The sequence below is a fragment of the Oncorhynchus keta genome, chromosome 35, assembly GCF_023373465.1.
Source record: "Oncorhynchus keta strain PuntledgeMale-10-30-2019 chromosome 35, Oket_V2, whole genome shotgun sequence".
NCBI lineage: Eukaryota > Metazoa > Chordata > Actinopteri > Salmoniformes > Salmonidae > Oncorhynchus > Oncorhynchus keta.
The window spans coordinates 57,446,172-57,517,129 of NC_068455.1; the positions used below are offsets into that span (position 1 = coordinate 57,446,172).

At 46.0% G+C, this 70,958-nt stretch overlaps 4 protein-coding genes across 14 annotated transcripts in view; 2 read left to right on the forward strand and 2 right to left on the reverse strand.

The window, feature by feature from the left end:
* Positions 1 to 4,886: 4,886 nt before the first annotated feature.
* shbg (sex hormone-binding globulin) lies at positions 4,887 to 10,388 on the reverse strand. The gene is made up of 8 exons (XM_035752974.2): positions 10,160 to 10,388; positions 9,213 to 9,313; positions 8,563 to 8,752; positions 8,083 to 8,244; positions 7,729 to 7,888; positions 6,644 to 6,789; positions 6,296 to 6,488; positions 4,887 to 5,915 (listed from the first exon to the last, which is right to left on the reverse strand). The coding sequence occupies exons 1-8, from the start codon at positions 10,256 to 10,258 to the stop codon at positions 5,773 to 5,775; spliced, it is 1,194 nt and encodes a 397-aa protein (XP_035608867.1). The 5' UTR covers positions 10,259 to 10,388; the 3' UTR covers positions 4,887 to 5,772.
* A 2,625-nt stretch (positions 10,389 to 13,013) lies between these two features.
* Positions 13,014 to 39,152, reverse strand: LOC118368682 (zinc finger and BTB domain-containing protein 38-like). 10 transcript variants are annotated; one of them, XM_035752977.2, is made up of 5 exons: positions 38,666 to 39,152; positions 36,575 to 36,638; positions 34,836 to 35,068; positions 31,971 to 32,093; positions 13,014 to 21,921 (listed from the first exon to the last, which is right to left on the reverse strand). In XM_035752977.2, exon 5 carries the CDS (start codon positions 21,488 to 21,490, stop codon positions 16,301 to 16,303), a length of 5,190 nt encoding a protein of 1,729 aa, XP_035608870.1. In that variant the 5' UTR covers positions 21,491 to 21,921; positions 31,971 to 32,093; positions 34,836 to 35,068; positions 36,575 to 36,638; positions 38,666 to 39,152; the 3' UTR covers positions 13,014 to 16,300. The 10 variants fall into 10 exon arrangements, with proteins under 10 accessions (XP_035608870.1, XP_035608875.1, XP_035608871.1 ...); XM_035752982.2 differs by lacking the exons at positions 34,836 to 35,068; positions 36,575 to 36,638 and adding an exon at positions 26,710 to 26,839; XM_035752978.2 differs by lacking the exon at positions 34,836 to 35,068 and having other exon boundaries at positions 35,135 to 36,638.
* Positions 39,153 to 39,650: 498 nt separating this feature from the next.
* On the forward strand, positions 39,651 to 55,908 carry LOC118368684 (DNA-directed RNA polymerase II subunit RPB1-like). The gene is given in 29 exon segments (XM_035752985.2): positions 39,651 to 39,978; positions 40,826 to 40,958; positions 41,073 to 41,209; positions 41,667 to 41,834; positions 41,973 to 42,254; positions 42,420 to 42,581; positions 42,899 to 43,119; positions 43,205 to 43,337; positions 43,440 to 43,564; positions 43,745 to 43,955; positions 44,046 to 44,255; positions 44,639 to 44,807; positions 44,998 to 45,092; positions 45,287 to 45,490; positions 45,631 to 45,853; positions 46,287 to 46,470; positions 46,928 to 47,099; positions 47,555 to 47,660; positions 47,982 to 48,187; positions 48,486 to 48,749; positions 48,909 to 49,116; positions 49,236 to 49,441; positions 49,646 to 49,828; positions 50,239 to 50,442; positions 50,797 to 50,983; positions 51,277 to 51,390; positions 51,499 to 51,648; positions 51,738 to 52,274; positions 52,277 to 55,908. Coding segments are annotated over 29 exon segments (5,901 nt in total). The 5' UTR covers positions 39,651 to 39,891; the 3' UTR covers positions 52,897 to 55,908.
* A 4,527-nt stretch (positions 55,909 to 60,435) lies between these two features.
* The window catches only part of LOC118368685 (macrophage-capping protein-like), a 10,720-nt gene continuing 197 nt past the window's right edge, over positions 60,436 to 70,958 (forward strand). Inside the window, exons 1-9 of one of the 2 annotated variants that reach the window (XM_052497163.1) lie at positions 60,436 to 60,591; positions 65,476 to 65,669; positions 67,962 to 68,116; positions 68,636 to 68,797; positions 69,008 to 69,157; positions 69,466 to 69,552; positions 69,773 to 69,905; positions 70,131 to 70,222; positions 70,564 to 70,958. The exon at positions 70,564 to 70,958 is cut by the window's right edge and continues 197 nt beyond it. In XM_052497163.1, the coding sequence (XP_052353123.1) occupies positions 65,477 to 65,669; positions 67,962 to 68,116; positions 68,636 to 68,797; positions 69,008 to 69,157; positions 69,466 to 69,552; positions 69,773 to 69,905; positions 70,131 to 70,222; positions 70,564 to 70,629 (1,038 nt within the window). In that variant the 5' untranslated portion in view covers positions 60,436 to 60,591; position 65,476 and the 3' untranslated portion in view covers positions 70,630 to 70,958. Of the gene's footprint in view, positions 60,592 to 62,049; positions 62,193 to 65,475; positions 65,670 to 67,961; positions 68,117 to 68,635; positions 68,798 to 69,007; positions 69,158 to 69,465; positions 69,553 to 69,772; positions 69,906 to 70,130; positions 70,223 to 70,563 lie in introns of those variants that run through there. The other variant, XM_035752986.2, reaches the window with a different exon arrangement.

A 70,958-nucleotide genomic window follows, 5' to 3' on the forward strand; every position in this document is an offset into this window, starting at 1 on the left:
CATGTGCTGGCAGTCAAATCAACGACACTCCTATATAAAGTTGTTTTGACGAAAGTTATAACGTGCCAGTTTGGCACTTTCACGAGGTTTTAGTAACATGTTCAACTACTTAAGACATTGTCTCGAATCTAGGTTGTGCCTTTAGATTTCGAGAAAATCAGCAATCATTTTACACTTCTTTCATTGACTTCTCAAACACCAAACCCTGGCCTGGTCCGTTTCAGAAGCGTTCCCGATTAAGAAACTCTGTGACCCTGTACAGTCTTGGCCAAAAGTTTAGAGAATGACACAAATATTAATTTTCACAAAGTCTGCTGCCTCAGTTTGTATGATGGCAATTTGTATATACTCCAGAATGTTATGAAGAGTGATTAAATGAATTGCAATGTCCCTCTTTGCAATGCAAATGACAATCCCCTAAAAACATTTCCACTGCATTTCAGCCCTGCCACAAAAGGACCAGCTGACATCATGTCAGTGATTCTCTCGTTAACACAGGTGTAAGTGTTGACGAGGACAAGGCTGGAAATCACTCTGTCATGCTGATTGAGTTTGAATAACAGACTGAAAGCTTCAAAAGGGTGGTGCTTGGAATCATTGTTCTTCCTCTGTCAACCATGGTTACCTCCAAGGAAACATGTGCCGTCATCATTGCTTTGTACAAAAAGGGCTTCACAGGCAAGGATATTGCTGCCAGTAAGATTGCACCTAAATCAACCATTTATCGGACCATCAAGAACTTCAAGGAGAGTGGTTCAATTGTTGTGAAGAAGGCTTCATGGTGCCCAAGAAAGTCCAGCAAGCGCCAGGACCGTCTCCTAAAGTTGATTCAGCTGCGGGATCAGGGCACCACCAGTACGGAGCTTGTTTAGGAATGGCAGCAGGCAGGTGTGAGTGCATCTACACGCACAGTGAGGCGAAGACTTTTGGAGGATGGCCTGGTGTCAAGAAGGGCAGCAAAGAAACCACTTCTCTCCAGGAAAAACATCAGGGACAGACTGATATTCTGCAAAAGGTACAGGGATTGGACTGCTGAGGACTGGGGTGAAGTCATTTTCTCTGATGAATCCCTTTTACCATTGTTTAGGGCATCTGGAAAAAAGCTGGTCAGGAGAAGACAAGGTGAGCGCTACCATCAGTCCTGTGTCATGCCAACAGTAAAGCATCCCGAGACCATTCATGTGTGGGGTTGCTTCTCAGCCAAGGGTGTTGGCTCCCTCACAATTTTGCCTAAGAACACAGCCATGAATAAAGAATGGTACCAACACATTCTCCGAGAGCAACTTCTCCCAACCATCCAGGAACAGTTAGGTGATGAACAATGCCTTTTCCAGCATGATGGAGCACCTTGCCATAAGGCAAAAGTGATAACCAAGTGGCTCGGGGAATAAAACATCAATATTTTGGGTCCATGGCCAGGAAACTCCCCAGACCTTAATCCCATTGAGAACTTGTGGTCAATCCTCAAGAGGCAGGTGGACAACCAAAAACCCACAAATTCTGATACACTGCAAGCATTGATTATGCAAGAATGGGCTGCCATCAGTCAGGATGTGGCCCAGAAGTTAATTGACAGCATGCCAGGGTGGATTGCAGAGATCTTGAAAAAGAAGGGTCAACACTGCAAATATTGACTCTTTGCATCAACTTCATGTAATTGTCAATAAAAGCCTATGACACTTATGAAATACTTGTAATTATACTTCAGTATTCCATAGTAACATCTGACAAAAATATCTAAAGACACTGAAGCAGAAAACTGGAAATTAATATTTGTGTCATTCTCAAAACTTTTGGCCACGACTGTACTCCTCCTCCCTCGTCCTCCTTCTTCTTCTGTGAGGTTCTACAGCGGACTATATCCTATAATGTTACATTGTCGCCACCTACTGCGTGGGGTGAAGACTGAGAAAGGGAAATTGCTAAATGTTTTTTTTAATGTATTTAACCTTTATTTAACTAGGCAAGTCAATTAAGAACAAATACTTATTTACAATGACTATACCGGCCAAACCCTAACCCAGACAACGCTGGGGCAATTGTGCGCCGTCCTATGAGGCTCCCAATCACGGCCGGTTGTGACACAGCCAGGGTCTGTAGTGAAGCCTCTAGCACTGAGATGCAGTGCCTTAGACCGCTGCACCATTTGGTAGCCCAAATAGGGGGAAGAGTGAAGAACACTCATTTTCACCTGCACAATAAACACGACAAAATATATCCCTCAACTTTTTCAATTTTTTTTTTTTTTTTTTTAAACCTTTCATGATGAAAACATGTTTTGTTTTTCAGTAGGCACATTGTGAAACTGTCTGGTAATGCCTATGTATGAATCACATGGGTTCAGCATGGTCACTCCCACCGGTGCGCATTTGCAGTTTATTGCAGTTTTACACTTTAGCCGTGTGGGTTGCTATAGTTTCAGAGCATCGTTCTTGCAGATTTTCAGTACAGCACTGACTCTTTCTCAATTCCAAATGCATATTCTCTCTACTTCATGACTGCTTAAACGCCCAGTGCAGTTAACATTCTGATTTTGAGTTTCATGTCATTTTTGCACACACAAAAAAAACACTGTAAAAGTGAAAAATGTGATCTGTATGTCACAACACAAAGTAACTACCCACTGGGTACACCATATCATTTCAACGTGGAAATGTGGGTAATATTTGGTTGAGATGTTGATCATTGAAATTTCAACCTTTATTCACCACTTAAAAAGACAGCCAGAAGTTTGTTGAATTCCCATTGTGTTATCACTATCCTTTCAACCATCTAAAAGTACAGTTAAAACTTCAGATAGTTTGTACATATACAATAACTTAATGTGTCAGGGGCACAACTTTCACTGGGGAGCGGGGGGACATGTCTGAAATTGGACCATTTAGGACCATGTGAACGCCTTTGAGCAGTCCGGTAGGCTGTCTTTCCAGTGTCTGTGTTCTTTTGCCTGTCTTAATCTTTTCTTTTTATTGGCCAGTATTAGATATGGCTTTTTCTTTGCAATTCTGCCTAGAAGATTAGCATCCCGGTGTCGCATCTTCACTGTTGATGTTGAGACTGGTGTTTTGCGGGTACTATTTCATGAAGCTGCCCATTGTGGACTTGTGTGGTGTCTGTTTCTCAAACTAGACACTCTAATGTACTTGTCCTCTTGCTCAATTGTGCACCAGGGCCTCCCACTCCTCTTTCTATTCTGGTTAGAGCCAGTTTGCCCTGTTCTGTGAAGGTAGCAGTACACAGCGTTGTACAAGATCTTCAGTGTCTTGTCAATTTCTCACATGGAAGAGCCTTCATTTCTCAGAACAAGAATAGACTGACGAGTTTCAGAAGGAAGTTCTTTGTTTCTGGCCATTTTGAGCCTGTAATCGAACCCACAATTGCTGATCCTCCAGATTCTCAACTAGTCTAAAGAAGGACAGTTTTATTGCTTCTTTAATCAGGACAAACCGTTTTCAGCTGTGCTAACATAATTGAAAAAGGGTTTTCTAATGATCAATTAGCATGCTAAAATGATAAACTTGGATTAACTAACACAACGTGCCATTGGAACACAGGAATGTAGGTTCGTTATAATGGGCCTCTGTACGCCTATGTAGATCGTCCATAAAAATGCTGCAGTTTCCGGCTACAATAGTCATTTACAACATTAACAATGTCTATGGTGTATTTCTGATGAATTTGATGTTATTTTAATGGACAATTTAAAAAAAAAATTCTTTCAAAAACAAGGACATTTCTAGGTGACCCAAAACTTTTGAACGGCAGTGTATATATGGGGGATTGGAAATTATGCAGATAATTACATTGATGGAAGCCACAATATCTCTGCAATATTAAAGCTGATCTACCCCCAATTTTTATTTTTTATTTGATGTACCCCCCATTTCTAAAACCGAAGTTGTGCCCTTGTAATGTGTTATCACTGTGCTTCGTCTGATAACACAACTAAATTACCTGAGGTTTCATTAAAAGTACATGGTGCAAGTGATCAATGCTGTTTGAGATTTTACCTACAGATTATTATGTGACCTTTCCATGGTATCTTTGAACATGCACACTTTCTATGATTACATAAGAAGACATATATAGTTATAGTAACCAATGGTGTAAAGGTTTTAAGTAAAAATACTTTTAAGTACTAATTCATTTTTTTTTGGGGGGGGTGGTATCTGTACTTTACTATTTATAATTTCTACAACTTTTACTTTTACTCCACTACATTCCTAAAGAAACAATGTACTTTTTACTCCTTACATTTTCCCTGACACCCAAAACTACTCGTTACATTTTGAATGCTTAGCAGAGCAGGACAATTGTCTAATTCACTCACTCATTAAGATAACATCCCTGTTCTTCCTACTGCCTCTGATCTGGCAGACTCACTAAACACAAATGCTTAGTTTGTAAATTGTGTCTGAGTGTTGAACTGTTGAACTCTGGCTATCCGTAAATTATAGTAACCTCAAAGTGACCATGGATGTTTTAATCATTTTGAGGTTGATTAAATCAGACTAGTCAGACTAGTTTGCAATATAGCCTTAACTTTTATAGGCTATTTACTGTATCAGAAAAGTAATGAATGGTATTTGGTTGACAACTGAAACAGATATCAACATTTAAAGAATATAACTAAATCAAATCATTTAAAGTACATTTAAAGTTTGATTTGATTTAGTTCTATTCTTTAACTTAGATATTTGGTTGAGACGGAGGTATGAAGCCAACATATCAATTATTAATTTGTAGACACATCTCCATCTCAACCAAAAATCTAAGTTAAAGAATAGAACTAAATACAATAAAATCAAACTACACTTTAAATAAAGTTTTATTAGATTTAGTCCTATTCTATATTGCACAATAATGAGACTGATGCGCCAACAGGATCATCTACGACAAGCTCAATGTATCTTTATTGACAGAAAATTCAGAAAGCAATGGCCCATGCTCATTTTACACCCCATAACCTGGTCAAAAGCAAACAAAGACTGTCAAACTCATAGAGATCTTATTAAATTACTAGAGGGGCTATGTTATAAACCCTCAAAGTTCCAGAATGGGGCAAAATGGCAGCGATCTTGGTCAGGAATAAATCCAAAACCAGTCTAATTGGAATGAATGGCAGTAGAGTCAAAGGTGATGCATTTCCTGCTTTTGCTTAAGTAGGAACATAAAAGTAAGGCATGTGATGTGTCAGAAATTGCGTAATAAAATTATAGTCAACCTACAATATTGCCATATAATATAGTCATACAATAACAGTACTTGTTGCATTTACAACTTGTCTAAGTCCTATCATCAACTGACTGCAGCCAGTGTATGACTGTGGATTGACTGTATTGTTTGAATGGAATGTTGCCATACAGTTAATAAGAGCACTTCATGGAATCATTCCTCTAAAACTGGCTGGCTTGCTAGCTAACACACATACTGTGCAGATAAATTCATCACATTCATTATTATACATATTATCACAGCACTGGTAAACCATGGTTGACCAACTCCCTCACCAACATGGCTGACCTATGGACCATCATAAGAAGGTTATTTTACATTCTAGTATTCTAATTCCTAATTCTATGGTCAAACCTCTCTTAGCCATGGTTAGAATTAGGACTGTGTGTACAGGAATACTGATTGGGCCAGTTAAAATGCAGATGGAGGAGGGGGGGGATTTGTAATTAGGTTTATGCGACCAGGGAAGGGTGATTGATGGAGATAAATGACATCTATACAGTCATCACAGATCTGATCTGTCAGGATAGCCTTGGTTCAGACTTCTGAGGGGCAACTATGGGAGGAAACGGAGAGGTCCTTGTACAGCGCCCGGTCTAGATCCACATCCTGTCCCTGGACCTGGATCTTCTCCAGACAGCCCTTCAGGTACTGGATGCTACTGTAGGACACTCCATCATCTGAGAGCGGGAGGAACCACAGAAAGGGGGACGGGGGGGATGGAGAGAGGGGAAAAATAAACAACATTTCAAGATTCTACAGCATCCATATGTGTGTAGACGCCTGGTAGCTGTTAGCTGTAATTTAGGACAAATCTGGTACCTGTCAGAGGAGGCTGGTGGGAGGAGCGATAGGAGGACGGGCTCATTGTAATGGCTGGAATGGAATCAATGGAACGGAGTCAAACATGTGGTTTCCATGTGTTTGATGTCTTTGATACCATTCCATTTATTCCATTCCAGCCATTACAATGAACCTGTCCTCCTATAGATCCTTCCACCAGCCTCCTCTGGTACACGTGTCTCCTCAAAACACTTCAAGTATCTCCTCACAAATTCACCTGGAAGCCCCCCAAATGCAAGGATCATCCCCTCTTTCCAGCTTCTAGGAAAGTCAGGTATACTGTCGATCTCAAATGTTAGGTGCGTGTCATCGATGTCCATGTTCACTTGATTCTTCAACAGGGTTAGGGACAGTCTGCTGAAACTCTGTTCGGTGATGGTGTCACGCTTGAGGATGGTCAGTATGACTTTCTGCCGCATAAAAGTTGGAAAGCATGGATATACATCTGTATCAAATTTGTATTGCACTGGTCAAAGAACCATGATTACGAACTGTGATCGTGACAGTTTACATGCTGAAATCCAACATTCATATTGTCATTAAATTAGAATGGTGGGATTGGTACCTTTGGGTTATTGTTGACTTTCACTGTTACTGTGGGCAATTCCTGCCCAGGGGTGTTCAAGCTCAGAACTGTTCCTTCCATTTTAGTGGAGTCTCCATGGATGTCAATAGTAATCCCACCCTCCTCTGTCTGGTGGCCAGGGAGGTCTACAGATATGAATAAATCAATCCCAATATTTCAATATACAGATGTAGGATCTTAATTTGAGCCAGTTACAGTAGGAAAATAATCCTGCAGCAACAGGAAATATGAATTATTATATGGATTATAATTAATAGACATGTTGTAGGGGTTCATATATTTTGCAAGGGAAAATCAAGTGAAATTTCAAAGCGGAAATTACAAACTTCAGAGGCCTTTTACAACCTCAAATAGACTAGAAGGTTAACATTTCCTGCAACAGGGTGATCAAATTAAGATCCTACATCTGTATATACCTATCTCAACCCAACTACCTACCTCATCCCCATATTGTTTTTATTTACTTTTTTGCACACCAGTATTTCTACTTGCACATCATCTGCTCATCTATCACTCCAGTGTTAATTTGCTAAATTGCAATTACTTCGCTACTATGGCCTATTTATTGCCTTTCCTCCTTATGCCATTTGCACACACTTAATATAGACTTTTTCTATTGTGCAATTGACTGTACGTTTGTTCATTCCATGTGTAACTCTGTTGTTGTTTGTCTCACTGCTTTGCTTTATCTTGGCCAGGTCGCAGTTGTAAATGAGAACTTGTTCTCAACTGGCCTACCTGGTTAAATAAAGGTAAAATACAAATACGGACATATACAGGTAAATTGGGTAGACCTGGTACTGTTCAGGCTATGTGTGGCTTCACATACACCATCAGACTGTTCACTACACCATCAGACCTTCTTTGCAATGTAGTGCCTGTCTTTACAGAAGATAGAATAGGAATCAGCTGCTTCGCTTCAGTTAAAACTACAAAAGGATGCTGATTGGATCCAAGGCGAGTAGCGTTTTGTTGTTGGCTAATGATTTTGTTTGCTAATTTGTTCTTAGACAGTCAGCAGTCTTTATTGTATGTGCCCCACATTCGTTTCAATATATATGGACCTGTGGTGTTGAATGCAGCCAGTCCTGCGCCGGGGAAATAGCTCCCTGGCTGGATGTTCTGGTAGCAGGGCCAGGGCTCCCCAATCAACTCTGTCTCCCAGGGGGTGCTCAGGTTTAGCCAGTTCCCCTTCTGGATACATCCATCCATCTCTGGCTGGAACTGGAGACCACCCAGACACACAAGTACAGTATTAGGACCGTTTATACACACACACACTTACACACTTACCCCACCCCACACACACACGCATGCTCTCACACACACACCAATTTGTAAACGAGACCAGTCCATTTCCAAGTTCAGCTAATCAATCCCCGCTGACAACAAACGACAGACAGATAGCTCCAGCATACCGGGAGGAACAGCTTGTCCAGGCTGACCAGGATCCCCCCGAGGGCGAGGCGGATCTGGCCTGTCAGAACCTCCATGGTCTCTTTGGACTTCAGTCCCACCACCAACGCCTTCTGGCCGTCCACCTCCAGCACCACAAAATCCCCCTGGCTACTGATCTCCACCTACGGTACGCATAAAGAACCAGAAACAGCACCCTACATGTGTATCACAGAATAGAAATGTACCATGTCAGCCGTGAATAAAGCCTCAAATACATTTGATACACTAGTGTGTCAAGAATTGAAAGTGCTTTCTTTCACATTGCTATAGGCCTTCATCACAGCTCATTGCTCCTCATAACAGCCTCTATAAATGAATTCATAATGCATTACACACAGGTCTATTAGAAGTGACTGGGTCACACCTGATTTGACACCTAGACTTGCGTGCCAGGCTTCTATAGGTTACCCATAATGCAGAGTGAATGTCACCTGGCTTACCAGATGCCACTTGCCGTCGTTGACTTTGGGTCCCCCTTGCACACTGACGAGGATGTCTGCTTTCCCGATCTGCATCTCTGGGAGGCCGTTCCTGAGGATCAGGACAAACCAGTCCTCTCCCTCCCTGGTGTCCCCATAGAACACCACCCCCTCGGGGTCAAACGTCCGGAACTGGAACATGGACTTGATGCTGTAGACCAAAGACATGGGAAAGAAGTCTATCACAAGTCATTAATGTGTCTTCCTAGTTGCTACTTTGACTGACCGTTGCTTAGAGTGACTGTTTTGGTCGTTTCTCCTTGCCAAAATGGATGGTTAGCCAAATAGATGGTTAGTAAAAATGGATGGTTAGCAAAATGGATGGTTAGCCAAATAGATGGTTAGTAAAAATGGATGGTTAGTAAAATGGATGGTTTGTATGATAGAGCACAGAGATGTTGGAAGTATAATTTAAGGAAAGTTGGGCTCTCTTTGAGTAAGTAAAACATTCAGATTTTATGAAACTATGTTATGTATGCATGTAACCCATGCTTACACCTATCCAATCGTCTTTCAATCTTAAGAAAGGAAGGAAGGGTGCGTGTTAAAAATATTGGAATGTGGCCTAGTGCTGTTTTTTCCCCTCTCATGGTCATGTAAAGCAGACCGACCTTTTGACCTCTGTCAGGTTTTCTCTGGTCTGCATCAGGGGCCACCAGGTGCCTCGTTGTTGTTGGCCTAGGTTGATAGGGCCACTGCCCAATATCTCCTTCTGTGTGTCAAAACATGACACATGTTACAGTATGTACAATACAACACATGTTACAGTATGTACAATACAACACATGTTACAGTATGTACAGTACAACACATGTTACAGTATGCTCAATGTACTGCTCATTCATTCACACACACACCCCTAAGTTTCAATGTTGTCTTCTTACAGGCAGGGAATATGCACAGCACACCGCCACTCTTATGCTTGTGCATCTATTGAACATGATGCCAAATGTACGGAGAAATAGACATTTGAACATATGGTATTTTCCTTTGTACAATGAGTCATAAATATGTTAGTAAAGTGATACAGCAAAGTGTGGGTGAGCTCAAATCAGTGGAATAGATTTAGGGTGACCTGACATATTGTTTTTTTCCGCCCACAGACTACTGAGCAAAGTCCCCTCTCTTTCACTGCGCAATTCAAGTTCTCTGTGTTACTGTCAAGGTACTCTTGGTCAGATGTTTACATAGTCTGTCCTTGAGAGATTAAGGCAATACTACGACCAGTATTGTATATTTTCCCTTGGGCCAATCCAATGAGCATTTAATTATTTTATGTAACCTTTATTTAACTAGGCAAGTCAGTTAAAAACAAATTCTTATTTACAATGACATCCTACTGGGGAACAACTGCCTTATTCAGGGGCAGAACGACAGATTTGTACTTTGTCAGCTTGGGGATTTGATCTAGCAACCTTTCGGTTACTGGCCCAACACTCTAACCACTAGGCGACCCGTCGACCCCTAAATGAACCACGAAAATCCATTTAATGAGAAAAACTACCTTGGTTACATATTAAACATGTACAATGTCAGTGGTGAGAGAATTCTGACGTACCTTGGGGTGTCCGTTCGATTGTCCCTCAGCTCCCCATCCCAGCAAGGTGAGGCTTAAACCCAGCAGCAGTCCACCTGACAGGGTCTTTAACGAGCCCATTCTTCAGACCCCTGACCCTCAGTAGGCTTACCAGTGTCCAGAACCTCACAGCGGTTTGTCCACTCACTCTGAACTAGCCCTGAGGTACTAGTGGAGGGGCTAATGGTCTACTTCGACACTCTGACGCCTGTTTTGGAGCGAGCCAGAGCTACGTGGGCCCGCCAGAGACCAGAGGGCAAACATGTCGACATCGTCAGCGGCTATTGATTTCCTGGAAAGTTGTTGCTCGTTTGTGTCAAACTGTTTGGGAGAAATAAGAGGCGAGGCAAAGTGCAATGCAGAAAAGGAGAAATAGAGGCGAGGAGGCAAAAGAAAGCGAGAGGAATAAAAGTGAGGGGAAAGAGGGCAATAGTAACAGCAACAGAGCAAGCCAACAGAGTGCAGGACAAAATATTGCTGCGCTCATATGCTACCCAAGACCAACTTGTCAATATGTAGACTAAAGTGATTAACAGAGACTATAAAGAGAATACAGTACAAGAGATCCAGGCATGATTTTTATCAACTGATAATGAGATCTCAACGGATGAGTCCCCTCAACTATCTCTCTAGCGATGGGGAAACAGACAGCAGTGTATGCTCGGTGAGTGACCTTAGTCGACCGATGGTTGTTTACCAGCTCAACTGAGACTTTGACTATTTGCTGGGAGAGCAGTGACTAAGTGTGTATGCCTTAGCTTTGGCGTGTTGGAATGGCAGCATTCCTGTATGGCCATCTGAGGCTGCACTGTGCTTTTAGGAACGGTACAGAGTGCCCCTCCATTTACACCCTGCAACAATAGGAAAGCTATCACTGGACAAAGGTGTCCAAATATTTGATCTTATTGGTCTTATGTCACACTATGTCCTGACATCTTACTCTGACATCACCACCCAAGTTTTCACCAAACCTGAGAGGATTTCTTTAATACTCAAAAAAATACATTGTTATTAACTGTACATTTATGTGATACCTGCCGTTTCAACTATCTCTCTGTCCCGGACCTGCCGTTTCAACTCTCTCTCTGTCCCGGACCTGCCGTTTCAACTCTCTCTCTGTCCCGGACCTGCCGGGATAGCACTTTGTGACAACTGCTGACGTCAAAAGGGCTTTATAAAATACATTTGATTTATTGAAGTTTATTTAGTGATTAGCGGTTGAGACCACTTCCAGATCAGCACTGTTTTACTCCTGAAGTGCAAATCAAATGCTCTGATTAACATTTTGTGCCAGTCAGCTTGTGTCCTGTAACCAGACAGACAACCTGGATTCCATAGTTTACTGGAGAAGAGTCCAATGGTTTTACACTACAGGGATATCATTTGTAGCAGTTCCTTCTTGTGCCACCGAGTGTCACTCGTCAGAGAGGATTCAAACAAGAAAATGTTATTGGAAATTCACTTCTGACCTCAAGCAAAACCACCTCCTAGAAACCCTTTCCTTTCGCAGATTTAACACAATATCTCCCTCTAAAACTATGCATAATTATGATGAGCTTGTAGGGCATGGCTGTCCACCCAGCTTCCTGGAGATCTACTGTCCTGTCGGTTCAGTCCAACTCGCTTCCTGGAGATCTACTGTCCTGTAGGTTCAGTCCAACCCTCTTCCTGGAGATCTATTGTCTTGTAGGTTCAGTCCAACCCTCCTCCTGGAGATCTACTGTCTTGTAGGTTTAGTCCAACCCTCTTCCTGGAGATCTATTGTCTTGTAGGTTCAGTCCAACCCTCCTCCTGGAGATCTACTGTCTTGTAGGTTCAGTCCAACCCTCCTCCTGGAGATCTACTGTCTTGTAGGTTCAGTCTAACCCTCCCCCTGGAGATCTACTGTCTTGTAGGTTTAGTCCAACCCTCCTCCTGGAGATCTACTGTCTTGTAGGTTCAGTCTAACCCTCCTCCTAGAGATCTAATGTCTTGTAGGTTCAGTACAATTCTCCTCCTGGAGATCCACGGTCCTGTAGGTTCAGTCCAACCCTGATTTAGCATATCTGATTCTGCTAGTGGTCTTGAGCAGCTAATTAGTAGAATCAGGTGTGTTAGATTAGTAGATCTCCAGGAAGAGGGTTGGGCTGGTGAAAACCCACAGGACAGTAGATCTCCAGGAAGAGGGTTGGGCTAATGAAAACCCACAGGACAGTAGAGCTCCAGGAAGAGGGTTGGGCAGCCCTGATGTAGGGGGAGAAGTCATGCATATGCAGTGGTGTAAAGTACTTGAGTCGTTTTTTGGGGTATCGTCACTTTACCAATGAAATATTTTTGACAACATCCCTGGCCCTCCCTACTGCCTCTGATCTGGAGAACTCACTAAACACAAATGCTTCATTTGTAAATGATGTCTGCATATTGGAGCGTGCCCCTGGCTATCAATAAATAAATAACAAACAAGAAACTTGTGCCGTCTGGTTTGCTTAATATAAGCAATATTCAATGATTTATACTTGTACTTTTGATACTTAAGTATATTTAATACCAAATACTTCATCTTTTACTCAAGTATGACAATAAGGTACTTTTTCCACCACTGTGCATATGTTGATTTATTATGCCTAAATCAACATCCCCCTACAAGTGGAACAGCTGTATTGCTTGGTGGGGTAGAACACCAGCTATTATGTAATGTACATGCTTCAACAATCACATGTACAACCAACCAAAACTTCACCTTACAGATCTTTCTTTTCATTTCTTGTAGAGGAACAAGTTACACAATTATTGAAACAAATAATAGCGCGTATTGTTGTCTCGGAGCAGATATTCAAATCAGACATGAGACTTCCTGTTAGGTCATCAGGTTAATACTTTATTTGTTTGATTGTAGCGAGGAGAAAGAGCGGGAAAGAGGTGAACAAGAGGAAAGTGTTAAAGAAACAAACCAGGGACTTCTGGGAGAGCTGTGGCTACAAGCCTTTGTGTCAAATCCAGACAAAGTTTTCAGGCAACATTAAAACATTTCATATATTTGAAGAAGAAACAAAACAATAACGGATTTGTGGACTCTAAAAACTATGGCACAGTATTTACCAAAACATACACAATACCAAACAGTTTAGCCACACCCCTAGAACTATGACCAGCTTCATAGCACATTAAGCCACAACTTTTCTCCCGGTCATTTGCCTTTTTGAGAAATTCACCCATGTATCACTTCCATTTCTTAAGCCAGAAAAAAGGCACCTTGTCTGAAATCTGGAAGATCCAAACCATTTGAATACAGCTACGTTTAAATATACTGAAGCGGAGGCACAATTCATTTCAACTTACTCAACATAATGTAAATATGTATATCGTCACCAGAATTCACTGTCTATTTGCAGGCGTTTGGGTCAGTGATTAATCACCACGATGGCAAAAAGAGAATAATTTTTTATTTATTTTTTAAACGAAACACAAAAACATGTCTATCTAGTGAAATGGCCTCGATGGGTACAGTATGGTGAGTCTTTACAGCTGGGTAGGGAAGAGGGTGGGCTCGAAGAAAACCACAGAAAAAAAACACAGGCTGTCCATATACAGTACCCCCCCATACAGACACACATACCAGTGGAGGCTGCTGAGGGCAGGACGGCTCATAACAATGGCTGGAAAGGAGCTATTGGCATGGCTTTAGACACATGGAGCCCACGTGCTCAATGTATTTGATACCATTCCATTTCTTCCGCACCAGCCGTTTCCACGAGCCTGTCCTCCCCAATTAAGGTGCCACCAACCTCCTGTGCTACATACAGACACCCGCTTAGACACACGCTTAGACACACACACACACACACACAGAGAGAAATACACACAGAAGGCTTGTAACCACAACCAAGTGGAGGCCGTGAGCCCCTGCAGTCGGTGTTTCCGTCCTCTTGCCCGAAAAGAACAGTGCAGCGGTTTCATCGCACACAGACACCATAAACACTCCAAAAAGACGCTGTGTAAATTGTGCGCGTTTGGGGAGGAACGGGGATAAATTGGACAGCTCCCATACGGATTGTGAGAAATAAACGTGGTAGCTGCTCTGTTTTTAGGGGGTTACACTGCAGAACAAATACAAAACAAAGACAAAACAGAGATGGTGAGCTGAGAGTGTGTGTGTGTGTGTGTGTGTGTGGGGGGGGCGACAGAGGATGAGGAGCCACGGGAAGGAAAATGTGAGCGATGTTGGATATCGAGAATAATACAAAACGGTTATGAAGCGAGTGTTGCTCATGCTTTTGTGGATACAGAACCTACGTTTCTTGACATGTTCCTAGGACTACTGTAAATACGCATACCAGACTTCATAACGGCTCTCCACGCGTTATTTTTCGAAGTCGGAAAAAACTGAACCCCATCGAACTTTATGCACCTAACCTCTTGACTAAAATGACATTCATAGTCATAAGTGTACTCAAAAAACCCTTTCATTTGCTGAAGCCACTTCTGTCTAGCAAAAGGTGATATAAAAGTCAAACAAAACAAACACATGTAAATGTAACGTACAAGAGAAAGACACTACAGAATAAAGTCCCACACGACATCTGGGGAAACTCCGAGCCGCACAACGGATGCTGCTAAGCCCGGCCCTACAACACCGGCTCTAAGGGGCGTCACCCTTCTCTTCTCTGCCCCAGAAGAGAGGAGCTATTGGGACACGAAAAGCTGTTTTACACAAGCGGGCCCCACTGTGGCGCCATCCGACTCCATTTCCGTTGTCCTTTTCTATGCCCTTTCAGTAAAGAGGGGTCATTTTGATTTGACCCCGGAAGCTCCGTCGAGGGTACTGACCTAGGTGCGCCTGGCCTCTGTGGTTCTCTTTTAAATCTCCCTCGCTCGCTCTTTCCAGATATTACAGGAATTGCCCTGCCCTGATTCCACCCCTCTGTGTTTTTCCTTCTACACTCCCCCGCTCTTCGAACCGGCCTAGTAAACGGACTGTGTCTTTGTTGGACACCAGGAGGCATCAGGGGGAGGAAAAGGGCCACCGAAGATTAAAAGATCAACCTATTTCTTATGTTGTTGTTTTCTTCAAACCTTGGAAGAGATGAGATGAGTACAAGGAGAACAGGAAGTGCGTGGTCTACACTAACCTGTGTTTCTCACCCAGTGGTCAGCTACAGCTGAAGTACATTTACAGATCAGCTACAAGACTTGTCAAGTCTTCCCCCCCCCCACGCCTTTTATAGGAACATTTTGCAGTTGTTTTGCGCAAGGTAAACGCTAACATGAACCCCTAAGCAGACTCATCTGGCCACTATAGTAACATAAGCCCACAAGATCTGCCATTTGTCTCAAGTACAGATTCTACTCCATCCATACGGTTAGCTAGCATTGCTACTTTGGGAACTGGAAACAGAATAATTCCTTCTACTGAACTATGCACAGACCTATAAAAGGGCTAGTCTAGTGTTGGAATGCTGTTAACACCACAGAACCCCCGTGGAATGATCAGCGCTCAGATGGCAGACTGCAGCCGTACAGCCGCTCGCATTCAGACACACCAGGCGAACAGAAGCCAACCCCAGCGTGCCCAACTGAATAACTCCTACATACAGGTCACGCACAGCTCCCACAAACACCCGGAGCACACGTTCACATGAGCGATCACACGCCACACACTCATTTGATGCCATTTCAAGCTGATCCCTTTCCCCTCCCTAAAAAGCGTCCCCCTAGAGAGGTGTATTCGTGATCAGCATTATGCAGTCACTGTAAAGGAAAGCAAGAGAGAAACATTTTCACACCCTGTTATTATTATTATTATTATTATAGACATCATAACGAGTCGGAGAAGACAATTATCCAAGCGCTAGTGCAGAACTAGTACGACAGAAAGACATGAGAACAGAAGCCAGAGGAAAGGAGAGGAGGATATCCGCCTGTAATGATGAAATGTGTCCCTTCTTTCCTCACTCATCCTCCTCCCATTCATCCTCTCTGCCGATTCAACGCCGAGGCTCTGACTGCTACTTCACAAAAGAGAGGCCGGGGACTGTGCAAGTGGACTCAGTAACCATAAGGAGACGACTCCACCCCTTCTTCCAACCACAGGCCTGGTCATCCACTTTTAAAATACAATAAAAGGGTCACTTCTCTCTACAACCTCTACGGCTTTCCGCCGCCGCTGCTGTCCCGCTGCTTTCTACTGCTGCCACCGCTGTTGTAGAGGCTGGGGTTGGCCACTAGGTGGTGTGGCAACATGCCAGTGTAGGGACCAGCTGCAGCAGCGTAGTTGAAGAGGGCAGGGAGGAAGGGCAGCGGCGCCACCTTGTCGTCCCCAGGGGCCATCATGTTCAGAGCCATGGGCAGGGAGGCCAGGTTGTAGGGGTAGGCCAGCAGCTGCGGCCCGTAGAGCAGATGGTACGGGTCGGGGTAGAAGGGCAGTTTGGCTAGGTCCCCGGTAGGCATCATCTTCCCCAACGGCCCGAAGGCAAGAGGCCCGGTTGGGTAAGACATGAGCAGGTTGTCCTCCTGCTTCTTGCCAGAGCAATAGCCGCTCTGGACGATGAGGGGCAGGGGGTAGTCCTGCATGGGGTATCCCCTGGCAGTGACTTCCCCTCTGTGAGGGTCTCTGGATGGCGCTGGGGAGTGGTCCTGGGGCACTGCCTCAGACGGTGGGGGGACCCGTGGGAGCAGGAGGGCGTGGGCCGAGGGGCGGTCGATGCCACCGACTGACCCAGTGGGCAACTGAAGCCTCTCGGGGCCCCGTGTGCCACACATGGACTGGGAGACTTGGCGGTTGGCCTGCATCAGCAGGTCCATGGCAGTGGGGGAGAGGCATGGGGACACGGTGGGCCGCCTCTGCAAGGGACGGTTGTTAATAGTGGTTTGAATGGGTGTGTGTATAGGGGACGGTGCGGGACTAATTGGCTCCTCTTTGGGTACCAGGAGGATCACCTCCTTGTCTCTGAGCTGCTCCTGTGGGGGTTGAGATGCCCCCCTAGTCTGCTGAACCCTCTCCATCTCCCTTTCTCTCCGCCTCTCCCTTTCTAGCACTCTGTCCATATTCCTCTCCCTCTGCCTCCCCCTTTCCAGCTCTCTGTCCATATCCCTTTCCCTTTCTCTCTGCCTCCCCCTTTCCAGCTCTCTCTCCATATCCCTCTCCCATTCTCTCTGCCTTTCCCTCTCCACCTCCCTGGCTAGGATTGAGGACATGGTCAGGTCTTGTGCTTGGTTGGGACTGGGGCTCCGGGACAAGGGCAGGACCCTGACATCTTGGGCCACTGGTGAGTCCTTAAAACCAGCATGATGGAGGAGGCCCATCCCACATCCCTGCCTCAGTCCTTTCTCCACAATATCTCCCTCCCGCTTCACGCCACAGACCCCTCGGAGGGGCACTGTTGTCATAGCAACGGACGGAGGAGCAGCAGTGTGGTTGATTCTCATCTGCGAGGTCAGGTGCATGTTCAGAAAAGCGGTGGGTGGTCCCATGACAGGTGCAGGGCTGGTCCTCCTGTGGCTCTGCCCCTCCAGACTCCTCTTCCTGGGGGTCCGGTAGTCCAGACATTCAGCTCCACTGCTCATGGCCAGCACACCCTGGAGGGGCGAAGTGCAGGAGGGGGGAGAGGGTGCAGGCCTGTTAGAATCGGGGATATCGACCATGGGGATCTCTGAAGGGGGCTGAATAATCAGTGGACTGGGCTCTCGGTCAGGAACAGGAGTGGCGAGTTCATTGAGTTCAGGGCTGCTGCACAGTGTTGGAATATGGTGCTCTACTTTCACTTTGCTAGGCTGGCTCGGGCACTGCTGTGCCTCTATGCCCTCGCTGCTATGCTGTGGTTCTGGGACAGGGTAGCTGATAGCTGGGACAGACTGAACAACGGGAACATGGCCACTCATGGTGTCGAGGTCTTTGCTAGCAGTGCTAACTGTAGTCTCTGCTGCTGCTTTTGGCTCTGGCTGGGTCTCCTCCCTTTCCCTCTCCGGGGAGCTGCTTAACTCGTGGCGCCTCACGTGGCGGTTTAGCGCCGAGGATGTCTTGCATACCTTATGGCACTGCAAACAGGTGTGTCTCGCCAACGACCTCCTGCTTAGGCGACTTGGACTTCCCTTCCCTAGTATAACCCTCTCTCTCGCCCGGTCTACCTCTGCCAGCTTAGTCTCCCTCTCCACGCCCTCATCTCTGGACTGAGGTCCCGCTCGGGGTGGCACGGACAGGGGGTCGGGGTCTTTGGGGTGCCGAGTTCTCTGGTGATCCTCCAGCTGGTCCCTGGAAGGGAAAGGGGCCCTACAAAGGAGGCACACAAACTCCAGCAGGTGGCTGAGCTCGTGTTTATCCCGCTTCCTGGAGCTGGAGAACCAGCGGCCACAAGTATCGCACTCCGACGCGCTCCCATCGGACCAGGGACGCCGTTTTGTGTCCATAGGGGAGACTGAGGTAGCCAGAGGGGGTTGGGGAGAAGCCAGGGGAGGATCAGTGGTCTTAAGGTGGGCCTCCTGGATTTCTTCCTCCCCCTCTTTGTCTTTCGAAGGTATAGGGGAAATACTGAGGGATTCAGGTACCTCTCCCTTCTCTTGCTCTATGTGACCTTCCACCTCCCCCTCCACCTCATCCATCGTTCCATCCTCCTCGTCTTGCTCCCCTGCCTCCTTATTTACATGGTCCATGATTCCCTCGGCCCGCTTCATAAGCCGGAGGGAGCGTTTGTAGTGCAGTTTGGCCTGCCAGTTCTTTGCTTTGTGGACGTGCGGGGTCTTCCTCTTGGGTTTGTAGGAGTAGTAGGGCCTCCAGAGGTTGTCCTCATCGTCCTCACTCTCCCCCTGCTTGCGCACCTCCTGGCGGAAGTAGTACTCTCTGACCTTGCCCGGGGCTATGGGACTTTTCTTCCTGCTCTCCCCATCTCCTCCTCTCTCCCCCTCGGCTCCGGTGCTCGAGCTGCGATGGGAGCGGTGTTTGTGGTGATGGTGGTGGTGGTGGTGGTGGTGAGAGTGGCGAGGTTCCTTGGTCTCCAGTGGGGAGGAGTATGTCCTTTTGGCTTTGGAAGGAGGGGGGCTCCTGTCCCTCTTGAGGTCCGTCTCGGAGATACTGCGCTTGACCATGGCCTCCTCGCCTATCCGCACCGTGATCTGACACAGCGGCCCGGCTCCTTTGCCCTCTGACGACGGTTTGGCTGAGGAGCCGTCACTCTTGCTGGACTTATGATGGGACCTACCCGTCTCTGATCTCCTCTCCGACTCCTCTGTGGCATCTGAACTGTCCACTAATTTAGCTCTCTTCCTATGGCTCTCCGTACTCTCCCTATGCTTTTTAACAGGCTTTGCACTGCTCTTGGGGAGGAGTGTCTGGCTGTTGCTAGATTCAGGGGAGGGACTGCTCAGGGGGCTTTTCCCACCCCCGGAGGTGACCTGGTTGCTATGGACAATGACGGATGACACTGCTGTGCCGTGCACTATGACTGATGGCTTGGGGTGTCCGTACGTGATCACCGAGGACAAACCCAACTCTGGGCTACCGCTGACCTTGGGAGTTTTAACTCTGTTGCCAACGGATACCTTGGAGCTGCTGCCACGACTACCTACCTTCTCGGATGCTGGCTCTCTGTCTGCTACTCTCCCTAGGGCCATGCCTGTTAGGGAAGGGAGCCGGATCTCTCCCTGCTCTAGGGCTACTGTGAGTGGGAAGCTGGCAAGGAACTCTTCAGGGTCTGGCTTCACACCCTTGGGTAGAGAGCCACTGATGAGGCTGCGCAGGTCACCAGGGTCCAGGGAGTCAGACAGGCTGCAGTCCAGGGGCAGAGGGACGGCAGAGGGGTCGGAAGGGGGCAGCTGCAGGCCATTGGCCAGGGAGTCACTGTAAGTCTTGTAGGGTCTCTTCTGGGAACGCATGGGGAGCAGGCGGTAGAACTTGAGCGCGTTGACCTTCTGCTTGTAGCCGCCGTTAGCCGTCTTCTCGCTGGAGATGAGGCCCGGGCTGATGCCGTGGAAAGCCTTCTGGTGGGTCTTCAGGTTGTAGTACGTGGCGAAGGCCTCCCAGCAGAAGATGCACTGGTAGCGTCGCTCGCCCGTGTGCCACACCTCGTGCTTGGTGCGGTACTCGGCCAGGGCAAACACCTTGTCGCAGAAGTGGCAGGGGTACTTGCGGCGCCATGAGTGCACGTTGGAGTGGCGCTTGAGGCTGGACAGGGTCATGTAGGAGCGCTCGCACACCGAGCAGAAGTAGATGACGTGGCCGTCCACCACCTTGACGAAGTGGTCCTCGTCCCCCACCAGCTCGGACACGTCGCCTTCGTGTCGAACTAGGAGACCTCGCCCTTTCTTCCCTTTTCCAGGCTTCATATCTTCCTCGCCTGCCCCCAGAATCTGTCCACCCTCCACCCTAACCTCCCCTTCCTCCAGGGGCTCCTCTTTTGGCTGGATGGGGAGAAGGGGGAGGTTAGAGGGGATAGCCGGGGTCAGAGCGTGCCTGCAGGAGGCCTCGTGGGACTGCAGTCTCTTGTTGTGGATGAAGGCTTTGCCACAGTGCTGGCAGCTGAGGGCCCGGCCGCCACGGTGCAGCCGCATGTGGGCCGTGAGAGACGAGGCGGAGCTGAAGAGGCGGTGGCACACCCCACATATCAGCTCCGCCTTGGGGCCATCTGGGGGGGTGGAGGAGGCGTGGGGAGGAAGAGGGGGTGGGATGAAAGAGGAGGAAGGGTGAGGAAGAGGAGGAAGTTGGAGGGTGGGCGGGTGGAGGTTTGGTCCAACTTGTGGGCTGCCCACCCTCCCTCCTTGTTTTCCTGTTTTCTCCTTTCTCTCTGTGCCCTGCCTCCCCTGGCTCTGATAGGCCACGGCGCTCAGGTTGAACAGGATCTGTGCAGTGTCTGAGGGGGAGGCTGTGCCATTGGTCAGTATGTGACCCTCCCCTGGGTAACCCACTATAGGCCCATTGGAGGACCTAGGGGTGAACCTGTGGAACTGGGAGTCCAGACCTGCTTTGAAAAGAGGTGGGGGGGATTTGGTGTCCTTTTTGACCAGTGCAGTAAGATCCATGGGAGAGGAAGAAGAGGAATGGGAGGAGGAGGAAGAGCATGGAGAGCTGTCATGTCTGGGCTGTTTAAACGGCCGCCGTTTGTCCGTGGTGGCGGCGGTGGCCAGTTTCCATGACGACCCCTCATTGGACCCCTTGGAGCCTGAAGAGGAGTGTCGGCAGCGAGGGGAGGACATGGCCGAGGAGGGGCGGTGGTTGTGAACGGTGAGGGCGGCGGGGAGGGCGGCACTGAGGGGGAAGCTGAGGGTGATCTTAGCGTTCTCTGGGCCGCATGCCCCGTCCTCCATCATGGCCTCCCCTCCTCGGCCCTGCCTGCTTTTACCCTTCATCTCCCCTGGTTCCTCCTCCTCTTCTTTAACCAGGTGGGTCAAGAAGGGCACCCCGAGGCTGAGGCCCGCCTCTGAGAGAAGCCTTTTCCCCTTGTCGTCCCGGCGGAGGACGTGGGAGGTGTAGATGAAGTCAAGCAGGTTGGACAGCACTCTGGACTGGAGGTGAGGCAGCTCCAGGACTCGCTCAGCCCCCCAGAAGAGGGGGTTGATGACGGGTGTCCAATACCGGATCCGAAGGCGGTGGGGAAGACGTCGACAGCAGTAGCTGGCGGAAGTACTGGCTGCAGGCGGTGCTGGCGGCGACGAGGTTGACGTCACAGAAGAGGGTGGGCCCGGCGGCCAGGTGCTGCGTGTTCAGGCGCAGCAGGAAGAGGCTCGCGTGGAGAGGGTCGCACACCTCCGGCTGAGGCACCATGACCAGCCCTCAAAACCTGAGAAACGACAAGAGATGAGTGTTACAGCTAGAATGGATCCCTGCAGGCATTTTTTTTGTAAAACGCTGTAGATAACTGCTACATTTGAATGTATAACACCAGAAAAACTAGATTCTCCTTCAAATATTCCCCCACGCTAAAAAAAATATACTAGAAGTAGCATGAGAAACGCAATAAAACATCAAAACACAAATGTTGAATGCGCCGAGCTGTCTGAACTACTTAGCAAACAGCTCGGACACCCATGCATATCCCACAAGACATGCCACCAGAGGTCTCTTCACAGGCCCCAAGTCCAGAACAGACATTGGGAGGCGCACAGTACTACATAGAGCCATGACTACCTACATGGAACTCTATTCCACATCAAGTAACTGATGCAAGCAGTAAAATTAGATTGAAAAAAAAAACAGATAAAAACACTTTATGGAACTGCGGGGACTGTGAAGCAACACACACCGGCACAGACACATGCGCGCGCACACACACACACACGGATTCAGTACTGAAGATATGTGGTAGTGGTGGAGTAGGGGCCTGAGGGCACACAGCGTGTTGTGAAATCTGTGAATTTATTCATTTTTAAATTGTATAAGCTACACTTAATTTCGCTGGACCCTGGGAAGAGTAGATGCTGCCTTAGCAGCAGCTAATGGGGATCCATAATAAATACAAATACACGTTTAAAAAAAGAGAATGGCGAGAGGAGGGAAAGAGAACTAGAGGGAGGACTGTGGCAGTGCTGGTTTACATTTGAGCACGCAGAGACGGGAAAAGCATTCCAAGGATCCATCTCGGCTGTACCACAACATTCCCGTCGCCTAATTGGAAGGCATTCAGATTTAATCAAGAATCCCCGAAATAGAGTGTTGACTTACATCCCATAGCCATGCTAACTTAAAATAGGTTCCCAATTGGTGGGGGGGGTGATTCCCATCACAGCCTGCTGGCCCATTCCTGGCAGTGGTCAGAATTTGCTGGCCATGACCCTAACCATTATTTGTGAAGGCAGAGGGAGAGGAGGGGAAAGCGGGAGCCAGGGAGGGTAGGGGGGTTGTGAAGTTTTTTTTCTTCCGCCCACTGCATCCGGTTCTGTCGCAGTTAAGCTCGAGAAGACGAGCAACGGTCGACGGGGCGCTTCCCATTTCAATTCTAATTTGAACGCCGATTGCGGAGGATCCACTCGCCTGCGATCTATTCATATTCAGCTCGCAGATTCGCAACAGGCAATTATTTTGTTATTACATATTTAGCACGGGCTGTTCTATGGACTCTACAGATTGGGGAAGACGGCTGTTGAGGCCTAATGGTGCGGCAAGAAGAAAAACCCTCAGTCATGCTTTTCTGCCTGCGTTTTCAAGCAGCAGGGCAGGCAGGCCTCTGTAAAATTCCACAGGCAGCCCTGAACAGGCAGGAACTAGGTCAGCACTGTTATTGCAGAGGGAAGAGGAGGGAGAGAGAGAGAGAGCGAAGGGGAGAGAGAAAAAGGGCCAGGCTGGAAACAGAAACACAGAAACGCACAGCACATACACAGCTATACAGACAGGCAGACAAACACAGACACACCCCCATGGACACAAATGCACGCAACCATACATACAGGCACCGGCAAGCACACTCACGGCCACAAAAACAAACGACTGATGGTCGCGGATGGCCTTGCTTAGAAACATTTACATTACATTACATTTAAGTCATTTAGCAGACGCTCTTATCCAGAGCGACTTACAAACGCATGCAAAACAATGGGGTGAAGCAGAGGAGTAGCCCGCCACAGAGAGTCTGTATAGGTGGAATGAACTGAATTACAGGACAGAATAAGCAGAGTTTTGAAAGTGGATTAAAAGAAAAACACAGAAAATAAACGGAGAAAAACAAATGCAGGAGAGGGTCACACCACGCGCACACTAAAAACCGGTTCACATGATACGCAACGAAACACAGACAGGTGAAGTCGCACAGCTACACACCATTGCTCTCTATTTACCCAGCGACACAGACGAGGACGGTGCCTACGTGGATTAGCAGGAAGTGTGCACATAGCTAAACGGAGATACCTGGATGTTTACTGTGCAGTGTGCTGTGATAAAGCATTGTCATGCAGGAAACCCCTGATATTAGACACCAGCTACTCACAGGCCAACACAGCGTGAAACGACATGAGGACTAAAGACGTCACGGTGTCATCTGGTGCGCCGCGAAGGGAAAATTAATCTGCCGCCCCCCTCGCTCTCGCTCTCCTTCTTCATCTCGCTGTGACGCACACAACTGCATCGCCACAACCAGGGCCTTGAACAACAAACTGGCCATGCGTGACATGGGGGGGGGGCTTCGCACACACAGGAGTACACACCCTCCCCCCACACACACACACACACGCAAGCAAGCGTCTGACCCCCAGAGTGCCAAGGACCCAGCCTCGCCTCCTAAAAAATAACATGCCCTTTCTGAAGGATGGTGATCCACTCAAACAAACACATTCGCTGAAGGAATGTCTGTCTGTGCTCGCCGTGCTGTGAAAAAAAAACAGAACCACAAAAAATAAATGAATGAATGTGCAGGTACACTTGTTGTGGGACAAATGACTCACTTACAATAGGTAGAAGAACATTAGCCAGAATCACATCAGCGACAGGAAGTTGGTCAAAGAAAACCTTCAATGCTACACTCCAGGGTCACAATGACCACGTTACTATTAAAGTAACTGGAGTCCTAATCAGTTAGTACGCCATGGCTCCGACCCCATCTCCTTCATGTGTAGAGCCAAGCCATGGATTACTTACTGCAAGAGACTGTTGGGTGGCTTTCAGCTAGCATGCAGAGGAGAAATGTGTGTGTGGGGTGGGGGGGGGGGGGGGGGGGTTCACGCTGGAGTGGGAGTTAGTTTACCCGTTCCGCACCGTGAGCGAGTGGAGTGGGGTTGTGGAAATAGGAAGGTGTCGGTTGGGCTCTCCCTAGTGTGGAACGGCCAGTCAGGGGGGCACCAGTTGGGCTGTGAAAAGGGGGCTGTCGCTGGAGACAGAGAGAGACTGAACTCTCCACAAACCCCCCAACCCAGAAAACATGGTGGAGCCAGCCAGATGGGGCAGAGGGAGTAGAAGGAGGCGGAGAAGAGGAGCAGAGGGTGGACGTGTCAACATCCCCCAATCACTCAGCGTAAACTGTAGTATCTCAACGATTTTGCATGCCACTCCACACACCAGCTAACCTGCCCCAGGTTAAAACACCACCCTCGCCATGGCCTGTTCGCTCCCAACCCAGCACGTAATTCCTGGAATTCTGCCCCATAATTGAATCATGGGAACCATTAAGGAGGAGGAGAAGGGGATGCCCCCCCAAAAAAAAAGGTACCTTGAGTCGTAAGAGTGGAAACACTACACCAATTACCCTTTTGAGTCCCTCTTAAGACACCACGTACACACACACACACACAACGCAGGTCTGTTAGTCATGTACAGTGTAAAAAGGCTCAGGATTGTTGGAGACGTAAGCAGCTACCAGACACTAAATCGCCATTGATAGCACAAGGCCACGTGAATGAGGGGACAACTCTTGATAACATGGAACGCTGCTCCAACGTCCCCAGAGGGCTGCTGCTGTGGCCGTAGCACCGTTGCTACAACACAGTACAACACCGTCCGACCCAGAGTGCATCACCCGGCAAGAGGCCAAATCATGACTTCGTAGACACTCGCTTTCTGCTTTAAAAATCGCTCCTAATCAACGAGAGATTTATGCCAAATGTCGCAATCTCAGTTTCAAAAATTGGACAATTGGAATGGCTTAAGCGGGAATTGCACGTAAATACAGCATTGGCAGGTTAATCAAGTCTTCCAGTGGAGACCAGTGGCATAGAGCCTAGACAATATACAAACAAGAAAACCTGTACCTGAAAACCAACAGCTGCAACGAAGCAACAAGGCCCCGATAACTCATGACCCCTAAAGCCTGGTGGTATTGTAAGTCACATTTCCCATAGAGTGAAGCCAGAGGCTTGGCATGGCAGACATGGTGACCCATGGGGAAATATTTGACAGAGGGACCCTTTATTGTTTGTTTAAACAAAAAAGGAGGGTTTGGTTAGTTAAGGAAACAGCAATAGGGCTGTGATGTCAAAATGCCCTCCAAGATTTAGCAAGAACCGCCTCCCGCTTCCAAAATAACCTGGCAATAAGGAGGATATTATGACACACCAAAGACCCAGGGAACAAGAGAGACGAGAACAGCATAATCCCGGCACGAGATTATATATCAGGGACATGCATGTTCAAGTTGATTCCCCAACTCTCTCTGTCCTTTTGGGAGTTTAGTTCATGGAGGAAGATCGTCCGACCGGTCACAGTGAGAAAGGGTTCCCCTAAAATACAAAGGACCATGTCATGTCAATGTCCATCGCCTTGATCAGACGAGCGTTAGCTTAGACCCGTTAATCTGGACTGATTCACGCGGATGCAAAAGACGCAGAGAAATGTGAAGTTTCATCACAATCCCTGAACGAGTCATCGCTCCTGAAAAAGAACTGCGTGGTGCGCCAGCGAGACAGGGGAGGATGAGGGAGACGAGGCCTCTTATTGGCGCCACACAGTACACACACACACACACACAGTGCACAGGCACACACACTTAATAAAATCTTCCATTTCTCCTGACATACAAAAACAACAACAACAACAACGCCGGCGATGGAGAGACTGAGAAAAACAGGCAGAGAGAGAAGAAAAAAAAGCGAAGAGAGCAACATGTCAGCCTCTCACTGCTAGGCAAGCACACAACGAGACAACGTACCTCGGGAAACCTCCTGCTGCACCTCTGCTGTGATGTGTTCTCCCTCTCCCCTCTCTCTCTTGCTCGCTCTCTCGGGCTCTCTCTCCCTCGGTCTGTGTGAGCGCGCCGCTGTGTGTGTGTGTGCGCGCGTCTGCGAGAGACGAGGCACACACAGGCAGCAGTGTGTAAAGAAAAGAGGGCAGGAGCGACTCTCGCACTCTGGCTCCCGCTCTCCCTCGCCTTCTCTCTCTCCCTCTCTCCCGCCTGCTCCGCTCGCTCGCTCACTTCAGTTTTGCCTCTGACACATGATTCTCAGTGTTTTTGCCTATTTTTTTTCAGCAAGTGAATTTTTTCACCCCCCCATCTCTTCTATTCTCTCTTCACCTCCTCCCCCACCCCCTCTGAATCCAATCCTCTTTTTATTTGGAACTGTTGTTCTCCAGCCACACACACGTGCACACACAAACACGCACACTACTTTATATACACAAAGCCTGGCGAGATAGGGAGAGAGAGGGAGAGCAAGGCAGAGGACGCCATTTAAGCAGTTAGTTACGAGCACTGCCAGTCCCCAAAATGGCTGAAAACAAACAGGACCAATGCCAACAAAAAAACAAAAAACCTGGGGACTAGGATAGATAAACCTGGGAACTAGGATAGATAGAGAATGGGGGGGGTACAGACAACAGTCTGATGGTCGATGGAAGTACTCTTAACTGAAGAAAGGAAGAAGGCAAAGATCAAAGAAAGAGAGATTAGGGCAGGGACACACTGCCCTCTATTTTTATTGCCTCTTAAAAGGTTTGAGGTTTATGGGGAGCGAGCGATGGCGACAAAAATCAGGTGTGTGTTTCGGGTTCACTGCGAGTGTGTGTGTATGACCCTAAGGCCAACTCTACCCTGCTGTACGACTGATTGATTGACAGCCAACAGAAACCTGCGTGGCCTTGCCGTGTTTGTTTATGTCAAAAAGATCCGTTAACTTACCTGGCAAAATAAATAAATAATTTACTAGGATCCAAATGGAAGAAAACAGACTGAAGCGGAGACTTCCTTGACTTCTTCCACATTTTGCTGTGTTTCATCCTGAATTTTAAAATAGTTTCATTTAGATTTTTGGGAGACTGGCCAAAACAATACATCATAATTCCGAAGGGAATTAATTAAATAATATGCTTTTGGGTGCTTTTATCCAAAGCACCATAGTCATGCTTGCATACATTTTTTTTTTTAAGTAAGGGTAGTCACGGGGATTGAACCCACAATTATTTTTTTAACCTTTATTTAACTAGGCAAGTCAGTTAAGAACAAATTCTTATTTTCAATGACGGCCTAGGAACAGTGGGTTAAACTGCCTTGTTCAGGGGGATTCTGCCTTGTCAGCATGGGGATTCGATCTTGCAACCTTTCGGTTACTAGTCCAACGCACTAACCACTAGGCTACCTGCCGCCCCACTATCTTGGCGTTGCAAGCATAGTGCTCTACCAACTAAGCTACAGAGGCCCAGAGAATTATGATGTCATTATATTAATAAATATATATTTTTCTTTACAAATGAATCAAAAATGCAAAGCTGAAATGTCTTGAGTCAATAAGTAGATGGTCCTTCTGTAGCTCAGTTGGTAGAGCATGGCGCTTGTAACGCCAGGGTAGTGGGTTCGATTCCCGGGACCACCCATACGTAGAATGTATGCACACATAACTGTAAGTCGCTTTGGATAAAAGCGTCTGCTAAATGGCATATATTATTCAACCCCTTTGTTATGGAAAGCCTAAATAAGTTCAGGCGTAAATATTTGCTTGACAAGTCACATAAGTTGCATGGACTCACTGTGTGCAATAATAGTTTAACATGACTACAGCACCCTAGTCATAGACGGTTCTCTCTTCTACCGCACGGCAAGTGGTACCGGAGCACCAAGCCTAGGTCCAAAAGGCTTCTTAACAGCTTCTACCCCCAAGACTCCTGAAAAGCTAATCAAAGGGCTACCCAGACCCCTCTTTTACACTGCTGCTACTCTCTGTTTATTATCTATGCAGTCACTTTAACTCTACCTACATGTACATATTACCTCAACTAACCGGTGCCCCGCACATCGACTCTGTACCGGTACCCCCTGTATACAGCCTCGCTACTGTTATTTTACTACGGCTGTTTAATTATTTGTTACTTTTATTTTCTACTTAACACTTATTTTATTTACTTTTCTTAAAACATTGTTGGTTAAAAGCTTACAATTATCTGTAAGGTCCCTCAGTTGAGCAGTGAATTTCAAACACAAATTCAACCACAAAGACAAGGGAGGTTTCCAATAGCTAGCAAAGAAGGATACCCATTGGTAGATGGGTAAAAAACATTTTTTTTTAAATATTATCCCTTTGAGCATGGTGAAGTTATTAATTGCACTTTGGATGTTGTATCGATACACCCAGTCACTACAAAGATACAGGTGTCCTTACAAACTCGGTTTTTTTATTATTATTATTTTTTTACCTTTATTTAACCAGGCAAGTCAGTTAAGAACAAATTCTTATTTTCAATGACGGCCTGGGAACAGTGGGTTAACTGCCTGTTCAGGGGCAGAACGACAGATTTGTACCTTGTCAGCTCGGGGATTCGAACTTGCAACCTTTCGGTTACTAGTCAAACGCTCTAACCACTAGGCTACCCTGCCGCCCCAGTTGCCGGAGAGTAAGGAAATCATGAGGCCAATGGTGATTTTAAAATTGCTATAGTTGAATGGCTCTGATAAGGAGAAAACTGAGGATGGATCAACAACATTGTATTTACTACACAGTACTAACCTAATTGATGGAGTGAAAAGAAAGCCTGTACAGAATAAAAAATATTCCAAAACATGCATCCTGTTTATAACAAGGCATTAAAGTAATACCGCAAAAAAATGTGGCAAAGCAGTTAATTTTCTGTCCTGAAAAAAGTGTTATATTTGGGGCAAATACACAACACATTACTGAGTACCAATCTCCATATTTTCAAGCACAGTGGTGGCTGCATAATGTTATGGGTATGCTTGTAATCGTAAAGGACTGGTAAGTTTTTCAGGATAAAAAAGAAAACGGAATGGAGCTAAGCACAGGCAAAATCCTAAAGGACAACTTGGTTGTCTGCTTTCCACCAGACAATAACCTAAAACAAGGCCAAATCTACACTGTAGTTGCTTACCAAGAAGACAGTGAATTTTCCTGAGTGGCCGAGTAACAGTTTTGACTTAAATCTGCTTGAAAATATATGGCAAGACGTGAAAATGTTTGTCTAGCAATGATCAACAACCAATTTGACAGAGCCTGCAGAATTTAAGAATAAATGGGCAAATGCTGCACATCCAGGTGTGGAAAGCTCTTTAGAGACTTACCCAGAAAGACTCACAGCTGTAATCGCTGCCAAAGGTGACATGTATTGACTCAGCGGTGTGAATACTTATCTAATCAATATGTATTCTATTTTTCATAAATTCTAACATTTTGTAAAAAAAGTGTCTTCCACTTTGGCATTAGTGGACAAAGATCGTTGACAAAAAAATGACAATTAAATTAATTTGAGTCCCACTTTGGGATACTTTCAAAAGCTAATTGTCCAACAAGAACCTATCATTTCCATTGCAAATGTTTTGCTAGTGTGCATTAGTGAATACAACCCAGGGGTGTATTCATTACGCTGATTCTGCTGCAAAACGTTTTGCAACAGAAACCGTTTACTCCAATCGGGAAAACGTTCTGCAACAAAAACAAGTTCCTATTTGACAAATTCAGAGAGGTCCCTCCCTGTGTCATTACGCTTGTATCCATTTGGTTCTTAAACGGTAAATGGTTTCCTTTGCAAGACATATTGAATACACCCCTGACTTAACAAATGTTCTCTCACAACCAAATGGGAACCAGTCAAAAACAACGGGTATCTTATGTTCTGGAAACGTTACTTGTTAGACAGGATACCACCGCCATCTTGGCCCTGACTAACTTCTTACAATTCCACACGAGACAAAAATCAATGGCATTCCACATACCCCACATCTCTAACTACCCCAGACTGCTCTGCTTCTCAACAGGGGGGAGGGGGGTCAGTAGAAAGAGAGAGGGGCAGGAGAGAGGAGGTGGGGGGGAGAGAGAAGAATGTTCAGGACTTTACAGCCATCACACATATCCTACTTCCCCATCCTCTTACACTGCTGACACATGCACAGCAGCACCCCCCCCCCCCTCCCCCTTGCCACCACTCCCTCCTGCTCCTCCCCCATTGTATACTAGCACACTTGTCTCCATGGGAACGGAGCCGGGACTGGGTGTTGTTGCTGTGACCTCTCTGGCTCTGCAGGAACTTTGGTGCTTTTTATCCCCCTCCCCTCCAATGCACTTTTTCACCAATGGCGCGAGAGAAAAAGAGAGCGAGTGTGTGGGGGACAGAGTTTGAGTGTGCTTGTGACAGGGCACATAAAGCATGTGGCACATATAAAGCATGTGTGTATGAGAGATGGGGGGGTGGGTAAAATATTGGCCGTTGGCGGTCAGAACAGTGAGGGGTGTGTGCGCGCACGCTTACGTAACTGGAGTGCGGCCAACCAGTCCCACACATGTGTGCAGTGTCCCGTGGCAGTGGCGGCCAGACCCCCTTAACTCTGTATTCAGAGGGAGTCCCGTTGTCCAGCCGTCCCTATTCATGGGCGTTTGCCCAAACGTGATCATAGCTTTTCATGCTGTGCTACCAAGCGACACACACATCTGAATACGCAACGATGGAAGCGCCAAGGGAACCATCTTGCTGGGAAATCAGAGCCATTATGGAGTGCTACATTCAAAACCATTTACCGTTAATAGGGAAATGCATCGTTTTAGAAACACTTGACAAACTTCACCCACACACAAGTCTTGAAAGTAAATGTATTGAGAACAGCGTGAGAACAAAGAAATGTTGAGTATTTTGGTTTGCAATCGATAAACAACAAAAATATATTTGCTCTGAATTGTTAAATGGTTGTCGAGTTTGACAGCGAGACTGAAAAATAGGGACCTGAAAACTATTGAATACTTTCAACAGTGTAATTGATTTCAACAGTGAGCGGGCCTCATTCATTCACCAGCGCTTGACAATGTATTAAATAGAATTTGGTCTCATCAGAGTCCTGCTTGAAACCACCACAGGTCCAGATACAGATACCTAAGCTGGTGCTGCTGCATATACAATCATTTAACTTGCAGCCTCGAATTCAAGTTTACTGAAGCCTAGAGAAGGACTATAATCAAAACAAAACCTAGAGAGACTGACCTGCTTAAGTGGTAAGTCCAGAGGTGTTGACCTCAGGTTTAAAGGTCAGGGGTCGTCTTAAAAGGGGAACAGGAAGTGGAGTCGCTCCACAAAGGGGTCAGGTGGGCGGCCATTCGCTCTGGCCTGCAGACAGGAAAACGTTATCAAAAAAATAAATTGCGAGACTTGCACATCCACACACACACGCAGAATTGCATACAAGCAAACTTGCAGACACACTCCTGTGTGCCACATGCAGACATATATTGAAACTATTAAACACACAAATACATACTCTTGTACAAATGCACATGACTTTACTGCGCACATGATTAACTGCGTACGCTCGGCAGATGCCCCAAAAGCGGCAGCGTGTCACAGAGGGTGACTGTGGCGGGTGGATACATTACAATATCAGATGACGGAAATGGGGTTTTAGCACTAAATGGCTACTAAGTGATTCATATCCCCACGGTGAGTGAATATGGCCAGAGCCAGCACGCTTGTGTGATCGCTGAGCAGGCCTTGTGTCTGCGCCAACACAGCCCGTGTTGAGTCACACAACCTGCGCCAGTGAAATCTGGAAAATTAGAGCTGAACAACACTGAATGGAGGTTACTAGAGGATAGTGACTAGCTTTAGTTTAATATGCAACCGAGAGCAGACCTAAAATGCACGCACGCTCGCGTCGAGGGAAAAAGGAAAGGAAATGCTGCCAAAAGAGACTGGATAGGATGGGTGGAAAATCATCTGGGAGGGGTGCCTGATACGGTTTGGGGTGGTGTTGGGGAGGGGGAGGAGGGAGTTGGTTTTTCCACTGCCAGGGAAAGAACTGCTAAATCAAATTAATTAGCTTCTTCATCTCCAGGCAGCTACTCAGGCATGCTGTAATGGCAAAGAGAGTGGGAGGGAGGGGGAAGTAGGGAGAAAGAGAGTGTACACAAGAGAGAATTTGGTGAAGGGGTGACTAGCCTGTTGTGTAGGTTCAGGATAGCTGGGAGGAGGGTTAGTGGTGAGTGAGGAGGTCATATTTCCCAGAGAGGGTTGTTTTACTGGTGTTCAGTGGTGAATAGGAAGTGGCTCTATGGTGACTGTGTAGCAGGCGTGCCGGTAGCACTGCACTCCGGGCGTATGATACTTCCTGTTCCTAAGATGGCATTGTTTTTGGTGTCAACATCCCTGCTCTTCCACCATGTCTCTTTAAGAGAGCTATGGCAGAGAGAGCGAGAATGGCCGTAAGGGACAGCGGGGGAAAAAAAGAGGGAGCGTGTGAGGGGGGGGACACGGAGGGTGAGGGGGGAGACAAAATCAAATCATTCCCCAGTGACAGAAAACAGGACAAAAAGCACTATGATAATACCGTTGACGTCGGGAGAGAGGGAAAAGAAAGGGAGCGATAAAGGAAAAGTGAGAAAGAAAGAGAGGCAGATGGTCAGAGGCGTCGGCGCTGTGCCAGGGAAAACACTAGAGGCAGAGCAAAGAAACTAAAAGAGAACAAAAAATGAACAGTGGTGGGGCAAGGGGAGAGCCTGCGGCCAGCATGTGGTAGTCTCTACAGCGCAGTATGAGAGAGGGGGGCAGAGAAGAGAGGGGGAGAATAGTGGTGAGTGGAGGTGGTAAGGGGGAGAGCGAGAGGGCAGAGGACATAAGAGAAAGAGGCAACAAGGGAGGGAGAATTAGGCAGAGGGGAGGAGGTAAGGGAGTGAGGAAGCAAAACAAATAAAAGGGAGGTAAAGAGAATTAGGGAAAGGGCGTGAAGGATAGACAGACCCGAGAGAGGGAGAGATGGCCAGAGCCAGTCCCCTGGGGGAGGATAGTAGGACTCGGTGGTGCTGCTGGGGCCAGACCTGGCCGGCGCCGAGCGGAACCCAGATTAACACTAAACCGATTGCGAAGGGAGGTGGGATCAAGTGTAATTAATTTAGCACCTCAGTTCTGGGAGAGGAAGAGGCTCCCAAAGCATTCACACAAAATTGGATCATGTGTGTGAATCTCCTCCAAAAGCTATCTGTGCGTCCTCTGAAAAGTATCTCAGACTTGGACCCGTAAATATCGAAGCGTCTTAGATTATTAGATTAGTTTGCCAAAGAACGCAAACATCCTTAGAAAAATATGCCCACATGAGACAGAGGTTGGATCTGGAGGGATAGATGGATGATGATAATAAGGGACGCATAAAAGATGGAGCCACTTGGCAACATCATCAAAACAAACAGTAAAGGGAACAGGACATTCCCTGCGCTCCCACTGGAATGCCTTTCAAGAAAAGTGCTCACTTTGTTCCGTTGATTTTTTTTTAAACAAGCGAGAGCGTGCCTCTAAGCCAACGTCATGATACATTTTATTACGAAACAGCAGGGCCAGTGTGTATACACTTAAATTGTAGGGTATTTTTTAATTGAGTTGGAAGCTAAACATTTATGCTTGACCACTTGGTCTGTTAGGTACTGATATTATCAGAGTGGGCTGAATTTTTTGGATCATGTAGTCGCAATTGAATCACTGCAGATACTGCTTGGTCGTGAATGAAGGGAATTCACGCTTGAAACCGCAGTCCCATGTTGTAACCCAGTCAGTCGGCCTACTAACAGAAAACCTGGCTGAGAAATCAGGCACACGCAACAGGACTGATATTTTATGTGTTTATCCAGATTTTACTCAGTGACCTGATGGAACAACCTTAGCATGGTATACACAAAGCATGTCATCTTGTTTTTGTGCGGGATGCTTTATGCGTATCTTTACAGTGTGACAGACAGGGATAAACACACAGCAAACCAGAGCCAAGAATTATAGGCCTGCACTGCAGGTGCATTTGTAGCTGGGACATCAGTGGCCAAGGCGGTGAGAAAAGCCACATAATCTAGCGCATCTCATGTCTCTTACCTTCCGTCGCAGACAGGAAGGATGTTTAAATACGGGTCCAGAATCTCGTGTCAAAGTGGAGTAACCTCTCCCTGGTTGTCTCTCTTCTCCCTCTCTCATTTAAGGGACTGCGTGGTCACTCGAACGTCTGCATTGGTCGTGCAGCATTTACCGTGATATTGTCTCTGCAGAAGTCTGGGCATTTATAATTCTTGCACTTCGCGGAGCAACGCAGTTTTTTTTTTTTTTTTGAGCTGTTGTGAAAGAAGTTGTCAAGGAAGTGAGTTTGTGTTGATACAGGACCTCCCGCCCCCACTTACCGTTAACCAATCATGTCAATGAGTTGTTGTACAGAGCCCTCCGCCTTGTTACGTTTGAGAAGCGTACGGCGAGCACGAGAGCTCATCTTGGCCTCTGCCTGCCTCCAGAGGCTTCGCAATTGCGTCACACCGTCCATAACGTGCCCCCGACCACGTTTTGGATCAAGCATAAATAGGCTCTTACTGTGCTATGGAGGACACGCTAAGCTCCAGGGTTCTCCTTCGCACATTTTTTATTTAACTAGGCAAGTCAGTTAAGAACAAATTATTATTTACACTGACGGTCTACCCCAGTCAAGCCCTCCCCTAACCCGGACGACACTTGGCCAATTGTGTGTCGCCCAATGGATACTCCCGATCGGTTGTGATATACAGCCCGGAATCGATGCAGTGCCTTAGACCGCTGCGCCACTTGGACGCACCAAATGTAAAGAATGGCCCCACTAAAATGTAAACAACGCAAGAGGCGTTACGCCATCTTGTGGACTGGCTATGCCATTGTTTAATTTTTACATTGTCATCATAGAAGGCTATATTTGTTTGCAAGAAATGGAAGTTAAAGGTGTTTTAAAAAATCTAAAGTGATCCTCCTGGGCTCCCTCGGCCATACTCCGCAGAACCACCTTGTTGAAAAAAAATCATAGGGAGACCTGCAGCTCCTTCACACAAAACATGCACTGCCAGGCAAACACTGACATCACCAAAAAAGAGCTCCCTCTGAAAAAGGGCATCTGTCTCCACATAAACCAAACTCACAAGGACAAAACAGGTACCCTCATGTATGTCACCCATCCCACTGAGAACACTATGCCCCACTCAAATGTAAAGTGTTAGACACACAAATAACATGTGACGGGAGAGGCATTAAACATGTCATCGCCCATACTCACAGATCAGTCTTCACATGGTAGATTGGTGTGGGCCCTTCTATATGGCTAAACATCAAATTTGAACTAAGATAGGCCTATATCCAATGACAACCAAAGGCATTAAAATCCATTGACACAGAAATGCTTTATAAACTCCATTCATGAGGGATTGTGCTAATGAATCAACATTAATGTACAGTATATTGACCAGGTAAACGGTTTTGAATGTAGGCAAACTACACATCAAATGATACATATGCTAAGCTGCTGACATACAGCCGTTATTGCTGCCATTCCCCACCATGTCACTTGTCTTGTTGCCAGTAGAGGGGGCTGAGAGCAGGTAGGGGACATTTGTGCACTTGAGCAACAAAAAAAAGCATGCCATTTGCATTGTAGACCACAAGAGGGAGCCAAAAAGCTGATGGTGCTTTAGTATGACAGCACCATGTAGAAGCCTTTGTTTAACGTTGACTTGTAAATAAACAGACCACAATGATATGGCCAACAGGAATCTCTAATATGTGGATAACATAAACATAACCCAAGTGCTTGGGAGTAATAAGGATACAGCTGATATACAACAACTTCCCACTGGGAACTTGAGAACGGTGTTCCTCTGTCACGGCTAGAATCTGCCAAAGAAAAGATGAGGGCAAAGAGGCGTGTTGATAATGGCGAAACCCATTCAGTTCCCCAAATACATAAACAGAGTCAAGAAGTATCTTCAATTTCTTTATTACTTTAAACAAGAAAATAGCTACAACCAGTTAATGTCATCTAAACAATAACTATGAGGGGTACATATTAGCAACCACCATTAACACTTAAGGAGCTGTAGTTAACAGAGAAGAGCTAAGTCACTTAGAAATGTATTTGCGAATTGACATGCAGTTTAGTTTCCAGGCCTCCCAAGTGGCGCAGCAGTCTAAAGCACTGCATCGCAGTGCAAGAGGCATCACTACAGACCCGTGTTCGATCCCGGGCTGTATCACAACCGGCCATGATCGGGAGTCCCATAGGGCGGTGCACAATTGGCCCAGTGTCGTCCAGGTTAGGCCGTCATTGTAAATAACCATTTGTTCTTAACTGACTTGCCAAGTTAAATAAAAAATAAACAAGTATAGCGCAATGTTATCGTATCTGTAGTACTTACATTTACATTTAAGTCATTTAGCAGACGCTCTTATCTCTTCTCTAAAAAAACACTGCTACATCCAGGCTACACATTTAATCAAGAACACACCAAAAACTGGTTAAAGCAAAGGGAGAACATTCTAAAATATATTTAGGAGCTTTAGGGTATAAACAGTGTATTTTTTCTTAAAGACCTCTTGGCATTGGGGCAATATACTGTAGCTAGAGTTGTGTGAACAATGTCTACAGTAGCCGTCCTTGGTCCAACTCCAGATCTAACAAGATTATTATATTATGCAACAGGCTAAAGTGAAAACACCTTTGGTGCCTAGTGAAGTAGGCTGCTTGTTGACTAGTCTGGAACTTATAGTTGAAATATAGCATTTACAACATCTAGGACAAACCAAATTGGCATGCAAGCTTGTTGACAAGACAGGATAACAAGAAGCTAACTATATGCACCGTGGAAACAGGCAGTTTGTGAAACTGAGAAAATCAAGCACTTTACTTGATTAAACTCAATGTATACATTACCTGGCTAGCCAACATGAAGCAATCGAACGTTACACAATCGATTTTCAACTCTTTTCGAGGCATGCTCAATCCATTCTGGTGAAGGCAAACTTTCAAGTTAGCTGGTACCTAACAAGACTCCATTTTTCTTGCCAACAAGAAGCAAAAGCACCAGTCACAACACCGCCATGTTGAGACGAGGTTCCAACGAATGTACAAAGTTAGCAATTTGGTAACTATTGTTACTAGCAAGCAATACAGACAGGGAAACAAATATTCGTGTAAATAGTCAAGTATCATATTAAATATTTGTACATATATTGAAGATATTAACAGGAAATGTCATGAGTTGTTATCTGCTCTGACAGTGCCAGACAAAACCATGACCAGTGTTTTGACCATGTCTACAACTCGGTTAACTAGCCAGCCAGCTAACAGACCACGCAACATGTGGATAAATAGGTAGTTAACTAAATGATAAATGATAAAAACGAACATTAAATGCCACCCTGTATTTCCTATGGATTTACACGCCAAGTTATGCCTTTGAACAACATGGCACATAGTGTTTGAGGTTGGCTTGCTAGTTAGCGACCCGGTCTCCCAGGAGTCCCGGTGGCCATTTTTGTTTGCCAACTAAACAACATATTAAAGCCATCAGATGCGTCTATTGGCATCGGTGACATTGTAACAAATAAATCAGCGCTAAAATAATATCTAAAACAAGTTGCTAATTTACCACCCTTAAGTAATTACAGTATCAAACTGGCGGGTTTCACTGTATAGCTCGCTTGAACCCACAAAGGGGTAACGCTGCTAGCTGGCCGCATCTCCAACAAGCCAACGTTACCTACTAAGTATTCTTAAGCGATTATCTAACTCGAGGATAATAAAACATTAATACTTGACTTAACACCAACCAAATGTTAGTTTACTAGTTGATGTTACTAGTTCATAACTATACATTTTTTATTTTGCATGGACTTTTGTTAGCTAACAAGACACTTCTTACCGCCAAAGCCAGGCTGTGTCACTGCGTTAAACGTGGCCTTCCAATCTCGTCCCTAATTCAGAAAAATCTTCCATTTACATTACAAATTAAAGCGACGTTTGCTCTGAAAACGTGTATTTCAAGCTTTTCCGTTTGAATTATGGTAAAGTATTTCACGGGTATTGTAATTTAACACCGCAGGCTTTCCCCAGACTTTCCCAGTTGAAGTACTGAAAAGAACACTGATCGCTTGATACTGGAGACCGAGGATTCTTGCATAGTCCCGTAAAAACCAAAATGTTGTCATAAAATAACAGTAATTTCGACATATTCTTAAAAAATGTCAAAAACGAACTACAATAAACTGGTTTTAAATACAAAACAAATGACAAACTAGTTAAATATGCCTTTGATTTACGAAAGGTCGAGGTAGGCCTCATGCGCAAGCTTCTTTTTCCAGAGTCGTAGCTGATCCAGAGCGAGACGAACGAGACAAGACAGATTTTTTTTAGTTTTGCTTAGAGGGAAAAATTACGAATCGGTCAAATTCGGCAAAGATCGGGAACAAGGCGGGTTTAACGAAAGTTATCCCAACGCCGTCATATCTCTTTAGCCATTGGTCAATCTTTATGTACTAATGTACATTAATATTATAATTGACCAACCACACGGCATCTTTTTGAATATTAATAGAACTACAACCAAATGTACATTGTAGCCCCTCCTCTGCTCTGATCTGACCAATGGTGAACATGTCAGCCAATTTAGTGCCCGCCTTATGTTTCAATTGGTTAATGAAGAAAACGTAAGCTGCCATTGGTCATGCGTCTTATGAAATGCATTATTCATGTTGTGATCCTGTGTAGCCAATTAACGTTTTACTACACAGATCCATAACCCGCCTCCTGACTGTTCAGCCCCTGCTTCGTTGAGTGTGTCAACCTGTACCAAAGTCTCCTGTCTATATAAACACGCGTTGGCCGTTTTCAAGCTCAGATGCGCTTAGAGCGCGCTGGAGTGTAGATCAGGAAAAGAAAGGGGGACAGCTGGTAGTCATAGCAGATAGGGGTAAAGTGTAAATAAATAGACTCCTAAGGCAGTAAACAACGTGGGTTCTCAGGATATCGCTTTCGGAGACATTCCGGTCACCTTTGGCGGTCTGGCCAGAGTCCTGGTGACAATTTAAAGCTATTCCTTCTTACAAAAGCGGCGTGCCGAGGGAGGACGCGTCTCTTTGAATAGACAGGATGCACGGACCGCCCTCCGGCGACAGCGCATGCCCATTGCGCCTCATCAAGAGAGTGCAATTCGGCATCATCAGCCCAGATGAGCTTGTAGGTTTTGCTTTGGGGTGGGGGGATTCGTTTACTTTCTGAACGTTCTCACATTGATCTTACTTTTACATGACTATACATAGAATGTATCATTGATGACAATGGATGTGCTACAAAGGAAGTAGCTTACAGCTAGCCTAGCTAACGTTAGCTAGCTAAGCCATGTTGGAGCTTGAGCTAGCTAGCTAGCTAGCAACAGCATGTTGTAGGAAGTTCGACAAACTTTCAGCACACACAGTATTTTCCATCTGAGCTAAACCATATATGTCATGAATCAAACTCCCTTTTTATTTTGAAAATACATGTAAACAAATACATTTAGCTACTTTACTGAACTTGGATATTTTGTTATGTTCCCAGAAAGTTACATTCACAAACATGTTCCCTCTTGTTGTAATCTATATGTGGTATATCACAATAAAAGGTAACGTCATTAAAGTCAAAACTATGCATGTTATGTTTTATTAGTTCTTGAATAATGGTGTCTTGGCAATAGAATACATTGTTTACATAATCTTCTAGTCAATTTGCTCACCTCAATTGATTTTATCCAATTAGTTGGACCTCAATTGATTTGTCCGAGTATCAATGCTGGTTTAGAAATCCAACTTTGATCAAAGTGTACCAATGTTCTTATAGAGGAGTAGGTACGGCTGTCATATCTTGCTTCAATCACTGATTTCGCAGGGGTTATTTGTTTTGAAGGAGTTTCACCTGACCTTGAGAAATATGTAAGCCATTTTCCAATGTCTGTAAACTTGTGACTGCTTAACTGTTCTATGTGTATTTACTTAGGCTATTTATTTTTTGGTACCGGATTTGATGTTGACCATGGTTCTCCCTCTAGAAACGGATGTCTGTCACAGAAGGGGGAATCAAGTACCCCGAGACCACAGAAGGAGGGCGTCCCAAACTCGGTGGGTTGATGGACCCCAGACAAGGGGTCATCGAACGATCCGGAAGGTGTCAAACATGTGCAGGTACAGGAAGTTACCAGGATGTTGTAATTTTGTGGTTAAGGCCACCGCTACTGTGCTGGAATGTTTTTTTTTTTTTTATATATATATATAAACATAGTTGTTTTCGCTGTTCAGGTAACATGACAGAATGCCCGGGCCACTTCGGCCACATAGAGCTGGCAAAGCCGGTGTTCCACGTGGGCTTCGTCAACAAGATCATGAAGGTCCTCCGGTGTGTCTGCTACTCCTGTTCCAAGCTGCTGGTCGACACGGTCCGTAACCCTCCATTCCTTCCTCACACTACCGCTACACAATCTATATGTAACATGTACCAATCTGCTCCCGTATTCAGTACTTGGGATGCTCACAACAACAAAAAACAATACGCCTACTTCTACACCGCACAGCATACACAGAATATTTAACACGGCATAAACTCCTGATATATCTAATAGATTTTTTTTGATGGGTATACGAATTATGGATCACGGCATACTAATGATTACATGTTAGTCCTTACATGGAATTATATTACACATATTCCATTGACTTGTTGATGAGATGGGGCGTGTTCAGCAGGATGTACCACTTTGAAACGTTCAGATATAAATATGCTATGTTGAACGAACATGCATTTCTGACATGTAGAATGGGGAATCGCCTCGGCTCTATTTGTTGTATTTCTATCTGCAACGTTAAAGAAAGGCCCTGGTGTCTCCTTCCTTCTAGAATAATCCAAAGATCAAAGACATCCTACAGAAGTCCAAGGGGCAGCCCAGGAAGCGTCTGACGCACGTGTATGACTTGTGTAAAGGCAAGAACATCTGCGAGGGCGGAGAGGAGATGGATAACAAGTTTGGAGTGGAGCACGACAGTGAGGACATCACTAAGGAAAAGGTACTGTCAGCGGGCACGCTTGTCATTTGTGGGCCATCAATACTTAAACGCATATTTTTTATTTTTGTGCTCATCTCACGTAAGAATTTTATTTCCTCGTGGTCCTCTTGTAACACACACTCTCCTTCCCTCTCCCAGGGCCATGGTGGCTGCGGGCGCTACCAGCCACGTATCCGCCGGTCGGGCCTGGAGCTGTATGCCGAGTGGAAGCACGTGAACGAGGACTCGCAGGAGAAGAAGATCCTGCTGAGCCCCGAGCGTGTCTACGAGATCTTCAAACGCATCTCGGACGAGGAGGACGTCATCCTGGGCCTTGATCCCAAGTTCTCCCGGCCCGAGTGGATGATTGTCACTGTACTCCCTGTGCCGCCGCTAGCTGTCCGGCCCGCCGTCGTCATGCAGGGCTCTGCCCGTAACCAGGTGAGGAAGAATGACTAGCCGTTGAAGAGTTTTCAGCGAAATGTCAAGAATTGAAGGGGGTTTGGTGACTTCCGGGTAATTTTGCCTGCCGCTGTTGAGATTGTTCAACTCGTTTGTTTTACCATCGTCGTTTAACCGCGTCGTGTCCATTTCCCTGTCACCCAGGACGACTTGACGCACAAGCTGGCCGACATAGTCAAGATCAACAACCAGCTGCGGCGGAACGAGCAGAGCGGCGCGGCGGCCCACGTCATCGCCGAGGACGTGAAGCTGCTGCAGTTCCACGTGGCCACCATGGTGGACAACGAGCTGCCAGGCCTGCCCAGGGTACGCACAGTAGCAGTGACGCTTGATGGCACCAATTGGCACAACATTACTGTACTACTTACCCATGCCATTGTGGATTGTTACTATAGATATGTACTCTTACTGTCTTTGTTTGAATTGAACACTGTCAACATACATTAGAAGTAAGACTAAAGAATACGATTAAAAGTCCCCTTTTGTTAGACACATAAGACCACCTATTCAACCCATAATAACTGGGTTTATTTCATTTTCAGTGATTGCTGATAGTTGTGAAGGATCGCCAGCTCTGTTCTGAATCTGCTTGTGCTGATATTGAACTTTCTCTAAACGCCCAGGCAATGCAAAAATCGGGCCGCCCGCTCAAATCCTTAAAACAGCGTCTGAAGGGGAAGGAGGGGCGAGTCCGAGGTAACCTGATGGGGAAACGTGTGGACTTCTCCGCCCGAACAGTCATCACCCCCGACCCCAACCTGCAGATCGACCAAGTGGGCGTCCCGCGCTCCATCGCCGCCAACATGACTTTCCCAGAAATCGTCACACCCTTTAACATCGACAGGTACGGCAGAGAGACTAAACCAATTGTTTAGTGTTTAAACTGACCGTGTGTTGGTTCTAATGTTCACAGTCCTATATGTCACCAGGTTACAGGAGTTGGTGCGCAGAGGCAACAGCCAGTATCCTGGAGCCAAATATATCATCCGAGACAACGGGGACAGAATCGACTTGCGGTTCCACCCCAAACCAAGTGACCTTCACCTCCAGATCGGCTACAAGGTGACCCTCAAAAGACGAGATGGTCGTCATTTGTGGAATGTTTACCGAGTGACTTGATGTAATGCAATGTCACTTTTATGAACTCCTTTTTGTTCCCATCAGGTGGAAAGACATATGTGCGACGGTGACATCATCATCTTCAACAGACAGCCCACTTTACATAAAATGTCTATGATGGGGCACAGAGTCCGAATCCTTCCCTGGTCCACCTTCCGAATGAACCTCAGGTACATCTATCAAGTCTAGAATTATCCCTGTTTCAGACTACACCCAGATACCCGAGTGGGTGTTTGTTGGCGTAAACACTGACAAGAATGTTGGGTAGAGAGTTGATACAAACGCGAACACATTGACCATATGACATAAAACGGATCCTGGACGGTGACATTAACTACTCTGCTCCACAGTGTAACCACTCCGTACAATGCTGACTTTGACGGGGATGAGATGAACCTGCATCTCCCTCAGTCCCTGGAAACGAGAGCTGAGATCCAGGAGCTTGCCATGGTGCCTCGTATGATCGTCACTCCCCAGTCCAACAGGCCCGTCATGGGCATCGTGCAGGACACCCTCACCGCTGTGCGCAAGTTCACCAAAAGGGACGTCTTCCTAGAGAGGGTAAGAAGGGCAATGTTTTTAAAGGGATAGATCGGCCCCAAACACATAAGCCTTTCCTCCACTTATTCGCTAATATGATCTGTCCCTCAGGGCGATGTGATGAACCTCCTGATGTTCCTGTCCACGTGGGACGGCAAGGTGCCCCAGCCAGCCATCCTGAAACCCAGGCCGCTCTGGACGGGCAAGCAGATCTTCAGCCTTATCATCCCGGGCCACATCAACGCCATCCGAACACACAGCACCCACCCAGACGAGGAGGACAGTGGGCCCTACAAGCACATCTCTCCCGGGGACACCAAGGTAGGAACACTAAACTGGCAACACCCTGAGATTCTCGTGACAATGAGGATTTGTAGAACAAATGTTGTAGTGATGGGACCACCCATACGTAGAATGTATGCACACATGACTGTAAGTCGCTTTGGATAAAAGCGTCAGCTAAATGGCATATATTATTATATATTATGGTGTGTGCGGAATACAGGCTTTTATTGTGTACTTTCTTTTTAGTTCCATCGCGCTTTATAAGTTCCCATCTTGTAATGTTAGCACTTTACCACAAATGTGTAAAAAGGCAGCCATTTTGTGCCAGAACGCTAGCCACACCTAACACAGAACCATGAATGGATCCTAACCCAATGTGTGTAAAATACTATGATCTAATGTCATGTCTGTTTCCCCAGGTGATAGTGGAGAACGGAGAGCTGATCATGGGCATCCTGTGTAAGAAGTCACTGGGTACCTCTGCTGGCTCCCTGGTCCACATCTGTTTCCTGGAGATGGGCCACGACGTCACCCGCCTCTTCTACTCCAACATCCAGACGGTGGTCAACAACTGGCTGCTCATTGAGGGTAAGGACCTGGGCTGAGTGGGCACTGGGAAGAGGGCATCAGTGGGTAGAAAGGTAACTCCTTTGAAATCCACTTGAAGTCATAAATGAATCTGTTCTATTTTTGGGGTTAGGTGTTAAATTCCTCTAATTGCAGATATTTTAGTCACTGTTACCCTGTTTTTCTTAATATTCATATTTTCTCTCTGTAGGTGCCTCTATCGGTATTGGTGACTCCATTGCTGATGCGAAGACGTACCTGGACATCCAGAACACCATCAAGAAGGCCAAACAGGATGTAATAGAGGTAGGTCCCTTCTCTCACGGTGACTCTGAAATATGCCTTCAACCTTCCAGAATATTCCTTCAAAAATAAATCCTCTTGTATTCACGGTGGGGACATCCTCTGGAAATTCCTTTTGAGATAATATAGAATGGAATAAAAGATGTGAGCCCCTCTGTCTCCAACTCCCTTCATTTTCTTCCTGTATTCCTCTCCAGGTCATTGAGAAGGCCCACAACAACGAGTTGGAGCCCACCCCTGGCAACACGCTGAGGCAGACATTTGAGAACCAGGTGAATCGCATCCTAAACGACGCCCGTGACAAAACGGGTTCCTCCGCCCAGAAGTCCCTGTCTGAGTACAACAACTTCAAGTCTATGGTGGTGGCCGGCTCCAAAGGCTCCAAGATTAACATCTCTCAGGTACGTCCAGGGATCAAACTTTTTTTTTTTTTTCAAATGGCATGCGGTGTTCCTCTAGGGATGACAACGGGCTTCGATAACCTCGCACACTTTTTCTTTCTCTACCGTCTGTCCCTCATCTCCATCTCTCTGGCCCTCAGGTTATTGCGGTGGTGGGGCAGCAGAACGTGGAGGGTAAGCGTATCCCCTTCGGCTTCAAGCACCGAACTCTCCCCCACTTCATCAAGGATGATTACGGCCCCGAGAGCAGAGGCTTCGTGGAGAACTCATACCTAGCCGGCCTCACGCCCACAGAGTTCTTCTTCCACGCCATGGGTGGCAGGGAGGGGCTTATCGACACGGCTGTGAAGACCGCCGAGACTGGTGAGTGAAGGGGGGAAAGCAAGAGTTTATTTTTTATTAAGCGTCCCCATTAGCTGTTGCGAAAGCAGCAGCTACTCTTCCTGGGCTCCACATGAAACATGTCTATTAATGTTCTGTATTATGTCAAGAACAGCTCAAGGACTACATACATTTTAAAATAAGATCCTGTACTGACAAAACATACTGAGGGTATGCAGGGGAAGATGTTGGTGACAGCGACTGGTGATTTGAAGGGGGAGAGGCAAGGGGTAGAGGTTAGGGTCGGGCTATAAGCTGATTAGAATCGCTTGTTAATGAAGGGGTGACTGTTACGATCCCTGCACGATTAGGGAGAGGAGATGCATGACCGCAATGACAGTTCAGTAGGTAGGTGGATTTTCCCCTCAGGTTTAAATGACTCTTCTAACCTCGGTCCTCATCTGATGTCCTTCAGGTTACATCCAGCGTCGTCTGATCAAGTCCATGGAGTCTGTGATGGTGAAGTACGACGCCACGGTGAGGAACTCTATCAACCAGGTGGTGCAGCTGCGCTACGGAGAGGACGGCCTGGCCGGGGAGGCTGTGGAGTTCCAGAACATGGCCACGCTCAAACCCTCCAACAAGGCCTTCGAGAAGAAGTGAGTGGCGAGAGAGAGGGACGGGGAAGTTACAATGGTGGATAAGGGTACTAGATTTGTTGGAGCTGTCAGGCCAATGTCACTGTCGTGCCAACGACCATATGAGTTGGCTATACAGGGAAAACTGATCTGACACCAGGCTTGTGCACTCATTGAGGTCTATGAATGTGTTTAATGCTGTATTCCATCTTAGTCATTCGATGATTGATTGTACTCGTTTAAAAAAAAAAAAATAGTATAAGCTTTCCTCTCCTATTGGTTGACCGTGTGACATTGGATATCATAGACTTCACCTCTCCACGACCTTAATCACCCATGCCCTAATGCTAAACCCTCTGTCTAATCACTACTATAGGACGGTCTTAAAAACAGCAGCTCACTGTCCACAGTCAACTGCCTGAACTCTCTACTGTCTGTCTTATCTCATCCTTCCCTAATCCACCCTCGGGGCCACTAGGTTCAGATTTGACTGCACCAACGAGCGGGCTCTGAGGCGCACCCTGCAGGAGGACGTGGTGAAGGACGTGATGACCAACGCCCAGGTGCAAAGTGCCCTGGAGAGGGAGTATGAGAAGATGAAGGAGGACAGAGAGATTCTGAGGGCCATCTTCCCCACTGGGGACAGCAAGGTGAGGGAGAGAGGCACACTAGCACAGGGGTCTCCAACAGGCAAATCGCAAGCCTTAAAGGCACAGTTCAGCCGTTATTCTTCTCATCAAATAACTATGGTTGATTTCAATCAACAGACACATTTTTGACTACACTGGGCCTTTAAGCATTGACATGGACAGACAATTCATTGTAATATTGAGACGTGGGGGGGGATAAAACAGGAAAAATGAATTGACACCGTTCAGGACACGTTACAGTAGCGTATGTGTTCACATCCTGGCTCATTCACACACAGGCACATCTGTGCATACACCTGGCGTACATCTCCAGGTTCTCCACACGCACACCTGCATAACTCATTCACTTCCATGTAGTCTCACACATGTCACCACTGCTAGCATATCCCACTGATTCAGACCAACGCAACAGGGCTGTCCAACACTAAAGGCGACATGTCCCTGCTCCCCACTAGGTGGTGCTGCCCTGCAACCTGGCCAGGATGATCTGGAACGCCCAGAAGATCTTCAGGATCAACCCCCGCACCCCCACAGACCTCAATCCCCTACGAGTCGTGCAGGGTAGGTATCTACCACACTCGTACACTTTGCAGCCACCATCATATTTGAAGAAACCCCCTAAAGATGTGCCATATCGTCTTGAGTTTTAAAAGGTTGATTACACTTTTTGGTTTAAACTGTAGCTCTAGCTACGAAAGACCAGAATTTGCAACACTTTTTGTTCAGTAACCAAGTAAATCGCGTTGACATTTCTGCAGTCTTGGTACCAAATCAAAATCTCTCGAAGCAATTTTCTCTGGACCACTAGCTAGGATAAATAAGCTCTTGAATGATCCGTATGACCTTCTTAAACTTCTCCCTGCTCTTGTCTGCATGACTCAGGTGTCCAGGAGCTGAGTAAGAAGTTGGTGATTGTGAACGGCGAGGACCACCTGAGTAGACAGGCCCAGCAGAACGCCACGCTGCTCTTCAACATCCACCTGCGCTCCACGTTGAGCTCCCGACGCATGACAGACGAGTTCAGACTGAGCACCGAGGCCTACGACTGGCTGCTGGGGGAAATTGAGTCCAAGTTCAACCAATCCATTGTGAGTCTAATCTCTTTTTTTCTCTCTCTCACACACACACACACACACACACACACACACAGAGTGTGCTGGGAGAGGTTGAAGGGGGGAGATCGAGGGTCAACACCTAAACTGATTGCTATGAACTAAAGAGATGGGATTAGATGTATATGGACAGTGTAGAAAACCAAGCCTAGAGCGTCATCTAGGATATTTTTTTTACAGCATAATTTAGGAATTAATCCATGCTTGGCTTTTCTGTCATTTCACTAATCTAATTCCAGCATTTTATTCTGAACAATTCTTCTCCCTCCTCTAGGCCCATCCGGGTGAGATGGTGGGGGCGTTAGCTGCCCAGTCTTTGGGAGAGCCCGCCACCCAGATGACCCTGAACACCTTCCACTACGCCGGCGTGTCGGCCAAGAACGTCACCCTGGGCGTGCCGCGTCTCAAGGAGTTGATTAACATTTCCAAGCGGCCCAAGACCCCGTCCCTCACCGTGTTCCTGCTGGGCCAGGCGGCCCGCGATGCCGAGAGGGCCAAGGATATCCTCTGTCGCCTGGAACACACCACCCTCAGAAAGGTGATTTGTCAGACCGACATTTATTTCTCACGCCTTGTTTTACTTTAAGAGATTATTAAATGTTATTAATACATTTTAAGTTATTACAATATCTGCTTTTACAGGTTGCTTACTGATTTTTACGATAATTAACCAACCATCCTCCCTCCCTCCTGCCAGGTGACAGCCAACACGGCCATCTACTACGACCCTAACCCCCAGAGTACGGTGGTGACGGAGGACCAGGAGTGGGTCAACGTCTACTATGAGATGCCTGACTTCGACGTGACCCGCATCTCCCCCTGGCTGCTCCGCATTGAGCTCGACCGCAAACACATGACTGACCGCAAGCTGACCATGGAGCAGATCGCTGAGAAGATCAATGCAGGTGGGGACACACACACACACACACACACTTCCAATACTTTATTTGAGTATATAATGAAGCATTCCGGTTAAAAGGACCCCCACGCACCTTATTGCTATATGCGACCACTCTCCCCGAAGGTTTCGGCGACGACCTGAACTGTATCTTCAATGACGACAACGCCGAGAAGCTGGTTCTGCGAATCCGCATCATGAACAGCGACGAGAACAAATTCCACGAGGACGAGGAGGTGGTGGACAAGATGGACGACGACGTGTTCCTGAGGTGCATCGAATCCAACATGCTGACGGACATGACGCTGCAGGGCATCGAGCAGATCAGCAAGGTAACGGAGGGGGTCACACAAACACGTACTTTGTTCCTTTTTTTTTTTTTTTTACTGCGCCGCGGCAGCGTTTTAACATCTTCGCCCAATAGTCTTCGATATCTCATACGAACTGATTGACCTAAACAACATGGCAGTAACCTACCCAGATCATTAATATTACTATAATTCTATTGATCTATTCCCCTGTCTCCTCTCCCCTAGGTGTACATGCACTTGCCCCAGACGGACAACAAGAAGAAGATCATCATTACGGAGGAGGGAGAGTTCAAGGCCCTGCAGGAGTGGATCTTGGAGACAGATGGCGTGGGACTGATGAGGGTCCTCAGCGAGAAGGATGTGGACCCCGTCAGAACCACTTCCAACGACATCGTAGAGATCTTCACGGTACGGTTAGGTACCACAGTTGGATAGCCACGCAAGTTATGATAGTAACCGACTATAATAGTACCGATTAGACTACGGTCACCGACGATAACAGATAGATACCATCGTTACAAATGGCTGTGATAGTTTCAATAGCTAGCTACAGTAGTTTAGGTAACTATTGTAGTTACCAACGGTTACGACAGACTTTTTAAAAAATATGATTTCTCATTTGTATTGTCTGTCGTAAGGGACCAGTTTAAATGTCCGTTACAATTTTGGCTATACTTTCAAGTTTAAATTCACCAAAGCACTCTTGGAGTTAAACACAAAATTCCAATTTACTGCTAAACCTGAGAAGTACATGAATAACAGCATAGTCCACAAAAAGAAATGGGATATCATTACTCACCCCCCCCCCTCCTTTCTAGGTACTGGGTATCGAGGCTGTGCGCAAGGCTCTGGAGAGGGAGTTGAACCACGTCATCTCCTTTGACGGTTCCTACGTCAACTACCGCCACTTGTCGTTGCTTTGCGACACCATGACCTGCCGCGGTCACCTGATGGCCATCACGCGTCACGGCATCAACAGACAGGACACGGGACCCCTCATGAAGTGCTCCTTTGAGGAGACTGTGAGTGTTTCGGACGGGGGAAAGTGGAGGGAGGGAAGGGGTGGCGATGGGACTTGGTTGTTTTGTGGTCCAGTATTGTGTTAGTAGGCCGTACTTACCATTTTACGACAGTCGTCAGTTGGCTCTTCCACTAGCTACATTATCCATAAAGCTACTTAATTTGAGAACTTCATAGGAGCGTTCTAGTTACCAACCTCGACTAGACCAACACGTCTCTGATGACAGAGACTTGTAAAAAAAAATCTCTCAATGAAAGGAATCGCTATAAACAAAAGGTTAAACGATGAAATTCAAATGATTGTGTCAGCACCCTGTGTACTCCACCACTCACCGTCAACATCCTCCCTGTCCCAGGTGGATGTGCTGATGGAGGCGTCGTCCCACGGGGAGAGTGACCCCATGAAGGGTGTGTCTGAGAACATCATGCTGGGCCAGCTGGCCCCCTGCGGGACGGGCTGCTTCGACCTGCTGCTGGACGCTGAGAAGTGCAAATATGGCATGGAGATCCCCACCAACATCCCCGGGATCAGCGTGGCTGGACGTGAGTGGCCGAGAGTATAATGGAGTTGTTTTCCGCGCAGTGTGACTTTAAACGTAATTGTTCACGCGATGTGGCTGTTCCCATCACCAGATCAACTTCCAAGGTTTGAATTTAGACAGATGTGAGGTCAGAAATGGACTGGTGCAGACCAATTTGTCTAAGATTTGATTAAGTTCTGAGTGTAACTATGTTGTTAAAAGCCAACATTCTAAGCAAAATGGATACACAAAGTATCCAGACTTTTAGATAATGAAATGTCGGTACGTCTCTCCTTCTCTATTTCCTCTTGTTAGCCACCGGAATGTTCTTTGGCTCTGCGCCCAGCCCCATGAGTGGCATGTCTCCAGCCATGACCCCCTGGAACACTGGAGCCACCCCCGCCTACGGTGCCTGGTCCCCCAGCATCGGTAAGCCCCAAACTGGGTAGACTTTGACGATATCCTGGTAGTACAGCGTATTCCATACCACCTACTGTACTGTTCCATTAACTCATACTCTGACTCTTTGACCTCCAGGCAGCGGGATGACCCCTGGAGCTGCAGGCTTTTCTCCCAGTGCAGCGTCCGACGCCAGTGGCTTCTCTCCGGGCTACTCCCCGGCCTGGTCCCCTACCCCTGGATCTCCTGGTTCCCCGGGGCCGGCCAGCCCCTATATCCCCTCTCCAGGTTAGTCACCATACAAAACACCCAGTTTGGTTTGAAATATCAACTGACACAGGACCTTTTTAGAATTAATTCCTTGTTTACTTTTCCAGGAGGTGCCATGTCTCCCAACTACTCCCCCACGTCCCCGGCCTACGAGCCCCGCTCTCCTGGGGGATACACCCCGCAAAGCCCGGGCTACTCCCCAACCTCCCCCTCGTACTCCCCAACCTCCCCTTCTTACTCTCCCACCAGCCCCAACTACAGCCCCACCTCACCCTCCTATTCACCCACCTCCCCCAGCTACTCCCCGACCTCACCCTCATACTCCCCTACATCCCCCAGTTACTCCCCCACCTCCCCCTCTTACTCCCCCACCTCCCCCTCTTACTCCCCCACATCTCCCTCCTACTCCCCTACCTCCCCCAGCTACAGCCCCACGTCTCCAAGCTACAGCCCCACATCGCCTAGCTACTCCCCTACCTCACCCTCTTACTCACCTACCTCCCCCTCCTATTCACCCACTTCACCCTCCTACTCACCTACCTCCCCCTCCTATTCCCCTACCTCCCCCTCTTACTCCCCCACCTCTCCAAGCTACAGCCCCTCTTCACCCAACTACACCCCCACCTCGCCCAGTTACTCCCCCACCTCCCCTCTTACTCCCCCACCTCTCCCTCCTACTCCCCCACCTCCCCCAATTACACCCCCACCAGCCCCAACTACTCCCCTACCTCCCCCTCTTATTCTCCCACCTCTCCGTCCTACTCTCCCTCTAGTCCGCGCTTCACCCCCCAGTCGCCCACCTACACCCCCAGCTCTCCCTCCTACAGCCCCAGCTCTCCTTCCTACTCACCCACCTCCCCCAAATACACACCTACGTCCCCTTCTTACTCCCCCAGCTCTCCAGAGTACACGCCCACCTCCCCCAAATACTCCCCCACCTCGCCCAAGTACTCCCCGACCTCTCCCAAATACTCACCCACCTCCCCGACTTACTCCCCGACGACCCCCAAGTACAGCCCCACGTCGCCCACCTACTCCCCCACCTCGCCCACCTACACCCCCACCAGCCCCAAGTACTCCCCCACCTCCCCAACCTATTCCCCAACCTCACCCAAATACTCTCCCACCTCCCCCACCTACTCGCCCACTAGCCCCAAAGGGTCCACCTACAGCCCCCTGTCCCCGGGCTACAGCAACCCCTCGCCCAGCTTCACCCTCACCAGCCCGGCCATCAGCCCAGATGACAGTGACGAGGAGAACAACTGAGGGAGCCAGGAGGAAGAGAGGGGGCTGAGGAGCCTCTCACTGCCCTACTCAAAGCCCCTGGACTGGGGCTGTAATACTGAAGGATAGCCCCTCTGCTGGTAGTGCTGGTGGTTTGGCCTTGGAGAGTCATGACAAAAAAAAACCCTGGGGGTCCCACTTGTGAATTTATTTTATTTTATTTTGGGGACCCTCCCTCGGACCACTGTACCCCAGCCTCTTCCATCTCGGGGGAGGGCCCCCTAAAATATTTACTACTATGTATTTGATAGACTTGAACTGTTTAGCAAGGGGAATAAGGCTGCCTTTTGAACTACACATTTTGTTTTGCTTTTTAATGTTCACGCGGGTGTTGAAGCAAAGTTAAGAACCCAGGAGAAAGCAGAGGGAGAGCGATGTGGTTACCACATTGACAAAAACGTCCCTCTTTTCAACCCCCCCTGTTTACCTGTACCCAGTCTTTCTCTGAACTCTTCAGTGTTGATGTGTAGTTGTACGGGGGAGCTCGAGTATTGCCAAAAGCCTTTGAAAAGCTACCAGTGGATTGTATTTTGCTCCTTAAAAAGCTTTTAAGCTTCCCCCCAAAAAAGAGAAACTTGAGGTGATTCTTTATTGCATATTTTACTAAAACGTACATAATCTTTAGTTTTTTTTTTTTTAAATGTAAAGTAGTTGCTGCCAGTTTTGGTTGGAAGAAAAAAGTTGAGCGGATTTTTTTTTTCTTCATTTTTATGTCAGAAGACAGGCCAGAGTTGAAGGAGATGAGTTGACCGGAATTGGACTGAACAGAATTGAAACACTATTACTAATCTGCAGTTAAGAACAGTGGAGTTCAAGTAGTACTGGAACTGGGTTGCTTGAATACTGCAGGTGAAAAGAGTAGTTGTATTCCTTGCAGCACTAAGTACAGGGCTGCAGATGAAGATCGCCTAGGAAGGGGGGAGGGTCAGGCCACAGATGCTGAGAGAGAGACTGGTGTACTGGGCAAAATATGCTTTCCGTGGAGATGTTATTGCCATTTTTGTAACCTCTCCATGACGTTCCAAATAAACCCTTTCTCCCCTCAACCCTCCCCCACCTAAAGTCGAACCTGAAAGATGTCAAAACACCCACCAGCATCCCTGTACCCTTCACCGTTAGATGAGTTGTGTACAACAGCAAAAAGGTTTTTTTTTTTTTTTTTTTTTTTTTTTAGCAAACCACTTTTTTAAAACTGGTCAAATTTGGGTTTATGGAAGACTTAGTAATAATATCTGACAATTGTCAATTCTGTTTTTTAAGAGAATGGAGGGTTTATGGGTGGACGAGGGATACTAGTTGGTTGGCGTCGCTGCTTTTGTCATTGTTTCTGCATGAGTAGCAACCTGTTAATACATTTTAATCTTCCCGTTTTAAGTTGAAGATCTCTTATTTGAAATCCCTCCCACCTTGTTCCATAATTCTAATTAGGAAATGTAAATGAGTTCTCTACTTTACTTTGTTTGGACTCGCTCATAAAATGTATTTAAGAGGGAAAAGGACTATTATTCATCTGTGTGAACAAGAATGGAGAAATTCAAGATTCAATTGTTTTGTTTTTCTATTTCCTGTTTTTTTGTTGCTTCTGGTGACTTTGTAAGAGCTGTTTGCAAAGAGGGTCAGTGTTCAGGTACTTTGGATGAAGGGGCAGGGGACGGAGGGGAGTAAAGTTAGGTTTCCCCGGTCTCTCTTTTCCATTCTGTTTCCCAATGGCTTTGCTCAGTTTCTGCCACTCCGGCTCGAAGTTGGGCCAAGATGGCCACCGCATTCTCATTTAAAGGGGAAATCAGCAGTTGCTACCTCCATTTTTGGATACATAAATTGATATATATACCCATTGATTTTTGAAGTATATAACTAATAAATAAATGCTGCGTGAGCTAAGTTCAACTGTCGTACCCCGCCAGAACCCAAAATATGAAACTTAACATTGTAAACAAACACTCTATAGCCTTAACAGGATGCTTCATAGCCTACTGTAAATGTTACAGCTAAGTGGCTATACTATGGTTCAGGCAGAAAATGGAAAGTTCAGGTTGACAGACAGGTTCATGTTTAGTGTTTGTCAGTTACGCTCTTGGACACTGGGGGGTGACATAAGCCCTCGTTTGGGTTAACAAACCCCTCGAAGTTTCAGTTCAGTGATTTTTATGAGACCAGACATTTCAGAGCACTTTTGGCCTCTATAACCCTCTACCCACTACATTAGTGTGACAGTGAATCCTTGAAGATGATGGAAACCACCAAGCATAGACACACTTTGCATTTGCTTCCAGGTGCTCATACACTTTACTAGGCCTAGTTTGATAAAGGTGATGAGTGTTTGATTCTCGTGCCTATGGAACATGGATACTCCATCCAAGCAATACGACAAGTCCCCACCCCCTGACTTTTGATTGGACTAGCTGGGTCTCCTCCCTCCCCTTGTTCATCCACAAGTGATCCTGATTGTTTTTGAAATCGATGTTTGTCCTTTTTCTACTAATGTTCGTACCTGGGTTGGGGGGATTCTATGCCTGTAGAATTCCATGATGGGACTGGAACTTGGATGTGTTCTGAATTTGTCACGATTTTTATCCGGTTCGTGGTCGGGAACGTGTTTGCTACAACTTGTCCTGTCTACCAAATGTGTTTTCAACAGAAGTGATTTTGAATTGACTGTACAACCTGCAATGAATAGAAGTGTTGGCAATACACTGTTGAAATTCATGCAGTTGGTGTCTTCCATCATCGCCTCATGACATGGTGACTTTGTCCACTACCACCATATCCCATTGATTTACCTGTGTGGTCCAGTCAATTCAACATACCAGGACTCCCATGTGTGTGTGTGTCAAAAGAGAGGGTTTTCTTGAGTTGAAAGACTGGACAGGGTGTCTTGGGAGTAGGAATGTTTAAATTAAAAATAAATTGCCACTGTATAGATATCAATCCAATATCTCATTCTCTGTATCTTTTTTTTTTTTTGACTTGAGAAAAAATAAACGTTTTACTATAGGTTGTGTCTTATTTGTATGAGTTGCTGTCACCTACCAATAAACTGAAGGAATCCGTTCATAATTGGATATATGATGAGGTATTCCATTCTAATGGGTAAGACAAGGATACGGGTGAGGGTAAACAGATTCTAGATATGAGGCTTTACCTTGACGAACTGATCAATCATCCCCATATTACTACACAATAAAACATTTTCCATCCCTGTAAGGGATATCACTATACTGATTATCATGACTACTGTAATAATATGAATCACATTTGTTAGTAAACAAACTTGCATGACAGGAGACTAGGCTTCATTTCCTTACACAGTCCCACTGGTTTAGTTACATAGAGCAAGCTGTCAGCATAGCTGCAGATGTCGTTAGGGCCTTGTTCCATTTCAAACATTACCCGCTAACCCTAGCAACTAAAAGTTTGGTGTCCACAGATCTGAAAATAATGGATAAGTGAAAGCAACATGGTAGACACCCCATTAAGCCTATGAGAGGGCTTGGTGGGAAAGTTGCAATACTAAAAACGAAGGTTCAAATAACTATCAATTTATTTGAGATCTGTGAACACAAAGTGAAGGTGCTTAGGGAAGAGGTCAAAATGGAATTGGGCCCTAATACTGATTGAACAAAAAACATTGTTTTATTTGCTAGTCACTTGATCTTCTGAATTAGTCACAAAATAAGCCTATTTAGACATTTGACTTCTCTTTTTCCAATGTGGTTGGTGTATTTGTTAGGCCTGATCAAATACACTGCTTCCCTATAGAAACCAGAAGAGGATGTTCCAGTGATGTTTTGAGGATGTAGACAGGCCTCAAAATGTGCCAAGCAACGACTATCAATAGGCTACAACAGTCATCAAAATTGACCAAATGAGTGAAATTACCGATTTACAAGCTGGCCGCCTCCAAATAGCCATTCTAGAGTACTACAGTAGTGGCTCCTGATTGGCTGAGTAGGTTGGGCGGTTAATGCATCTCATTAACCAGCCCGATAATAGATGATTTCCAATTTGATTAATTCCTTTACTCTGAATAGAATAGGAATGGAGTTATAGGCCTGCTCAGGCTGGTTATAGACAGACGATCACAATCGACCTATACCGTAGTAGATGCTATTGCCTAGCCCATCAATCCTATTTTATAAGGACTTAAGACAGAAACAGATCATTTGGTTCCATTTCAACATACATATTTATTATTGAAACCAAAGTGCTGTAATGTGTATAAATTCAATCAAATAGCCCAGTACACACACCAAAACGTTTCAAATGTTCAAATCAAAAGGCTATTGCACAGAAAAATGTGAACGGTCGGGTGCATTGCGAATTCAGAACCGCTGGACAGCAACATAATAAACTAAAGCGGCGATTATTGGGAACGAGATCAGAATGACTGCTAAGGCTTGATCCATAAATTAAAGCTGCAATATGTAACTTTTCGGACGACCCCACCTAATTCACATAGAAATGAGTGTTATACACTGAACAAAAATATAAATGCAACTTGTAAAGTTTTGATCCCATTTTTCATGAGCTGAAATAAAATAATATAAACATTTTCCATACACATTAAAAAATGTATTTATCTCCATTTTTGTGCACAAATGTGTTTACATCACTGTTAGCGAGCATTTCTCCCTTGCCAAGATAATCCATCCACCTGACTCACAGGTGTGGCATATCAAAAAGCTGATTAAACAGCATGATCATTACACAGTTGCACCTTGTGCTGGGGACAACAAAAGGCCACTTTAAAACGTGCAGTTTTGTCACACAACACAATGCCACACATCTAAAGTTTTGAGGGAGCGTGCAATTGGCATGCTGACTGCTGTAATGTCCACAAGAGCTGTTGTCAGAGAATGTAATGTTAATTTCTCTGTAATAAGCCTCTAACGTCATTTTAGAGAATTTGGCAATACATCCAACCGGCCTCACAACCGCAGACCACGTGTAACAGGACCTCCACATCCGGCTTCTTCACATGCGGGATGGTCTGAGGTGGGGTGCCCCTGCCCAGTCATGTGAAATCCATAGATTAGGGCCTAATGAATTTATTTCAATTGACTGATTTCTTTATATGAACTGTAACTCAGTAAAATCTTTGAAATTGTTGCATGTTGCATTCATACTTTTGTTCAGTATTGATCTGTCATTCTCATTGAATGTAAGTCTAAGAAGCGGTAGATCTGTTCTGTAAGATTCACCAGCTTCAAACAGCTGAAAATAAAATATTTTGGGTTACGGGAAAGATATTTCACAGCGATTTAGATGGGACAATAATTATCTACACTATACTTGCTTGTTTTATCACATAAACTTAAATTAGGTGAACTATCAGAATTTGAGCAACCAGGAAATGGCGGAGTGATTTCGCCATAGTGCATCATTAAATAATTAAATAGTTAGCCTACAAAACTAAAACAATCCAAAACAATTCAAATCAAAAGGCCTGATATGTCATATGACATAAATAACGCAGCTACATCCAAGTACCCAAACGTAACATATCATACCAATTTAAGTGCCCAGGATTGATTTTTACTATGTTATGTCTAGTCTATGAGACCAGGCTGGAGACCCCAGTGCGGACACATTCTGAAATCAAAAGATAGTTTAGTATTTGGTTTAAAATCTCAGGTGAAAATCAAGAGAACAATAAAGACTTTTCTGTGAGAATACAGCAATTTGCTTTGGGTAAAAAATAAAGAACGGCTTTTGTTTTCATAGATGTTGCCTACGATGCAATAGGCCTACTCGTCATAATTTTAAGGATAACAAAAACTACTTAGTATACATTTGAACGTCGCAGAAGCTTCGGATATCTTCCCAATTAAGTAGCCTAATTTTGTTGTTTGGCTACTTGAAAAGAACTAGGTCCTATCACTCGCAGCTCACCTCTTCCAATGCATTGTGGGAAAGTGTGCATCATATTCTAGTAGATGAAGAGCCGAAATGAGTAGGCCTATAACATCCTGGCATTTAAACCACAATCGATTTTTGAAACGTTGCATACTATTAACATTATATTTTCGTATACTGATAATGCATAATGCGTGATTGCGTTGTTTACCACTATTTGTTGATTTCGGTAGCGCATCCCCATATCTAATTCATCAGCTGTTGTCAAAGCCGAAAAGAGTATGACATGCAGGAATTTAAAGTATGCCTATACTCGACTTTCGAAATGTCTCGCACTATTAAACTTAATATTTTCTCATAGTCAAACGGCCAACAATTTAGGACGCAAGTATGGGTATCCTGATAAGGCCATTAAAGACGAGACACCATTGTCCAGACTGACTACAAGGTAACATAATATGGAAAAGAAGGTTTAAATGATGGGGTTGGCTGGACACTGTTCCTGTAAATCAGTTCCCCAAATAAAAAATAGAAACATGAGTTTCAAGAAATATGTGCATTGGTCCAGCCTACCCTATACTTAGGGAATCCACAAGGGTCAAATATAGATCTAATCATTACCAGGCTCATGTCACTGTGAAGAAGGCCATGTCATTATACAGTGGTGTGGTTGAGCAGTCAGCCTGGAGAGTGTTCCCCATACAAAGTGTGTCTATGTGAGAGGCCATAGATGAGTAACACTGGATGGTTTGGTTATGTTGATTTGGGTGCCCTGCTGTGTTTTTGCTGGTTCCCTGGTGCGTTTTGGCTGGTGCCTTCGCTCTGTTTTTGCTGGTGCCTTCGCTCTGTTTTTGCTGGTGCCTTCGCTCTGTTTTTTCTGGTGCCTTCGCTGTGCTTTTGCTGGTGCCTTCGCTCTGTTTTTGCTGGTACCTTCACTCTGTTTTTGCTGGTGCCTTCGCTCTGTTTTTGCTGGTGCCTTCACTCTGTTTTTGCTGGTGCCTTCGCTCTGTTTTTGCTGGTGCCTTCGCTCTGTTTTTGCTGGTGCCTTCGCTCTGTTTTTGCTGGTGCCTTCACTCTGTTTTTGCTGGTGCCTTCGCTCTGTTTTTGCTGGTGCCTTCGCTCTGTTTTTGCTGGTGCCTTCACTCTGTTTTTGCTGGTGCCTTCGCTCTGTTTTTGCTGGTGCCTTCACTCTGTTTTTGCTGGTGCCTTCGCTCTGTTTTTGCTGGTGCCTTCGCTCTGTTTTTGCTGGTGCCTTCGCTCTGTTTTTGCTGGTGCCTTCGCTCTGTTTTTGCTGGTGCCTTCGCTCTGTTTTTGCTGGTGCCTTCGCTCTGTTTTTGCTGGTGCCTTCGCTCTGTTTTTGCTGGTGCACAACTCTTTCTTAATCTTTTCTGCAAATTTTGTCTCCTTCATGCCACACCCTCGCACTCTCACACAACTTATTCATTCTCTGTTCAGCCCTACTCTCACGGTCTATCTGTTTCCCTAGTTTCTCTCTTTTTACTTAAAGAAAAAGTTTTTTCTGCAGTTTCATTGTTCTGTAAACCACAGGGCTGGGCTATGATTGCATGAGACAGAGACAGGAAGAGCTTGTGTCTGAGAGTCTGTGTGTGTGTGTGTGTGTGTGTGTGTGTGTGTGTGTGTGTGTGTGTGTGTGTGTGTGTGTGTGTGTGTGTGTGTGTGTGTGTGTGTGTGTGTGTGTGTGTGTGTGTGTGTGTGTGTGTGTGTGTATATATGGACGTGTTTTATTTGCAGGAGTGCATTTCCTCTCTTTGTATGCACCGACGTGTCCTGATCCATTTCCTCCTCACCTAAAGTTGCAAGGTAAGTGCTCTACAAAATAACTTCTAACTACTTTTTCCCCATTTCCCTTATTTTCATCGTCTTTATTTTCTCCACAATTTTTCCTTATCTGGGATGTCTAGCAGGAACATATTTTCCTAGGCACTCCATTTTTTTTTATCTCTCCATCTGGATTTTTTCCGCCTCAAATTAGCTGAGGGATCTGAGACGGAACAATAAAACTAGTCACACTTCGCTTGCCTCCCTCTTTCCATCCCTCCCTCTTACTCTCCTTCTCTCCACCCTCTCTCAATATCGCTATCAATCATAAAATGTTTAGCTATCTCTTTATTCTCCTCCCTATTTCTCTCTCTCTGTTTCGAGATTGTTTATGGACTCTGCTCTGTACGTATGTACTTTATCACCTATCTCAATGTAATTATTCCCCTTGCATTTCATCCCTCTCTACTTCGCTGCTCCTATCCTCTCACCTCATTTTTATCTCCCGCACGCGCACGCACGAGCACGCACACACAGACACGTGGCAAATTGCTCTCATATCTCCCTCCGACACTCCCTCTGTCTGCCTGTATTTTGTCCCCTCTCATATTTCTCCCTCTGATTAAAAGCGCATGAATGATCTGATTGGCTCAATGAATAATAATATAATAATAATAATATAATAATAATATATAATATATGCCATTTAGCGGACGCTTTTATCCAAAGCGACTTACAGTCATGTGTGCATACATTCTACGTATGGGTGGTCCCGGGAATTGAACCCACTACCCTGGCGTTACAAGCGCCATGCTCTACCAACTGAGCTACAGAAGGACCACGGCCACGGCCTCTCACAATGACCCCAGTATCCTATCTCTGACCCCCATCTCTCTATCTCTCCCGCCATCCCTATCAATCTCCATCTGACTTGAGGCCATAGGCCGCTCTGCTGCTCAAGGCCAAAGGCCTCGGTTCCCTGTCTCTTGGGCAACGTCCCAGTTCTCTTATATTGCCTCCTTTACTTGTACCCTTGTTTCTTTTCCTTGATCACTGATCTGGATGGAAGAGACTGAGTGGGAGATGCAATGAAGACCAATTGTCCCGTCTTGTCCAGTCCATTCTAATCAATGCTCATGAGAGACAAGAGACGAGGAAAGGAGGGTGTTCATTTGTTCATGGTCAGGGGCAATCTACAAATTGCCTGTCGCATCAGAATTAGCTATCTGTCAGTGTTAGGAAACATCTCTTCCCTCTCCCTTCGTCTCTCCCTCCCTCCTTCCTCCCCTGGCCCATGGAAAGTGTCTAGGCAGTTGAGAGGGGAGATGGGGGAGGCAGTAGAGGGAGAGAGTGGGGAGGAATGCAACAGTAGGCAGGCCCAGCAGTCATGATTATCACCGTGGTGTTTAGCGTTTGTCAGGAACCCGACTCTTCCCCCACAGAGCGCCCTCGCCATGGCCGCTCAGATCACTCCCCAGGCTCACGTTACCTTCCTCATATAAGCTAACCAGGTGAGGAGCACCAACACACTCCTCCTCACCCAGGCCCCCTCAGTCCTCTCACACCCACAGTCACGAGCGGCCATCAGGCAGAATGGAGCTGGAGTCAGGTGCGGTGCCGGAGCTAGCCGAGGGGATCATGCAGTTAAGTGGACCGGGGATTTTTCCTCTTCACGACTCTGTCTAAGCATTGTAACCCTGACGCCTACCGTCGCCCGCCTGCAGCCCTTGTGTGTGGGGTTGGTGGTGGCTATTTGGCAGTATACCTAGGCTAGCATGTGTGTTATCTCTCTCTCTCTTTTTTTACCCATTACTCATTTTCTGACAGGTTACTTTTAGTAGCTTGTTTTGTTTTGTTGACTTGATTCTCTGGTTTAGTTTTTCATCTACTTTGCTAACTGGATTTAATATGTCAGTTCTGCTTTCACAAGGGCCTAATAGTCTTGCTGCTAGGTAGCATGAGAGTTTAGCTTCTATCCTCCTCAATGGGATCCTGCAATCCCTGCTGAAACAAAAGCATACACCAGCCTACATTTCAAGCTGGTCCATGCTGGTCAAGCTGGTCTGACCAGCATGGTCTAACTGGTTTGGCTGGTCAACCAGCTCATGCTGGTATGCTGGTAATGCAGGTATGCTGGTGACCAAGCTGGTCCATGCTGGTCTATGCTGATCCAGAATGGTCAAGCTGGTATGTCAAAACCATGGCCATCATTTCCATATTTCCCAGCATGCTCTATTTCAATATATGTTTTGTTTGTTGTGTTTTTGCATGTACATTGATCGATTCATTAATGAGTCGTATGCTACACAAAGAGACATAACATACATGTTTCTAAACTAATCCAGTCTGTTACGCCCGTTACTGAAACGGTTGTTCTAGTTTAGATGGTTTAGGTCGTCTCTCTCATTCCACTTTCTACCCCTGGCAGTCATTCTACATTTAGCTTGTGAGTGAATACAAGTTACAATTGTTGGATATCCCCACTCTGGCTGGATTCCAATAGGAATTAAACATCACTTTGCAAGCCAGCATGATGTGACTTGCAGGCCTGATGTGGCCAGTGTATTGGGGGAAAACTAGGCCCTCAAAGTAAGGCCTTGTGATCTATGTAATGCACTGTCTTGAATAATGAAGCACTTGGATGATGGTTTTGCTGGGCACCAGTATTGCCGTTTTGTGTTTGTGACAGTCTCAACAGTATTAAGTGACTCGGCTCTAGTAGCATCAGGAAAGGGTTTAGCTGATCCTTTAACTGGGTTTAGGCATGTGTTGTGTACCGCTTCTGCTTTGTGGCCCACAAACACTCAAACGCTGTCCAGCCACATGTTAATTCTTTCTCCATTGAGTAAGCAATTATGAACCTGTTGACCTATGTGCTCACACCAAGTTATGAAAGAGCGAAAGGCTGCTGTTTCCATATCAGTGGATATGTATTTGATCTAAAGACGAATCAAGGATAGCGACCGGCGAGTACTTAGCGCGTTTGCGTCACTCTTCCCCCCTCTCTTTCTCTCTCTCTCTCAGCAAGAACATTCAGCCGATTGTTAACCACGGCTCTGTGTGGTTGTTTGGAGGGAGGGAGAGAGTGAGTGAGTCACAGTTGCAGTTTCCATAGATGCTGATCCGAACAGCCGTGCTCTTTGTCTCAGGGGTGGAGCGTTAACTTCGCATAGTCGCAGACTCAAGACGTTTGTGAGCGCTCGAAGCTGCTGACTCTAGCCATGACCTCCCATCGTCATGTAACCTTTTTACGATGGGCAATGGCCGTGCCAAGCCGGTTCAGTCCCACTTTATCAGCACCGAAGTTTTTTCAGTGGCGCCGGTATAACTGAAAAAAACTGTCAACTCAATGCCATGCCAAGAGTTTTTACAGCTTTAGTTAAAGCAACATTGTTTATTTCTATTTTTATGAAGACATGTTTTGTCATGCGCTGGATTGTGAGAGAGCGTTTTCGTTTCTTTGGGACATGTTTTTCCTAAATGTTTTCATTGGCCATTAAAGGACTGGCTTCTTTCAAGGTTACCCAATATCCAGGCCATGACCCTTCATGCTGATATTACAAATATAGAGTGGAAACCAAGCCTTTGCCAGTCTGGCTCCCACGTCACCTGGTAGTTACCTACAGTGTAATTATAGTGCAGCTACACATGTTCTGTGAGAGTTGGGTGAACTCTTTGGTGAGTAGTGTTACTGTGACGTAGTGTACTTACTACAGCTCTAATACACCATTAAAACCTGCTTATTACTCATATAGCCCTTGGATTGATTTGTTTTTAGGTGTAATGTTGCTGGATTGACAGTGAAGCAGCCACTTTAAGACCAACAACAGGACATCCCATTGAATGAGGATAGACCATACAAAACAATCAACATAGAGCTCTGTTTCAGGGTGAATAGGTTGTAAACGATAAACATCGATACTACCTGTCTCCCATGATATTCCACCTACCTTCCATTTTATACACAAACAAAGGTCTGCCAAAGGACATTGGCCACATTTAGTTGAGTCGGAACAACTGTCTGAGGCCAGGTGACTTGAGTGTAGCCTGTACAACATCCAACATTCATTTACCCTGGAGTATGACTCTATCACTTACTGAATCGGATTGCTACCGGGAAATAACAATGGCAGAGGTACTATGAATCGATAAAGCTGTGTATATTAAAGCTTTGGAAACTGTGGCTAGAGAGAGACGGAGAAGAGAACGCGAGAGAGAGCGAGAGAGAGGGAGAGATATTTAGTTCAGTGTGTGCATGTGAGACGTGATACGACTCGACCCTGCAGACACACCCTCTTTTGTACAACCACAAGTGTTGGTATGGGTCGGTTTGCCTGCTGTGTTGTCGTATTACACAACAATGATGTAACCCATCTACCCCTATGGTCTTCATCAAGCAACTTGACCCCTCCTTTTGCATCCTCTCTTCTACTCATTTCCACCTGTATCTCCCTGTTTCTGTCTTCCGGCAGAAATAGGGATTGTTTTCATGCTGTGGTTATATGAGTTGTCACCCATCCACTCCATTCTCTGTCTGCTTTACAATATGGAAATTGGTGTTCTTGCCAAGTGAAAGCAATTTCCCTTAGTTGACTGTTTCTGCCACCTCCAGTGGCAACAACTCCCCATCTCCATTTGTTTCACTTCATAGCAAAGAAATACACCCCTTCTCACAACCCAGAAAATACAACAGACTCCACTCACACCCTTTCTCTTCCAACTTTCCCTTCCCCAACTCTACCATTAATTTATCCTCCACCCTCACCTCACCTCCCCTGACCCACTCCCTCTACCCAGTGCAGAATGCTCCCTTTCCAGGCAGCCGCCCTCCCCATAATCCTACATCCTACCTACCATCCATCCATCCATCCCCCACCACCATCACACCCACTGACCCACTCTCTCCTCTGCTTCTTCCCAATGCAGAATGTTCCCCTGCCAGGCAGCGCCGGGCCAGTTTGGACCAGAGACACGGGAGCCGGGGCTGAAGTTGTGGCGGGTGGAGAAGATGAAGGCGGTGCTGCTGGAGCCGGCTGAGGTGGGGGCTTTCTTCAACGGAGACTCCTACCTGGTGCTGGAGCACAGGGGGGACCAGGGGGCAGACCTGCACATGTGGATAGGTGAGGTTACGGAAAATGGGTGCGTGTTAACAGTGCATTCGGAAAGTTTTCAGACCCATTGACTTTTTCCACATTTTGTTATGTTACAGCCTTATTCTAAAATGGATTACATTTTAAAAAAACATCCTCAGCAATCTACACACAAAATCCCATAATGACAAAGTGAAAACAGGTTTTTAGATTTTTTTGCACATTTATTGAAAATAAAAAACAGAAATACCTTATTTACATAAGTATTCAGACCCTTTGCTATGAAACTTGAAATTGAGCTCAGGTGTATCCTGTTTCCCATTGATCATCCTTGAGATGTTTCTACAACCTGATTGGAGTCCACCTGTGGTAAATTAAATTGATTGGACATGATTTGGAAAGGCACACACCTGTCTATATAAGGTCCCACATTGAAGGTCCCCAAGAGAACAGTGGCCTCCATCATTCTTCAATGGAAGAAGTTTGGAACCACCAAGACTCTTCCGAGAGCTGGCCGCCAGGCCAAACTGAGCAATTGGGGGAGAAGGACCTTGTTCAGGGAGGTGACCAAGAACCCGATGGTCACTCTGACAGAGCTCCAGAGTCCTCTGTAGAGATGGGAGAACTTTCTAGAAGGACAACCATATCTGCAGCACTCCACCAATCAGGTTCATCTTCCAACAGGTCAACGACCCTAAGCACACATCCAAGATAATGCAGGAATGGCTTCAGGACAAGTCTCTGAATGTCCTTGAGTGGCCCAGCCAGAACCCGGACTTGCACCTGATCGAACATCTATGGAGAGGCCTGAAAATAGCTGTGCAGTGACGCTCCCCATCCAACCTGACAGAGATTGAGAGGATCTGCAGAGAAGAATGGGAGAAACTCCCCAAATATAAGTGTGCCAAGCTTCTAGCGTCATTCCCAAGAAGACTCTATGCTGTAATCGCTGCCAAAGGTGCTTCAACAAAGTACTGAGTAAAGGGTCTGAATAGCTGTGTAAATCTGAAATTTCAGTTTTTTATTTTTAATAAATTAGCAAAAATGTATTAAAACCTGTTTTTGCTTTGTCATTATAGGGTATTGATGAGGGAGAACAATTATTTAATAAATTATAGAATAAGGCTGCAACATCACAAAATGTGGAAAAAGTCAAGGGGTCTGAATACTTTCCGAATGCAATGTATATGTCAAATAAGTAGTGTCCAGAGTTTCTACTGACCAGGGCCTGTATTCACATAGCGTGTCAGAGTAGGAGTGCTGATCTAGGATCAGGTTCCCCTGTCTTATTCATTATGATCTAAAAGGCTAAACTGATGCAAGATCAACACTCCTACTCTGAGAGGGTCTGGATATTTTGCTGTCACATGTTCATGAGCAACTCATGAGGTCCCACTAATAAGATACTGGCCATAAAAACCTGCAGAACTATGTAGTAAAATACTCCAACACGTACCCTTTATTGAAGTACAAGACAATGCTTTGATCTATACGGATATTTGCCAGAGCTTCAATAGAAACAGGTGTAGGAGCACTTGAGTGTGCGACTCAACTAACTGTGATGGAATGGGTGAGTTGCGGTCATCATAGGGCAGGACGAGGACTATCTGTGTACATTAGAAAGTGGATACATGTAAGAGTGGGATGGAAAAGGATGCCTCAGACTCTTGGCATAAGAGCCCTCTATTATCTTCCATGGATGGGGCCTCGTAAGCTCGTATCCAGTACTGCTCTGTATATCCAAACTACTAGCCAACCCATTGTGTACACGCCTAATTAACCTCCTCGCGGTTGAAAAGCTAATAACCTGCATGCGTTTCGTGATGACACACACGCCGCGACGCTGACCCAACGACTGATTATGTGAGGACGGAGACTAAGACGGATGGATGGAAGGATGATGAGAGAATGGGGATGGGGGAAATAAAAGAGGAGAAGAGCTCCCCAGGGGAAAGGGCTGGGTTCTGTGTGTGTGTTCATAAAAAATGCAGTAGGGCTGTTATAGTACTCAAATGTGGCTGTTGTTTCCAGCATGTATCCGGTATTAGGTGACACTAAGCCAATTGTCATTGCATGGAAGAGGGCTCCCCTCAAAAAGCGCCCTCTCCCCTCTCTCCCTGGCCTCTCTGTCGCTCGTGTCCCCTCCCTCCACCTCTTACATGACCCCTCCCTATTTTGTCTTAATGTACCTGTCACTCATTTTAGTCTATGCACCCCATTTCACCCAACCTCTCTCTCCCTTTACCGCCTGACTATTCTCTTTTTTGTAACTCTCCCCTTTTCTCCCTTTCCCTACCTTCACCCCCTCTCTCTTCCTCCCAGGTGAGAAGTCATCTCGTGACGAGCAGGTGGCGTGTGCCATGCTGGCTACCCAGCTGGACAACTTCCTGGGTGGTGACCCCATCCAGCATCGCCAGATCCAGGGCTACGAGGCCCCAGAGTTCATGAACCTCTTCCCCAGGGGGGTCAGCTACAAGGTGGGCAGGAGGAGGGAGGATACTCCTAGTTCATGTTTACTGACAAACACAAGGTCCAATCCTATCTTGAGAAATGCACGTGTATGGGATTTCATGTGGAAACTTGCCCACGGACATCAATGTGTGACTTATTGTATCTGGAACCTTGTAATCCATGTGATTCCCACATTAGATTTGGGTCCACTATGAGTAATGCATGTTTATCCTAACTTGTGTTAGGATTGAGTCCTGTACTGCCAGTAAATGTAATGTTTTTCCTGTAGAAGCACTACTTTGCATAATTTCATCATATGCTGCTGATTTCTTACCATGTCATTCCATATCTCTCTCGTTGAAGCGTTAGCCAGTAAAACCCCAAATACTTCCTGGTTAAATACAGATAAGAGGAATTGGCCATAAACAACATTTTCAGATTGTTACCGTTCTCTTCTCTTCTTTCTTTTCCTCTCTTCTATTACTTTTACTCACTCTCTCTCAACAACAAAAAACATACGTACGCACGCACACTCACGCGTGTAGGACGGTGGTGTGGAGTCGGGTTTCAGGCGACCCCAGGGTGGTTCAGGGCCGGTCCACAGGCTGTACCAGATCAAAGGGAAGCGCAACATCCGTGCCAAGGAGGTGGAGCTGAGCTGGGAGAGCTTCAACAAGGGAGACTGCTTCATCCTGGACCTGGGAGAGGTGAGATAGAGGGAGGGGAGAGGTAAAAGGGAGAGAAGGGGCAGGGGAGAGAGGGGGAGAGGTGACAGGGAGGTGGGGGGAGGGGTGAGAGCAAGAGTGGGGAGAACATGACATTGTTGCCTTGCCAAATCCAAATGTCCAATTTCCCCTCATTTAGTGATCAATAAAGTAGGCCTTATAAAATGTTTTAACAAACATGTCTGTCTTTAGACCATATTTTCGTGGATCGGCTCACAGGCCAACATGTTTGAGAAGCAGAAGTCGCGTGAGATTGCTAGCCTGATCCGCGACACTGAGAGACATGGTAAAGCATGCATCACTGACATCAGTGAGGGAGAGGAGCCTCCGGAGATGCTCAAGGTAAAATGGCCGACATAGTCCTTTCCTCCAAAAGCAAATTAAAACAAAGTCACACACCTAGAGACTTGTCAATCCTCTAATGTCTAGGCATATTTAGAGACTTTGATATTGAGGTATACAAAGGTAATGGGTCTATAGTTAGTCAGACAAGTTACAATTTCTTCCATTCTGTCACCAACTAGTCTACTCACAAACACTTTTGTTTTGTGGACTGAGTTTGCTGACATGATGTTGAGGATCTAACTGTCTTTTTTTTATTTTATAAACCTCACCACAATCCATGTTCCACTCTGCCATGTGATTGACAGGTGCTGGGACCAATGCTAGAGCTGGCAGAGAGCACTCCAGAAGAGGACAGTCAAGCAGACGTCTCCAACTCCGCCTCCCTCTACAAGGTGGCTGGACATTGCAATTCTATTATTAAACAGTGGTGTGTCTCGTGAAATGTTCTATTGCATTACAACAGTACTATTTTAAATGGATAGCTCACCCCATTTGAGGTATTTTGGAACGTAGACTGCACAGCACAGCTAGCTATACTTTGGGTCTCTTTTTCCCCCCAAGAGCAATCACAAATTAACTAAAAGTCATGGCCGGTGTTGTTGTCCTCCACAGGTGTCCGATGCGACAGGTAAGATGAAGCTGACCAATGTCTCTGAAAAAAGCCCATTTGCCAAGGACCTTCTGGTGCGTGACGACTGCTTTATTCTAGACAACGGGGCCAATGGAAAGATCTTCGTCTGGAAAGGTGAGGAAAACATGTGAACCTCAACTAGCATATTTCTGCTCCATGAAATGTATCCCTGGAATACGTTTTTCGATATCCAACTAGATATCCAGTGTCTCATTAAAAACTCATTTAATCCGTGTGTGTATTGAATAAAGTGAATTGACATTATCATGGTGAGACCTTACTGAGACCTCTATGGGTTAGACTGAGGTGAGACATTATCCCACTTGTTATGATTGACAGGTATGGGAGCCAATGCAGAGGAGAAAAGGGAGGCCTTGAAAATGGCAGATGACTTCATCCAACAGATGAACTACCCCAGGATGAAAACACAGGTGAGTCAAGCATGATCTCACAAATGACAAAAACCCAGACATTATTTTCTTATTGTCCACCCATTAAGTCTACCCAGCAGCATAACGTCAGCAAGTGATAGCGTCATGATTTTATTATACTTGAAAACAGTAGAATTTGCATATTTAAGTCCAGTAAGTCAAATTCCATGTAAGTCTTCCTCCATTATAACATTGCACTGCGCAGTGTGTTGTGTAACCACCAGGTCATGAACCCAGTGTCATACATGCTTTGTGTGTATATAGTAGGGTGGTTTATGTGTATATGATGCACTAGATAAACAGTTATGACCGGGTAGTCAAATCTCTGCATTGTCTTACAGGTGGAGATTCTACCACAGGGGAGGGAGACGATCATCTTCAAGCAGTTCTTCAAGAACTGGAACTAAACTACAAGGGTTTTCAGAAAGGGGTCTCAATTAACTGTTGCACTCCTAAAATATAATGAAATAACAACCTGGAATATAAAAGGTCTCAATCAATGTTTGAAAGTCTTCTCATAAGGAGTGAAAACATCTCAAATTCAAGAACATATTGTTGTTTTTTTATACGTGTTTACTTATATGTATATATTTGTAAGGGACTGTACTCACAGACAACTGTTTAGTCATGCATAGGTCAAATTAACTCAAAATAATGAGAGCATTTATAATGATGTCACACCAAATGGATCCCTAAGTCACTACTACTGGTTCTGATTGGGAAGGGAAACATGTGC

Bases quoted from the DNA above. Each gene is read 5' to 3' on its own strand.
- shbg (XM_035752974.2), bottom strand. From the start codon at position 10,258: ATGGGCTCGTTAAAGACCCTGTCAGGTGGACTGCTGCTGGGTTTAAGC. The intron at 6,790-7,728 runs GTCCATATATAT...TCATATCTGTAG, and splicing joins GGCTGCATTCAACACCACAG to ACCTCCCTGGCCACCAGACA. The intron at 5,916-6,295 runs GTGAATTTGTGA...TCCCGCTCTCAG, and splicing joins TGCATTTGGGGGGCTTCCAG to ATGATGGAGTGTCCTACAGT.
- LOC118368682 (XM_035752983.2), bottom strand. From the start codon at position 21,490: ATGAAGGGTAAAAGCAGGCAGGGCCGAGGAGGGGAGGCCATGATGGAG.